This window comes from Culex pipiens, chromosome 1 (genome assembly GCF_016801865.2).
Source record: "Culex pipiens pallens isolate TS chromosome 1, TS_CPP_V2, whole genome shotgun sequence".
In the NCBI taxonomy this organism is placed as follows: domain Eukaryota; kingdom Metazoa; phylum Arthropoda; class Insecta; order Diptera; family Culicidae; genus Culex; species Culex pipiens.
In genome coordinates, this window is record NC_068937.1 from 55,692,515 (window position 1) to 55,764,603 (window position 72,089).

Genomic DNA, 72,089 nt, shown 5'->3' on the forward strand with positions numbered 1-72,089 from the left:
AGTCCAAGCCAGCGTAGATTTTTTATTTGCATATCTCGAGTTTTTTTTTTTTGAAAAAATCCTATAAACAAAATTTTCACTTATTGCTTTTTGGGTGTTTTTGAATGCCCCTGACTCAAGGCGGTTCTAAAAACACTCAAAAAGCAAAAATTTAAAATTTTGTTTATAGGACCTTTTCAAAAAAAAACTCTGGATATAAAAGGCATTTGTTAATAATTGATTGTTATATTAACTCTTATCAAATGTTTACTCAGTGAACTTCTCGTTCGATAGCCATTTTCATTTGTTAGCAAAGATCTTTTGCTCACACAACTACCAATAAGCGATGTTACAAATACTCGTTCACCGATGACGTCATCAATGATCATCAGTAAACTAACACTACCAAAGCTCACCAATACATTGGCATTAATATTGCCTTCACGTTTCACCTTAACCGCGGTGGATTTTCTTGAAATAATTCGAACTGTCAAAAATCCACCAAAGCATCTACCACATTGATCGCACAAAAATCTGTGGTAGAAAAGTATCCACCGGTAGATGCTTTAGTGGATTTTTGACAGTTCGAATTATTTCAAGAAAATCCACCGCGGTTAACCAAATCAAATTAACAAAAGCCCTATAGAGTTATCTAAGGCCGATCTCACGCACACTAGCACACCGTTTGTTTTGCCGGCTGGTACAAAATTTAACCTCAATCTTTTTCGTGTACGTACACGCAATACATGCGCACGTAGATAACTCTATAGAGTTATCTACGTGCGCATGTATTGCGTGTTTGTACACGAAGGGTTTTTAGGTTAAAATTTGTACCCGCCAGCAAAAACAAATGGTAAGCTAGTGTGCGTGAGATCGGGCTTAGATAGCTCTATTGTCTTTTGCAAGCAGTAACAAACTTTTCGGCACCCTCAGCAAACGTCAAATCAGTAAAAATTGCAACCGGAGAGTCGAAAAAGGTAAACAAATCACTTTGTGCATCAACCACACTGGTAAACAGCATTACACCTTTTTCAGTTCACTTTTACACACTTGTATGGGATTTTTCAGTTCAAGTATGATTACACACTTTCGTGTAATCATACTTGAACTGAAAAATCCCATACAAGTGTGTAAAAGTGAACTGAACAGTGTGTAATGTTGATTATCAGTGCAATTCCAAGGTCACAAGCAAATGTCACGCCATTTGTTTGACAGTTCAACCCTCAAGAAACGACTCGCGTACCGCTGTCATCGATCTATGGCATTGCGTACCGCTATGAACAAACTGGCTTGCTTTTCCTGTCAAGGCCACTTAACAATTCAAGCAAAATAATGTAAACGGGCCAAATCCGAATGTAAACAAAGAAACTGTAACTGCTTCACAAGCACAAGCCAAGATTATTTTAGATTTTTCTTGCGCAGATATTATAAATTCTGTTTGAATTTCACTCTTTCAAATATTCGCAAAATATCAATAAATATATGCAAAGTCTGTCTCACTCAATTCTCCAATTCCATCTGAAACGTCCTGAAACCAAATTAAGCACTCAATCAAACCATTCCAGCCCGTGCGTGTGTGTGTCATCCACAATTAATGTTCATCAGCCAAAACAAATGCAATTTGGTCCTGCCAAGGGCGATATCTGAGCGGTTTATCTTCCCGAAGCCCGAAGAGAGAGATCTCACGTTTTGTTTACCGTTTCACATCAATTTGACTGATTAATTCCGACGTCCATCCCTTCCGGAAAAGGGCCCTCTTCCTCTAAAAGTCCCTGCGCCCCATTCGTCATTTCTCATAACTGGATCCCGATAGCTCGATAGGGTTGTAATTTGACTAATGGTAATCAATTTGTTATTCCGAGCCACCACCAACGACCTCCCCCGGTATTGTTGCTGTGTTGCTGGTCAAAACAGACTAATGATGGTCAATCTCCAGCCATACAAATGTGCAGTGCAGGTTGCATACACGCTCCGGGGGATTATCGCGTGCAGTCTACATTTAGGGGTAAAATGCAAATCCCTTCCGGCTATTTGAGTACGCTTCGATGCGGGGGTTGGAAAATGCAAATGCGTTTTCCGGTGCAAATTGATGTGAGTAAAAGAGGGTTCTTCGGCAGCCCTATTAGCCTATTAGCTGACGGTGGGACGGTTGGCTTGCACTGACCACTCAATTAGTGTGCGATATGCGATGACCTTTTAATTGAGCGTGACAGGTTGTATTTATATATTCTCCCACGCCGACATTTGGGGAGAAGCATTAGTTGAAGGGAAGATTCTTCATATGATTAAGTTTGTTCATCAAATGTATTTGTGAAGATTTTTCTTCATTAAACCTGCATTTTTTCAATATTACATCACCGCCATTTTTATTTATTTATTTATTTATTTAATCTGGTAGCGTAAGGTTTGCACCTTTTTAATTGCTACCTCCGGTATCATCTGTGTTTGCTAACTAATATTACACTTATTAACTAAACGGTTTTCCTTGGTTGATGTCGTTCTTCTCGGTGTTCTCTTGAGTTGCGAGTAGTGAGTTGAGTTGTCCATGCGTAGTCCATGCTTCATCCGAGGGGATGGGGGTTTGCCCCTTATGCGACCTCATCCAGGGGACTCGAGTGCCCGGGGGGTTGTCCCTATTCCACTCTTCTTGTAACTTGTGGTTAGGGGGGCCCCGGGTCACTCGGATACCTCCGTGGATTCTTCAGCTGGCGTGTCGTGTTTTCCAGGCACCCCGGAGGAGCCGGAGGGTTGTCCCTATGCCACTCTTCCTATAGCTTGTGGTTAGGGGGGCTCCGGGACCTCCGGGCGCGACAGTGGTTACACGCCGCGCGCTGCTCTTACGCTGCTCTCGCTTCCCGGCGTTTGTTTGGTTTACTCCCTGTTCCAGAACTCTAAACAGTTTCTTTTGAATGTTGCTTGCGATATCCCGTGTTTGAGTTCCGTTGGCACCATGTTCCAGTTGACCACACCTCGAACGAACAGGGAACTGGAGTAGGTCAAAGTTCTGTTGGCGGGAATGATCAAATTCAACAGGCGGCGGCCTCTGAACTGCTGCAGCTTCTGGTAGAGTTCTGGTGGGGAGCGCGTGGTGAGGAGTTTGTGCAGGAATAGACACGAGCGGTGTGCGTACAGGTTGTCCAGAGGGCAACCAACCAGGTTCCGTTATAGGTGACTGACATGATCATATCGGGTGAGGCCGTAAACGTAACGAACACAGCAATTTAGCGCAACACGCAACCGATCCAATGCACCAGCACTAGGGTTGCGTGTAGCAGCTCTCCGAAAAGAAAATGAGACAGAATCAGCGACTTGAACAGCTTAAGACGCGTACTGACTGGAGCAGCGGATGTGCAGCTTCGGAGTGTGCGTAGGCTGCCATAGATTTTTCCACACTGTTGCTGGATGAGTCCGTCCCATTGCAGGTCCGCTTGGAAGATGAAACCCAGATTTTTCGCACTGTCTACCCATTCAATGGCTTGGCCGCTCATGGTGATACGAGGAAGCAGATCGAGTTGCGCTTTGTTTCTACGACGACCCTGCACAAACAGCGCTTTGCTCTTCGCTTGGTTGACAAATAGCTGGTTCCGTTGCGACCAAACAGCAATCCTATCGAGATCCTCGTTGACCATCCTGATGAGTTCTCGGGAGCATGGGCCCAGTCGACCAATGTACAGTTGCACATCATCCGCGTAGAGTTGAATCGAGCAATATCTGAGCACAGGTGGTAGATCGTTAACGTGACAACAGAAAAGCAGAGGCCCTACAATCGAGCCTTGAGGTACCCCGGAATCTACGATGCTGCTTACTGACTGTAGATCTCCACAGAAAACGGTTTGGCGTCGGTTTTCTAAATACGATCTGATGAGGTTTACCGCGGATGGACCAAAATTGAATTGCGTTTCGAGCTTCGTACACAGCTTGTTATGGGGTATGGTGTCGAAGGCCTTGGAAAAATCGAGCAGCAACAGCACCGCAGATCCTCTCCTGTCTGTCGTGCGTGCCAAGTCGTCGAACACACGGGAAGTTGCGGTTTGTATGCTTTGGCCTTTCCGGAAACCCGCCTGGTGCTCCGTGAGTAGGTTGTTCTCGGTGATAAAAGACGACATTTGCTGTTCTAGAAGCTTTTCAAACACCTTCGAGAGGGCACACCAGATGCTTATGGGCCGTAGATTCGTCAAAGCGCTCAGATGGGGTTTCTTTCTCAGTGGTATGATTTTAGCGTGTTTCCAGCAGGTAGGAAAGATTGAGGTTGCGATAATGCTGTTGAATAGGTGAGTAATTTGCTGCAAGACCAGGGGGAGGACGATTTTTATAAACTTGATCGGCAGTCCATCTAGACCAGTGGCGTTGGTTTTCACATCACACACAGCGTTGACGATCTGCCAGCCTTCCACTGGTTGGAAAGTAAGGCTGTACGGAGAATCTGCTGCTGAACTTCTCAGTCCGCTGCCCTGCTCGTTTTGGATAAAACTCGACAAGAAAGCACGATTAACCTCGTCAGGGTCGAACTCGCACACGCTGGAAGACTTTTCCTTGCCGACGCCAACAGATTTCAAACGTTTCCATAACACGTTGGATGGAACACGGCTGTCCAGAAAACGGTTGAAATATTGCACTTTTGCATTCGCTATCATCGTGTTTGTCCTGTTCCTGAGTGAGTTATACCGCTGCCTAGCCACTAATTTAGATTCTGCAGGTGCTCTTCGCCAATCACTATACGCCAGATCACGTTCTAACATCGACTTTCTGATCTCGTAGCTGAACCAGGGGTTGGACTCATTGCGGCATCTGATAACACGAAGTGGAATGCAAACGTCGTGAATTTGCTTCATCCGGGAGTTGAAAAAATCAGCCAGCTCATTTGGGTCGTTGACCTCGTAGAAGTTGTGCCAAGGAACGTACGAAACCGCATCAACCAGGCTGGTAGAGTCGAAATTCACGTAATCACGATAGGTGTTGACGCGAGGGACGGGATTTGCATCAAAGTCAAGCGAGGCAAAGATGAGATCGTGCTGTGAAAGGGCAGGACAGCCAACTTGGTTGAAACGCAACACTCTGTCACTACAGCTGGTGATGAACAGGTCAAGCTGAGAGCTGCCACGGTTGTGGAAAAATGTAGGTTCCTCGCCGACAGATACGAGCGCAAATGTGTCAAGGACGGATTGAAACTGGGATTGCAGGTTGCTCGGTTTGCTCATGTCAGTATTGAAATCTCCAATCAGCAGAACGTTGTTGTAGGTTGAGGCATACTCCACCAACTTTTCCTCGAGAAAATCAGAGCAATTATTACCAGGAGGGTTGTAAACTGCTACAAGAAGGACCGTCTCACCGCCAAAACGCAGCTCTACCACCAGACTCTCAGTTTTGTTGCCGGATTCCGCCGATAGTTGGGTACAGAAGACTTTTCTGCAGCTGAGGTGACTTCTGTAGTAGATGACGATTCCACCACCGCGTTGATACATTCTATCGTTGCGACAGACGGCAAACCCGGGGATTGCAATGCAACGGTCTGAGATCTGTCCAGTCAACCAAGACTCGGTGAAGCAAGCAACGGTTACCTTGGAATTGTGCAGCAAATCCTTCACCTCGTCTAGTTTAGCAAATTTCCTCGCACAGAGGCTCTGTGTGTTACCATGGCAGATATTGAGCTTGCCCGAGTGAAGAGCACAGTTCATAACAACTCCCGGGATGTTCGCCGAGGTGTGGTTGGTTAAGGGTGGCATCGGGGAGCAATTCAATTAACTGATACTACTACTACCGTTCAAAAATTTGTTAAACGAGGCACAATTTAGAATACAATCAAAAATACAATCTTCTAGCACAAAACAATAAAAGTTCTCAAAAAAAAACATTTAAACAAATTAAGACGTGGACGGAGGCACAATGTACTTAACTAAGAGTATTGTTGAAGTTGGTTTTCCGAGTGGACAGCAGTTCCGGGTTGTTGATCTGCTGTGCGTTTCACGTGGACGATTCCCTTCTTTGAATAGACCGACGACAGTTTCCCAGACTTCTTGAGCTCCAACGCAGCTTTCTTGATCTTTCTGGCAGGGACGGCAAGATTTTCGTTGACGTAAAACCGGCGAGTTGAGTTCATGCCTAGATGTTGAAGCTTGAGGTCACGTTTCCGAAGATAGCAGCTGTAGAAGTCGTCCCGGTTGTTTCGAAGCGCGAACTGCAGTAGGATCAGGCCGTCACCCTGGGTTCCAGTCTTCAGTCGCCTAACGTCGACCAGGGGGGCTGGATTTTCAGGAAGACCGACTTGTTTCCACATATCCTTGAAATACGCCGCAACATTTTCCCCGGGAATGTGTGGGACACCGCTTACGATGAGCTCGTTCCGATTCTCAATTCCGCCGATTTCCTGGGAGATGCCATCGATTCTGGATTCCAGTTCACACATTGCATCGTCGGTGAACTTGAACTTATCAGCACACTCCGCCTTGAACGAGTTGAAGTCACGCGAAACAGAACTGAGCTGCTCGTTAAGTTCTGCTTTCACAGTGTCGATTTTGTTGCTGATGGTGTCGATCCGATCGAAAGTCTTGGTGAACTGCATGTTGATCTCCTTCATAACTGCCTCCAGCGTCAGCGGCCCGGGGGATGCTCCCAGGGAAACCGAACCAGCACTACTGCTGCGATACCGTTTGTTTTGATTTGAGTTGTTGCTGCTGCCGCTAGGCGTGGCAGGGTTATTTGGTGGTGTACGCTTTGTTGACATGCTGATACTCTTGCACTGCGTTGTGGTGTTGGTGTGATCGAAACTTATCGTTTTTAGAACAAACCGCGCCAGCTTTGTGACGACGTCAGATCCGATCAAAACAAACCAAAAATTCCGGTGGCTGGTGCGGATGAAGTGCGGCACGGCAGAGCTGGATAACACCAACAGAGGTACGGCGAACATTCCGGATTTCACTCAGAGGGTTTTCACTGCTGAACGGGGTGGTTTCACTCCACGATCGTAATTTGTTTACGCAGCTTTTACTCGCAACACATATTGACGTAAGTGTTGCCAAACTTTTTAACCGCCATCTTGGATTTAAAAATTCTAAATCATTTTAGCGTAGCTCAGGGGTCATACCTAAGCTCGACAATCAATAATTAGGCAACGAAAAAAAAGTTTTTTTTGTGATTCGATTATCTGAAGTGAAATTTTTCCGAGGCCTTCGGATTAGAGAGCCTGGATCTTATTAGAGAACGGACATCTCAAACCAAAAGTACCAATCGAAGCACGATAACTGTCAAACGGAGGTACCAAACGAGCATAAGACAAAGGATTTTGCTCGATTGGTACCTCCGTTTGACAGTTCTCGTGCTTCGATTGGTACTTTTGGTTTGAGATGTCCGTTCTCTAATAAGATCCAGGCTCTCTACTTCGGATAATCGAGTCTGGACTGTATTGGGTTTTTTATATATCCATTTTCAACAGTAATTTGCGAAAGCTATGAGAAAAAATCAAAGCCATCTTGGATCTTTTTGGCACATTCTGAAATGCCTTAAAATACCTTGCAAATGGAACAAAGAGGATTGGATTTCATCAAGTCGAAAATCGGGCTATTTTAAGATTTGTTGTTTCATTTGAAGCTTAAACTTCAATGTCCATTCTTCCAAATTCTACAAAACTCTTCTACAACTTCTACAAACTTTGTCGTCATTTTACAAAAAAACATGGCTTTTTTAATGCCGTAGCTAATGTTGCTGCCTTTACAAAATAAAGATGTCACCCCTGTTTTTAACAGAAACTTTATTCAGATCTTCAAAACTTCATGCAAACCAAAGAAAATAGGCCAATGTGAGTATGTAAACAGAGAATGTTTCCTACTCACAACTAAAACATCCATTAAACATTAATTAAAAACTAACACTGGCCCATTTGTCACGTTACATTGTTTTGCTTGACCTTAATCCTGAAATATACAGTTACCTAATTAACTCAATAAGGTCCTAAAGTCCTATGTACATTTTTGTGTACAACGATACAAAACACGCATAAAACCCATTTCTGATCACTTTTTGTTATTTTAATGCAAAAAATAGGTTGTAAAAACCAGGGCTGTGGAGTCGGAGTCGGAGTCGGAGCCGGAGTCGGTGGAGTTGGGTCTTTTTGGGGACCTGGAGTCGGAGTCGGAGTCGGAGTCGTCAAAACTCGAACAGCTGGAGTCGGAGTCGGAGCCGGAGTCGGCTAAATTTTATGAGCTGGAGTCGGAGTCGGAGTCGGAGTCGAAGATTTCTGATAACCCGGAGTCGGAGTCGGAGCCGGAGTTATCATAAATTCAACAAAAAATATGTTTTTTTAATGTTCAGTATTTCCTATATAACAGCTTAATTTACAAAACAACTTATATTTATAATTGATTTATCAGATGCCATTATGTATTTGAAGCTTTTCATTGTGATTGAAAAGCTCTAATTGTGTTATTACACTATAATCACTAAATGATAACCTCTTACCCAAGTATGTAGTATCATAATTTAAAAAAAATATAAAAAATATTGGTTATGTAGTCAGACTATATTTATGTTCCCTTTCAATTCAAATTTGACCAAATTTCATCCAGTTTTTTCTGAAAAAAGTACACACAAAGTCATCTTTCACCCCGATAGCGAATGTCTTAGAGGTTTTAAGGTAAATCATTTTTTAGGAAAAAAATACGAGGTACATAAAAAGAATATAAAGAGTAATCACTGTTTTTGCAGATCGAAAAAGAGTTTTTAACAGTTTAACTTTTGTAACAAATAATCAACGATAATAACAATCTCTTACTTGGAACTCAATATGCGCATTTTGTTTATAACTGAGTACAAGAAAATCAAAGTGTTGCATTTAAAATAATTTAAACTAACAAAAAATGTCAAAAGAAGTTTCAACAAATGTGAAATAATCATTGATTGTTGCTGTTGATGTTGATTTTAGGTAAACTATTTTGATATCGTTGCAAATTATCGTTAAACAAATCTCAAGAATTCAATACAAAAATAAAAAACACAGAATCAAAATATTATCAACTGGTACGAATTTTCTCATACTGTATGTCTTACGCCAATATGACGGAAGGTGAAATATTTGTGACCTAGAAAATATTTTACCTGAGGATATTTGTTTTTTATTATATTTTAAGTTTTTTTCATATATTTTGATGGAGCCGCAAGATCATCCATAAAGCTTCGTTTTAGGTGAAGATTCACGAAGTGTCGTGCGCCTCCTTTTTAAAGTATATAACATTTTTAAATTAAAATAAATTTAAAATTTCCAGGTTAAAATATTTTCCGTGTCACAGATATTTGAAAAGGATATCTTAAGCGTCCTTTCCACGAATAAATTGTTAAGATACATTGATATGCAATAATAATCTCCTTCAGCCATGGCGTGATGTCCATGTACGTCTAAAAAAAAAATCAAAAAAAAAGTTTCGTTTAATATTTTCATTTAGAAAACAAGGTGCCTGTCACTGTGCTTCTTACAAATGTCAGCCTGAAAGTTAGCAAATTGAATTTTAATGTTCAATAGATCATTAAGGCCAGATTTCTTTTAGTTATTCATTCAAAAATAACAATTTAATACCCTAAAGTGGGGTGACTTTGATAGCCCGGGGTGACTTTGATAGGTTTTTCAAATGCCCGTCAAATTAATATTTAAACATTTTTGAGAATGTTGAGTATGTAAGCATTAAGGGAAAACTTATTATCAAACATATATGCAAAAATGTGACTGTTACATTGGATGTATCAAAAATAGTGGCCAAATCAAATTTCTATCAATGTCACCCCGGGCTATCAAAGTTACCCCAGTTTACGGTATTTAAATTTATTAGCTTTGAAAAAATATTTTCAAATTTGATGTTAAGCAAGTAAATCCAAATTTACTTACAAAACTGTTCTTCTCAAAATGCCTCTAAAACTGAAGATATTTTTTGATTTCTGTTTCCATAACGTATTAAACTTGTAACCTAGAAACTTTTTTCCGTTTATTTACTTTACTTTTACTTAACTTATTTTTCTTGAGAAAAACATGACGCTTAGAGAGTATTTAAATAATCCTATTTATCAATGTCTTAAATATAATTAACTAACTGATAGTTAACTAACTTTTGAAACATTTAAAAACATGTGGAGTCGGAGTCGGAGCCAACCATTTGTTGAAAGCTGGAGTCGGAGTCGGAGTTGGAGTCGGCTAGAGTTGGTAGGCCGGAGTCGGAGTCGGAGTCGGAGTCAACCATTTGTTCAAAGCCGGAGCCGGAGTCGGAGTCGGAGTCAGCTAATCTGAAAAAGCCGGAGTCGGAGTCGGAGTCGTTTGAAATATGACCCGACTCCGCAGCCCTGGTAAAAACAACCTTTTTTGATGGATCAACTATGGTCCCCTTGGACTGAACTGTAAAGTAGGAACTTTTCTGCCTAGAAGGACCGCGAGGTCCGTCTATAAATTAACATTAAACTCTTTGTGGTCGTACAAAGGATAATTTTAATCAGAAAACTAAGCTTTATCATAATACTTCGCGGCCCATTTTGACAAAAAAGGTCCTACCTGACAGTTCGTTCCAAGAGGACCCTAGTTGATCCATCGAAAAAATGTTGTCTCGTCAATTGATTTATTTGCATTAAAATGAAAGTTAACAGTGTTTTTTGCCGTTGTACATAAAAAAATTACAGAGGGCATTAGGATCCTATTTGATTTTAAAAGAAATTGAATACGTTAAGCTCGATGTAAATTTTTATGTAAACTGATAAAAAAACACTATTATGAACCATTTCTGATCATTATTTTTTTTATGCTAAAAAATAAATTTACAGGACAACATTTTTTGATGGTTCAACTTTGGTTCCCTTGGAACAAGCTGTCAAGTAGGATGCATTTTATATATATTTTTTTAATTAAAATTTATTGGATAAAAAAACCATTCTAAATCCTTTGTAGTCGTAAAAAGGGTCATTATACCTAGACAAATAAGCTTTATTGTTGAGAACAATGATATAACACATTTAAACTTAATTGAAGGACGCAAAGACGTATCGAGAAATTCAAACTGATAAAATGTACGTAGAACATTTAGTTTAACCACGACTAAGTGACGTGCCATATGGAACAAATTTCTCGATAATTTATGATCGTATTCTTCTTTGCTGTCTTTGAACTTTTCTCTTCTTGAGCGAATGTCAAAATTCGAGTTTGACATTTAACCACCACAGCTGTTTCCGTGCTACGAAGAATTCTAGATAAAATTTTTAAAACAACCTATGCTGGCTGACATATCGGGCGGTCAGTAAGAAAATCCAGCTAGATGTCGCCAGACAAAAAAAATGCTAGAAAGAGATAGCAAATATAATGCAAACAAACCCCAAGCTGCCATGTAAAACACAAGGCTCTAACTGAAGGAGGGGGGCACTTGAATGAGATTTTTTTTTGAAAACGGCATTTGTGAATAACCCCCGGACAAATCTAGAACAGAGTTATGTCCAATGGGGCATGCAATTATAAAAAAATATATATATTGCGGGTATTCCCGAGAAAGACACGTGGCACTTTCGACAAATGCGTGCTGTCAAATCCCACACTGTGCGTTTTGTTTTTGTTGTACTTCTTCTTTGAATAGCCTGGCATTGTTGCCAGGTATGTTTTATATTGCACCAAAAGTGCAGAAAACCGCTGGCAACAATGTCTATGGCATATTCTGAAATGCCGCGCGGTGTGTAACTTTGAAAGAAACGGACAATATAACTTAGCGTACCTTCTTAACAAAAATGGCTTTATCGTTGTTAACAATAATACCAGCAATTTATTCTTGATTTTATGACCAAATTTTGTAAAAAGTACATTTTTTATACAATAAACACGCTTTTTACACCGCCACCACTAAAACACAGCATTAAAAGTGACACAAAAGTTATGTATTATTTCATTACAAACCTCCCAGTCACGACGTTCTGGCAGGATTCTAGCAGAGTTCTTACAGAGCTGGATATTCTTACAGCATTCTAGCAGAAATGTTCTACCGTTCTAGCAGGATTCTGACAGAACCAGCTCTGCTAGAATATTTCGTGACTGGGCAACTACGCCCTTTTAAAAATGTAACGCTAGATTTTTTGACAGCTGCAAAATCCGCCCTACCTTATACAATTCAAAAACCTTGCACGTACACACTCTGAGTCCTTTCTTCCTCCGTTTTTGGCGCGAAACCTTGACACGAGCGTGAAAAATTCGTAGTGCGCAGATCCTCTTTCGTTTTCGGCTCGAAACCCTGACACGCGTGTGGAAAATTCGCTGTACGTCGTTTTCGGCTCGAAACATTGACACGTGTGTGGAAAATTCGCGGTGCGCAGATTGTACGGAACAATCCGATTCGCGATGGAGATCCTGGTTGGCACCGGGACGGGAGTAGTGGAGACCCTGCTGGCGGAACCGGTTCCGGTGGTAAGTGAAAGAAAACAACGTGATGTGTGGTTCGATTATCATTTGGGACTTTGGTTTCAAGGGCTCGCAGTGCTTCTGCTTCACGCAGAGGACAAAGGCAGACGGACACGCCGGCAAGGTGCAGGCCATCTGCCAGCGGGGCAGACTGTTTGCTACGGGTGGATCCGACGGCTGGATCACCGTCGCAGCCCTCGAAGCCGATGAGTACGAACGTGCCTGGAAGCAGGATTTGCCGGCGGAAGATCCGGTGACCTGTATGGATATCTCACAGGGTGGCAAATTCTGCTTCGTGGGCACGCAGGCAGGACACATTTACATCATCCATCTGCAGAGCATGCGGCTGGTCAAGGTGCTGGAAAAGGCCCACAGGGGACCCGTTCTGGCGCTGCGAGTCCATCCGGAGCGTTTTACAGTGTTCTCTGTGGGCGTGGACCGAAACCTCAGCGCTTGGAATCCAGCGCCAGACCGAATTCTCCACATGGAGCACGACGAGTCACCAACCCGAATGATCGAGTTCAGCCCCAACGGCGTCAATCTAGCTCTCGTGTCCACCACCGCCACCAACGTGATTAACAGCGATTCCGGCCGACGCCTCCACCGGAACAACTTCGAGTCGCGAACGGTCGCGGTCGGCTGGCTCTCCGAGGCCAGGTTATGCGTCGGAACCGAGGATGGCTGTTTGTCGTTTATCGACACAACAGCCAACTCGGTTACCGAGATTCCGGCCGTATACCCGGCCAAATTGACGGCGATGGCCATCGATCGGAGCCGGCAATTCATGGCCACCGCGGACAGTTCGTGGGAGATCATGCTGTGGCGAATTGAGGGTGGCGATAGATTTATTTGGCCCCTCTGTTTCGCGACGGTCGATTCAGCGCCCCTCTGCGTCACGCTGGCCACCGACGAGGAGCTCGGGCTTCACCGGACGATGCGGCAGGAGTTGGAGAAGGAGGGTTTTGTTTTTTCGGACTGGGATTAGTGAGTGGTGGAGTGGTCGGGAGTCGGAAATAAAGTTGAATTTGAACTAGAAAAATGGCTGATATTGTTTGAAAGAAATGTTTATTTCATAAGGTAAATGTCATCCTGGTTTGCATTGGTAAGTGTGAGGAGTCTGGGCAGGAAATTCTGATCTACAACAAGAGAACTAAAACATACACATATACAGGGTGGCCTCTCAAGTCGGGAAATCAAGAAAGTCGGGAATTCACCAAAATCGGGAAAAAGTCGGGATTTTGTGATTTTTTTTATCAAAAAGTCGGGGAAAGTCAGAAATCCCTAGCACACTTGTTTGAACATGATTTTCTAACTCTTGAAAAAAATTGCAATATTTTGTACAGTTTTCAAATTAAGTTCGCTAAATTCTCGCTTATTTTTTTAAAAGGTCCTATGTACATAAAACCCATGGCACATTGATTTTTACGAAAAAAATTGAATGAGCAATTCCAGCTCAAATCAGGATTTTTTCTGGTACTTTTGTACCCGACTCTTTCCGCTTTCAATGAAACTTTGTAGACATGTTATCCTAGGCCTATATAAGTCATTTTTGTGTATATGGAGCCAATAGTACTCGAGAATATCATTTGAGAAGGGCGTAAGGTATTTAAATATTTTAGTATTTTGCAATTTAAAAATTACTGTATCTCAAAGCCGTTGCATCGTATCAAAAAGTGGTCAAAGACAAACCTGTAGAAAATTGGACGGGTTTTCTGATAAAAATACCCTGAAACAAAAATACACGCCACTTTTACGTCATTTTTCAATTTTTAAGTTTAAAAGTTAAATTTGAAGGTGATGTCACGATTTTTTTTCGCTCAAAATTTTTGAGGAAATACCCTAAGATGTTACCAAAAGACTGACGAAAAATGCAGGATGGTATGTCTCTCCTAAAAAAATACAAAAATCATTTACTAAAACTGTTTTTTTGAAAAGTGGTCTAAACGTCAAAATTTTTTAAAAACCGGTAGTGGGAATCGATTCCCCAAATAATTTTACATAAAAGTCTCCATATTGCCCATTGTTCTATGTCCAATCCTTGGGAAGATACAGCGGTTTTAAAAAAAAAATGTTGAAAAAACGGGATTTTTGGTGGTTTTTGGCATTTTCTATATGACAGACTTGGTTTTTCAGTTTCGTAAATATTTTTAACGGAAAGCTCGTTCAATTTCCCATAAGTTTGCCTTTGACAGCTTTTTGATTTATATCGTTTTTTATATTTACGTAATCAAATTTACTACCCTGGTTTCTACCACACTGAAAAAAATATTCTATTTTCAGTTATAAGCAATGTAATTAAGCTTATATCTGTAAGCCCTTACATCCAATTGAAATGTTGTCAAAGGCAAACTTATGGGAAATTGGACGAGCTTTCCGTTAAAAATATTTACGAAACTGAAAAACCAAGTCTGTCATATAGAAATTGTCAAAAACCACCAAAAATCCCGGGCAGCGAATGACCGAAAGGTTAAAGCTGCCGGAAATAAAGTAATTAACAACAACAACACCAAAAATCCCGTTTTTTCAACATTTTTATTTTTAAAAACGCTGTATCTTCCCAAGGATTGGACATAGGACAATGGTCAATACGGAGACTTTTATATAAAATTGTCTGGAGAATCGATTCCCACTACCGGTTTTCAAAAATTTTGATGTTTAGACCACTTTTCAAAAAAACAGTTTTAGTAAATGATTTTTGTATTTTTTTAAGAGAGACATACCATCCTGCATTTTTCGTCAGTCTTTTGGTTATATTTTAGGCTATTTCCTCAAAAATTTTGAACGAAAAAAAATCGTGACATCACCTTCAAATTTAAGTTTTAGACCTAAATATCAAAAAATCTCATAGATGTGGCGTGTATTTTTGTTTCAGTGTATTTTTTTCAGAAAGCCCGTTCAATTTCCTACAAGTTTGTCTTTGACCACTTTTTGATACGACGCAACGGCTTCGAGATACAGTAATTATTAAATTACAGAATACAAAAATATTTAAATACCTTACGCCCTTCTCAAATGTTATTCTCGAGTACTATTTGCTCCATATGCACAAAAATGGCTTATATAGGCCTAGGATAACATGTCTACAAAGTTTCATTGAAATCGGAGAGGGTCGGGTACAAAAGTATCAGAAAAATTCCTGATTTGAGCTGGAATTGCTCGAATTCTTCTTAAGTAACTCACTTTAAATTAAAATAAACAAATTCTTTTCACTAATTCCATCGAAGCGAGAATGAAAAAGGTTATTTTAGACAGTAAAAATCCTATTTAATTTTGGATGCATATTAGACAGATTTTAATAATAATTTTTATAAATAAGATTTTTATTATTTTAATTTAACAAACAAGAGGTAAGATTTAACTTCAAACATCAACGAAGTTAAAAAGCTAAGCCTCATTTTAACAATCACGACCAGCGTGAAGTTAAGATTTTGTTTGATTTTGGCTGAATAAAAAAGATTCCAACCTGAGTTTGGCAATGTTTTTTTTTTTTGTCAAGTTTTGAAATATTTTTTTCTCTGGAACTTTTTAGTGAGTATGGGTAAATTACTATATTAAAACTTGATTGTTAATAACTGGAAAACGAAAAAACGATCGTTGTTAGTTCTGCATGAAAAATTAAAAAAATGTTTTACGATTTGAAAACAAGAAAAACATATTGAAAACTGCAAAATAATAAATCCAAGATATTTTGGTGAATACATTTATCTCTTCAAACATTTGAATAAAACAAGTAAAGTGGTACAACATGGAATTTAAACATTTAAATACTGACAACAAGCTAAATCAACATTGGTTCATAAATCCAATATCAAAATTAAAAATAAAATAAAATGGGAACTTGACATGGTTTTGGTTTTGGTTTTGGTTTTTCCCGTCACATGTACATTATTGTTTAATAGGGGTAATTCTCTACCAACTCACACGAAACCGGGAAAAGTTGCCCCGATTTGCGTGAAACTTTGTCCTAGAAGGTAACTTTTGTCCCTGATCACGAATCTGAGGTCCGTTTTTTGATATCTCTTGACGGAAGGGCGGTACGACCCTTTCATTTTTGAACATGCGAAAAAGTGGTGTTTTTCAACAATTTGCAGTCTGAAACGGTGATGAGTTATAAATTTGGTGTCAAAGGGACTTTTAAGATTAAAATTATTTCATGGCGTACTCAGAATTCCGAAAAAAACGTATTTTTCATCGAAAAAACACTAAAAAAGTTTTAAAAACTTTTCCATTTTCGCTATACAACTTTGTAGAACATTATTGCACTCAACCCCCCGTGGTTGGTCACTTTTTCGTTTGACACTTTTTTAGTTTGTATCCCGTTGGTTGGTCAAAGTCAAACTAAAAAGTGACGAACTGTCACTTTTTACACGGTGCTCACGAATACTATCAAAACAAACGTTTGGTAGTGCGTGTGAACTCCGTGTAAAAGGGGTGTCAAACTAAAAAGTGACCCCGTTCGTTTGACAACAGTTGGTGTCAAACCATCGGGGTTTCAGTGTACACTCTAAAAAATAACCCTGCAAAGTAAGAAAAAACACGAAATTTTAAAATGAAAAAAATTGTTCTGAATGAAATAATGACCTTTCTGGGTCAATGCACAGTGTTCGGAATGGCAAAATTAAGTGGAATAAATTGATAACTCCTTTATTTGACGTCCTAGCCAAATGGTGTCTTCGGAAGAGTTGTTGTACTTGATAAGGGCTATCTTTTGAAGTTATTGACATACAGGGTGACGACCTTCCAGGGTGTCAACCAAAAAATAACTTTGTTGGATGACGTTGTAGGGCTTTGGTGTCTTCGGCAAAGTTGTAGAGGAGAAAATTTCATAAAAAGTTTGTCGAAGACGCCAAATTTGTAGCTCTTAATCTACTCGAGATATACGCCATTTTTGCAAAAATGGTCCAAAAAAGCACTTTTTTGGTAATAACTCAAAATGTTAGCATTTTAGCGGCCTACTATGTTCTGAAGAGTTGTTTATGACATAAAGTTACACATCTTTACCGAAGACAGCAAAATGTTTTGAGCCTTTATTAAGGAGTTATAACCATTTTTAAGTGATTTTGAGCCTATTTTCAAGTTGCTATGTTTTCAAAATGGCGCATTTTGGCGCAAAACCAAGCAATGCACCTGAAAGTACACACTTTCAACTACATTTCCTGAAAATATCTCCGTGTCTATTCGTGTCTATTTTTAGATATCTCGATTTGATTTTGTCGGTTTTTAATCAATTTATTTATATTTTTAAGCGGAATCTTATTGAAAACGTGGTAATAATCGGTAAATTGATCGATTTTATGAAAAAAAAAACATTGTTTATGCTTAAATTTATGACACACATTCTAAAATTATGAATAAAAACATGTTTAGCCCAAAAATAATGTAAATTAAAATTTTAAATAATTGTTCGTATTTAAAATTAAGTATTTCCTTTTATATTTGGTCACTTTAGAAAGGTTGTCGTATTTTTTCATAGACAAAGTATTTTCCATAAAAATCGATCAATTTACCCTTCAATTCACCGATTTTCAATTAGTATTCAACATGATTTCGATTAACATTTTTAAATAAATTGATTAAAAACCGACAAAATCAAATCGAGATATCTAAAAATAGACACGGATAGACACGGAGATATTTTCAGGAAATGTAGTTGAAAGTGTGTACTTTCAGGTGCATTGTTCGGTTTTGCGCCAAAATGCGCCATTTTGAAAACATAGCAACTTGAAAATAGGCTCAAAATCACTTAAAAATGGTTATAACTCCTCAATAAAGGCTCAAAATATTTTGCTGTCATGGCAAAGATGTGTAATTTTATGTCATAAACAACTCTTCAGAACATAGTAGGCCGCTAAAATGCTAACATTTTGAGTTATTACCAAAAAAGTGCTTTTTTGGACCATTTTTGCAAAAATGGCGTATATCTCGAGTAGACTAAGAGCTACAAATTTGGCGTCTTCGACAAACTTTCATGAAATTTTCTCCTCTACAACTTTGCCGAAGACACCAAAGCCCTACAACGTCATCCAACAAAGTTAGTTTTTGGTTGACACCTTGGAAGGTCGTCACCCTGTATGTCAATAACTTCAAAAGATAGCCCTTATCAAGTACAACAACTCTTCCGAAGACACCATTTGGCTAGGACGTCAAATAAAGGAGTTATCAATTTATTCCACTTAATTTTGCCATTCCGAACACTGTGCAATGTAGAATCGAAAAGTACATTAAATTTCTCTTCCAACATTTTTGACAGTCAAGTAACGGAAAATGGGAGAGTTTTTATAACTTTGTTAAGTGTTTTTTCGATGAAAAAAAAAACGTTTTTTCGGAATTCTGAGTACGCCATTAAATCGGACGTCTAACTTTACATAAAAGTCCCTTTGACACCAAATTTCTATCTAATCACCGTTTCAGACTGCATATTATTGACACCTCTTTTTCGCATGTTCAAAAATGAAAGGGGACGTACCGCCCCTCCGTCACGAGTTTTTTTAAAGAATCTTCGAAGTTGTATTTTTCATTAGGCCATCTCCAGGAAACACGCATCAGCAATTTTCCTTTAAATTGATAAGGGACAGCACACCCAGAACTAGACTCACTCTGTTTGGCACTGTCAGCTGCGAAATTGACAGCAAACAACGTCCGCCAGTGGGGATTGCCCTGTCCAGGAAATCGATTTCAAGACGTTTGATTGGCGTCTTAGCCCGGTCAGTTCCGCACATGGTCCCCTTGCCACTCACTGGAGGAGATGATTCTGCTGTTTCTTTTTTAACAAGACTAGAGATAGATTTAAAAATGACCAAACATTAGAGGGGCGCCCCCAGATTGCTGCAATCTGCTCTCGTCGAGATAAAGTCGTCCTCCTCTTTTCTGACAATGAAAAATCAAAACAACTTAATTTCGGCCTTCTTCGTCAGAAGAAACCCGCCAGCTCCCCTCCTTTAACTTAAAATTAACCGAAATCGTAATGAAGAGATAAAAAAGACGGAAACGTGCTCAATGTTTGAGCCACAACCGACGGTTAACGGGCTTGTTTTCCTCCTGAAGCAGGAGCAGCCGTAGCAGCAGCAATCAAATCGTTTAATTTTAATGACTTGTCTGATAAGAAGTCATAGAACGACGTCCTGGTCCTGGTGGCGGTGGCAATAATGAATGGCAGAAGGAAATCAAATAGACAGATAATTTACGCGAAAATGGTGGAGATTTCGTCCCCACGACAATTTTTCAGTGGAGAGGGAGGTAAAACCGTGTTTTTGGTTAATGATTTGTTTGCGTTTTTGATGGCACTCGACTGCCGCACCGTGCGACACAGTCGATGGATTACACTTTGATGGTATTTCCCAGGGGGCGGGAACGACGAGATGTCAATTATCTTCAATAAATTTGTAATTATTCAAACGCGAACCAGAGGTTGGACATAAAATGGTTGAATAATGAGACGGAAATCTATCAAATCTTGCTTAAATTTCTAAATTATGTCATCCTAACCCCCTCTCGTTTAGTTTTTGTCTTAAAATCGGGTAGCAAAATGAAAAATATCTTCAACACAATTGAAAACTCGATTGAAAAAGTGAAGTCACCTTATTCTAGTTTTGCAGAGTTTAAATTTATTAACTATTTAATCGGCAATTCCCACTTTGAAAAAAATATCTACATAGAAAAAAATCAATTCTCGTAATTGTGAATTGAGTTCACGAATGTAAGAACCACGAAGGAATTTATTCATGAGTATGGTGCATTTACACCATAAACGTGAATATATTCCTTCGTGGTTCTCGCATTCGTGAATTTAATTCACGATTTCGAGAATTGTTTTTTTTTGTGTATTATAAAAATGCAACTATATAAATCAAAAAAGAAAAAAAAATTAAAATAGATTCTGATTGAAATTTTCCATTCTCTCGAAACAATTTCATTACTTCCAATAACAATGCAGCCATTCAATAGAGCCCTCGTCCGCCACACCCATTCACACGAGCCCAAACTCAGGACCAAACTCTGGCAATTTCCCACAGCATCGGCCATCTCACCACTGTGCATCATTACAAACCAATCAATCACCATCCAATATATAGTTGCGGTTTTGCCATTTGTACGCAAACACACACACAAGCCGCGCCGCGGTGTAAACTTTGTCATCAATCATTCTACACGGGCAACACGAGCAGCATGTAACACAGGCAACAGAGTCAGTCAGGCAGTTGGAGTTGGTGAGCTGGTGGGTGATACGTTATAACCGTGTGCGGCCACTTGCGCCTCTCACGGGAGACACATCCTGCGAGGACACGCGTTGATGGGTTTGTGAAGGACCTGGTTGCGTAGGAGAAAGTGGGTCGATTAAAAACATGTTTGTTAGCAATATATTTTTAAGTGAAATATTTAGCAGAACTTTTTTAAATTCACACATTAAAAAGAATAAATTATAAACCAAAAATAAATGAACAAATTTGAGATTTTTTTTTAATTGAAACGATATTTTCCTGCATACATTTTGCGATTCCCCCATATAAACTTCAACGATTAAAAGCGACCCCTAAACCTTAACCGATTTGGCTCAAAATTTGCACAGGGGCTTAGTTTCGCCTAAGAGAAGCTCTCTACAAAATCGGTATTTTTTTAATTTTAATTTTTGCATTTTTTAATCCGTCTAGGACTTTTTTGGTGTCTTCGGTATGCCCAAAAAAGCCATTTTGCATCATTAGTTTGTCCATATAATTTTCCATACAAATTTGGCAGCTGTTCATACAAAAAATGATGTATGGAAATTTAAAAATCTGTACCTTTTAAAGGAATTTTTGGATCGATTTGAAGTCTACGGCAAAGTTGTAGGTATGGATATGGAATACATTGTATAGGTTAAAAAAATTGGTAATTTTTACTTAAATTTTTTGTCACTAAAACTTGATTTGAAAAAAAAACACTATTTTTAATCTTTTTATTTTTTGATATTTTTTAATAATAAAATGCCGACTTTTCAGACATTTCCAGGTTGTGCGCAAAATCTTTGACCAAGTTATGATTTTTGAATCAATAATGATTTTTTTTAACATAATTTTTTGATGTAAAATCAAATTTGCAACAAAAAGTACTCAAATGAAATTTTGATAAAGTTAACCGTTTTCAAGTTATAGCTATTTTTAAGGTATTTTTTTTTTTTTGAAAATAGTAGCAGTTTTTAATTTGTTGCAACAGGTTTGCCCACTTTTGAAAAAAATATTTTTGAAGAGCTGGAGACCATCCATAAACCACGTGGACACTTTTTTTGGGAATCTGTTACTCCCCCTTCCCCCCTCGTGGACAATTGTCCATACAAAAAAAAACTTTTTTGTAGGGATTGTGGACAATCGCCATTACCCTCCCCCCTAAAGTGTCCACGTTGTTTATGCATGGTCCCCTGAGAAAATTCTCTATATTTTGCTTTTTTGAACTTTGTTGATACGATCCTCAGTTGCTGAGATATTGCCATGCAATGGTTTAGAAACATGTAAATTGATGTTTTCCAAGTATCACCCAAACGACCCACCATTTTCTAACGTCGATCTCAGCAACTAATGGTTTGATTAGCAATGCTAAAATATAAAACATTCGTGAAATTTTCCGATCTTTTCGAAAACAATATTTTCAAACATGTTAAATCATTACTAACATTTCAAAAGGGCGTAATATTGAATGTTTGGCCATTTTGAAATGTTGGTCATTATTTTAAATTTTTGAAAATATTGTTTTCGAAAAGATCAGAAAATTTCACAATTGTTTCATATTTTAACATTGAAAATCGGACCATTAGTTGCTGAGATATCGACATTAGAAAACATCAATTTTCCTGTTTTTAAACCTTTGCATGGCAATATCTCAGCAACTAAGGGTCGTATCAACACAGTTCAAAAAAGCAAAATATAGAGATTTTTCTCAGCTTTTCAAATTTTTTTTTTCAAGGGTGGGCAAACATGTGCACAAATTTAAAAAAATTAAAAACTGCTACTAAAAATTCTGAAAAAATGGCATTTAATGTCCCCTCAAACTTATTTTTAAATTAAAAAAAATAAAATAGTTTTTTTTTGCAAATTAAGTTTTAGTGACAAAAAGTTAAATTAAAAATCACAATTTTTTTACCGTGGATCATTCATTTTTTTTTTCAATTTAGTCCTTATTAATACCTACAACTTTGCCGAAGAAACCAAATCGATCAAAAAAATCCTTCAAAAGATACAGATTTTTGAATTTCTATAAATCATTTTTGTATGGACAGCTGCCAAATTTGTATGGAAAATTATATGGACAAACTAATGATGCAAAATGGCTTCTTTGGGCATACCGAATGCACCAAAAAAGTTTCAGCCAGATTAAAAAAATAAAAAAAATCCCTGATGTCGATTTTGTTTTACTGTCACCCTAATGAGGAATCATATGTATTTTTTGGATTTTGCAATTTTTTTACCAGGAATTTCATTTTGAACATTTTATTAAAAATTTATATTTATATATTATATATTTAATTTTATTTTATTTATGGTTAAATTTTTTGTATCTATTCAATTTTAAGTTTTTTGAAAAAAAAATAGTTCTTGGTTGTTTTTACAATTTTTTTTCGAAAAGTTTACCCTTAAAACTGGATGTGTATTGCAAAAAAAATGCAGATGAAAAAAATGATTTTTTTTTGTCTTGTGTATTGTTCCAAGATATTTTGCTAAAATCCAGGAATGAACTAAATAAAGACGTTGTTTACAAAAATAATGTCCACTATGTCCAGTTATAATACAAAATTTTATGAATTCTAAAAAATGCTTGTTTTGGAGGATCGCTCATCTTTCTCAAAGCAAGACAAAGCAAAAGTTGGTCGCATCTCTGGTCTGCTTTGTTGATTTTTTTTAAACTGTCATGAAATAATTCTGAAAAGTTACAAAAACATGAATGCAAAATGTTGCCCCCAGTACAAAAAAAAACTCTTAGGGTTATTGCAGATTAGTAAATAACATTGAATTTCTCATAACATGAAATTTCTTTTCAACTTATATAAACTATTCACAAATCATTGTATAACGCTTATTTATTTATTTTTACATGTCAAATATTAAACTTAAAAAAAGAAACGTTTAAACGCTATGAATTTTTTTTTTCATGAGTTCATTGCATTTTTTTCAGTAGCAGCTTAACTGCAATGATGTATAAATCATATTGTAATTCTTTTTGAATCCAAATTTCGAAAATCAATCCAGATAATAAAAAAGATTGTTTGATTTCTATTTTTCGAACAAATCGGAACCACGCAAAATTAAAATCGTAATCTCAACTGGCTTTAGTAACATTTGAATCCCAAAATATCCCTTAAAAATTTGGAAATGATCAATTTTTGTCAAATTTCTACAAAGTAATGTTGATAAATATCATTCTAACAACAAAAATGGTCTGTTGAAATTAAGTGTTTTAAAGTGTTTTTCATTCTAATATTTTAACCTCAATATAAAAAAATAAGTTTGTTTAGTTTGACATTAAACATTAAACAAATTACTAAACATTTGATTCTTAAATCTTGAATCAATAAAAAATATTATCTTTGAAAGCATTTTTGATTCGCTTTTTAAACAATAGGATGGTTCACGGATATATGAAAAAGACATAAGTATTTAATTTCGATTGCATCAACCGGAATTTTCAAGGACTAAGCACTAACTCCTTTGGTTAAGATTTAGTAGGTCCACCCTTGACCTGAAGTTTGAATGGAATTGAAATCAATTAACCCTGGAATGGAATTTAAATAATAACCTTCTACTACCCAAATTATTTTTCGAAATTTTTTATTTTTGCCGTAATCAGGAGGTCATTTTCAGCAACTTTTGTTCTACGAAAAACTTAACTTCTCTTGTTTTATGTTTTTCTTGTTTCATTTTTAGTATTTTAATAAGCATTTTTCATACTTAGTTTCTGTTTGTTTCTGATAGTATTCGGCTTACTGTACCATCTCCTATCATTACATGTTGCCTATCTATTTTTTTTTTTCATATTTTTACAGCCGCTTTTTCAATTTGAAGCTTGTTTTTCACATTTTCTGCTATAAAATGGCACCGAAAAAAACGAAACTATTGGCACTACGCCCCCCGGGGCATGGCCTTCCTCTAACGTGGGATTTCTGCTCCAGCGCCTCTGACGAGACAGGAGAAACCGGGACCGACGTTTTACTTCACCATCCGATAGAAGCTCAGTGGATAAGGCGGGAATCGAACCCGCGTCTCATAGCATCATCGGGATCGGCAGCCGAAGCCGCTACCCCTGCGCCACGAGACCCACCATTTGGCACCATTATCATTTAAATTGTAAGAAAATGCGTAGAGGCTGTGGTATCCTAAATATTAGTGTAGTTTTAGATAAACCGCTGGAAGCGTGTATAGCTGAGAGTGGAGTAGTGCGGAGTATGCGTGAAGGAAGTCAGTCAGAGTTGGACCAATAAAGATGAAGCATCTGTCTCCAGTTTTATAGAAATAAATATATTGTTTATATAGTTATTTGAACACGAGAATATCACATTGGCGATCCTGCCATGATGATGAATCGTGGCGGTTTAGTTTAAGTTTTAAAAGATTGTGGAAAAAGTTGTGAAATGGCCGGAATCGGCGTTTATGTTTCGTGCGGAGCAGCGGGAAGCATTTGATGGCGGTTGTTTGTTGAGTGTTGGGCCATTGGATCTGGTTTTCCAGGTTCTGGCAAGACTCTTGCCGCAAGAGAGCAGATCAATTTTGGTGAGCATGTTCCGATTGGATTTTTTTTTTCTTGTTCAACAAGCGAAACCGTAACGTGGAATGTGTGAGAAGAGCAACGACGTTCTCGCCCACCGTGCAGGGCTGCTTCAAAGAAATTTGATTATTTATACAGATGTTGCAAATTGTTTACAGACATTTTGCAATCAGTTATCCTACCCAATTTAGAGTAGTTTCGGAAGTGATATTTTTTGGAAAGGATTGAAGTACCGGTATAAATGACAGTTCGCCTATGAGTAGCAAAAAAAAAAACAACAAGAAAAAGAATCGAATTGAAGGAGCCAAGAATAAGGTGCATTATGGAACGAGGAGTTGAAATATAACGGAGTTGTCGAATTGACGATGGAGCATTCGTCCATAGCGAATGTATAAAGTTGTTGTTTTGTATTCAAGATTGGTGTTATGAGTCAAGCCTTTTTAAAAACTTTTCAATACGACATGAATTTACATCCAAAGTTTTCAAAGTTTATACCAAAATTTTAGTTTTCTTTACACTTATTTTGCAGAATACAGCCGTGGCAAGTTTGATTGAAGCTTGTATGGTTCGTGCTGGTATTTGTGTGGAGTGTGTGATCATTTTTTTTTTGTCAGAGTAAGAAGTATGGTTTTGGCTAAAGTATTGTTGAGCCTATTACAAATGGTTGTCCCAAGTTTTAAGTCGACTTTCTGGCATCACTGCAGAAAAAGTGTATAATGGAAAGTGCGTGTTAACAAATTATACTGAACTAGCATATAACAATTAAATCGGTAGGACTTCAAATTTCAAGTTAACACTTTTGTTTTGTGGAAAAATCCGATGGAATAAGATGAGATTATTGGTTAGATTTAAGCTTTGGCAGACATTTTGAAATTGGATTAAACTGTTTTGAAATGTTAAAGGCTCAAAAGAGACATAACAAAAATATGCTATGCAGGATTTGAGTGAGAATCATTCAGCAGGTTTAGCAAATTAATCATTCTATTACATATTTATATATAGGCTTCAAAATATCAAATCTGAGCTTATTTTATTTCCTTCAATGCGAAAGAAAATTGCTGTTTTCCAAAAATCTTGGATGGATTTAAACTGACATTTTTTTTGTTCTTTCTTGTATTTTCTGTTTCGTTAAGTGTTGATCTAAAGGGCTAGAAAATATTTGGGAGGTGAAAGCTTGTAAAGAAATAAAGTAATCAATTAGAACAGATTATTTGGGTTACGCCCAGGGCCTGATGATGGCGAGTAGTTATCAACTTAGTTTAGGCTTCGAGGTGTCGGATAGAAAGTTAACTCGTATTCAATGGTAGTAGAATAAAAGTACCAGAGAGTAGAGTCTGGCGGAGCTAATTGTCGGGTACAAGTATAAGTGTTTTCAAAAGAATTGCGTCAGGGTAAGACCTTGGCTATCTAAATTCCTAAGCATTTGGGATTTTCATGACAAAAACTTATGAGATACATGTGAAAGAGTTGAGTCGGATTAAGTCTTTGAAGTTACATTCCAATGGTTTTAAATTTATTTTGGTTTGTAGAGAGCATTACAACTGTGCGGTAAGGAATGTTCGTGGCAGTGCGTGGCCGAATGGTTACGCTGTCCGCTTTGTAAGCGGATGATTCTGGGTTCGATTCCCATCTGCTGCAACCTTCCATCGGATGAGGAAGTAAAATGTCGGTCCCTGCCTTGGTTGTTAGGTCGTTAAGTCGTTCCAGGTGTAGGAGTCTTCTCCATGCCATAAGTACAAACAACAAACCAAACCAAGCCTACTCCGGTGGAATTGCTGGCGGCGGTTGGACTCGCAATCCGAAGGTCGTCAGTTCAAACACTGGGTTGGAAGGTTCCTTGGAGTAGAAAGAGGTTTGAGTGCTCTCTCCATTCAAGCCTTCTGGCTCCTAGGTTCGAGCAGAAACTTGCAATAGAGACCACAAAAGACCCGGGGGTCGTTAATGTGAATGGTTTGATTTGGTAAGGAATGTTCATTAAAATGTTCTGTTCAAAGTATGCTATACATGGTGTAATTAAGATGTTTTTGCAAAAGGGTATTTCGTTCGCATGTTGGTGGACAAAAGTATAAAATCATTATATTCGGCTTGAAAAAAGCTGATTTCTGCAACCACATTAAAATCTGAAATATTTATACGAAAAAAAATATTTGGATCTGTTTGTGTCAGCCCATCATATTGAATCGACTGAATATGAAATTTCATTATTATGAGATGTGGATGATCAGGTAAAGATTTTTATTGTCTAAATAGAGTATGGTTTTAAACGTTCGCAGTTCAAAGAAATAATATAGATATGGTTTGATTTTGTCAATGTAGGAAAGTCTACGATTGTGGACAAGTGTTGAACAGATATATTTGGTTATGTTTAAGAATCAAAGGCTAGATGGACACCTCATTTCCATGCGACTGGTATGTGATGCAAAAAAAAGAGTTCCTGGAAGGTTGAGTCGGGTTTAGCCCAAGGCCAACTGCGCTTTAAAAGAGTTCCTGAAAAGTTGAGTCGGGTTTAGCCCAAGGCCAACTGCGCAAAAGATTGAGTCGGGTTTAGCCCAAGGCCAATCATGGAGAAAAGTTGAGTCGGGTTTAGCCCAAGGCCAACTGCGCAAAAGATTGAGTCGGGTTTAGCCCAAGGCCAACTGCGCAAAAGATTGAGTCGGGTTTAGCCCAAGGCCAATCATGGAGAAAAGTTGAGTCGGGTTTAGCCCAAGGCCAACTGCGCAAAAGATTGAGTCGGGTTTAGCCCAAGGCCAATCACGGAGAAAAGTTGAGTCGGGTTTAGCCCAAGGCCAACTGCGCAAAAGATTGAGTCGGGTTTAGCCCAAGGCCAATCATGGAGAAAAGTTGAGTCGGGTTTAGCCCAAGGCCAACTGCGCAAAAGATTGAGTCGGGTTTAGCCCAAGGCCAATCATGGAGAAAAGTTGAGTCGGGTTTAGCCCAAGGCCAACTGCGCAAAAGATTGAGTCGGGTTTAGCCCAAGGCCAATCACGGAGAAAAGTTGAGTCGGGTTTAGCCCAAGGCCAATCACGGAGAAAAGTTGATTCGGGCTAAATTCACAAAAAAAAAATACTTAAAAGATTGGGTTGTGATCCATGATAAATAACAATTTTCATCATAATAAAAATATATATAAATAAATATTAAACAAGATATTTGGAAAAAAGTAAACATGACCAAGAAAAAGGTAAAAAAAAGCATGAATGATAGTGATGTGAAAATAGGAAGTAATCCCTATTTTGGTACTTTGAATCAACAATCAAAGGGAGAAAATACTTATTTTCGAACACAGAGAAATACCACATATATAACTTGAAAAATAACAGATAACATTCAGTAAGATTTTCTAACTACAGACTCAAATTCTGGAAAAGCAAAAGCCGTTCAAATTAGAACAAGTAAATAATAGCCTGCTACAACTGCAAAACCAAATATATTTTGAAATGTTTACAAACATGATTTGTTGTTTGGAATTAAAATTTTATATTTTTTTTAGAAAAAAAACAAACGTCAATTGTTATGTGAGGCAAAAGAGAGAGAAAAAAATAATTTATCAATAAAATAAACACTAGAAGTACGAATAAATGTTAACGAGTTATAATGAAAATTCAATAACATATATTTGGAGCTACAAAAATATAATAAAATAAGTATTTAGTTCTCACAATGTCAAAGAGAAACCGTTGTAAAAAATGAAATAAAAGTAACCTTAAAGAAACAAATGTCAATTGTTATGTGAGGCAAAAGAGAGAGAAAAAAATAATTTATCAATAAAATAAACACTAGAAGTACGAATAAATGTTAACGAGTTATACTGAAAATTCAATAACATATATTTGGAGCTACAAAAATATAATAAAATAAGTATTTAGTTCTCACAATGTCAAAGAAAAACCGTTGTAAAAAATGAAATAAAAGTAACCTTAAATACATATTAATTAATGGAATTTGAAAAATTACTGACATGTACTGATTCTTACAAGTCATCTTAAGACATTTTTATTCAATGTGGGTTTTTGTTTAAGATTTTGATCATATGGGTTTTTGAACCATTTGGTATAAATTTTCTTCGGTTATTTTGGTTGAATCGAAAGAAGATATGGTAAACGAATATTGATTTCGACGTTCTAGTTGACCATGTCGAAAGATATATCATTTATTTTTATTATTATTTTCAGGATATTTTGTTTTTTTCTAACAACTTTTTTTTTCTATTTTTTTTTCTTCTTTTTTTATTTTTGGTTTCCCGGAGGAATACATGGTAAAACGTCAATCGAGGAATCTACGCAGTTGGACGTTGGATCGACTACGAGGCGTTGCAGCATTGGAGTACAGGGCAGCAAAAAATGGATTTTATGCTATTGTTAAACAACAGTTATTTATACTTGTTTTGACTATCATTTTAGTAAGGGGTGGATGTGGTATCCTAAATATTAGTGTAGTTTTAGATAAACCGCTGGAAGCGTGTATAGCTGAGAGTGGAGTAGTGCGGAGTATGCGTGAAGGAAGTCAGTCAGAGTTGGACCAATAAAGATGAAGCATCTGTCTCCAGTTTTATAGAAATAAATATATTGTTTATATAGTTATTTGAACACGAGAATATCACAGAGGCATAGTCTGAAACACTACAGAAATTACTGCATACTTTTTTCTACTTCAAATATAGTAAATGTTAGTAAAAAACTCAGCCAAAGTTGACCCCTAAAAAAATGACATTATTAAAATCATTGACAAAGTCACATAAAACCAGTCAAACTTCCAACCCTTAAATTTTCTTAAATTTTAAGAGTTTTTCCTTCCAATTCATTTTAAAGATAAAGGATGGTTCAAAATGGATTTTCTGCAATTTTTAGAGGGTTAATATTTTTTCACTTTTTAATTCTTTTTCTGGAAATTGTCCATAAACCAAATTTAATTTTCTCATCCAAAAGATTTCTTAAAGGTTTTTGTAGGAGCAAATTTGTACAATATCGTCATCGCAAAGCGCTAGGAATCGATCTCGAAAAGAAACAGGATATTTTTTGAGCATGTTTAAAAATGTTGTCATTAAACACAAATTTCATAAAACATGCTGTATCTTTTCAAGATCGATTCCCAGTGATTTGCGATTTTGATGTTGGACAATGTTGTTCCCCGCTTCAAAACCTATAAGAATCTAAAGAATAGGACAATTTTATATGGTTTTGGTAAGAAGTGAAAAAAACCCATAGTAAATTGATTAAAGTTCCATACTAACTTCAGGGCAGTGTGTGGCCGAATGGTTACGCTGTCCGCTTTGTAAGCGGATGATTCTGGGTTCGATTCCCATCTGCTGCAACCTTCCATCGGATGAGGAAGTAAAATGTCGGTCCCGCCCTTGGTTGTTAGGCCGTTAAGTCATTCCAGGTGTAGGAGTCGTCTCCATGCCATAAGTACAAACAACACACCAAACCAAGCCTACTCCGATGGAATCGCTGGCGGCGGTTGGACTCGCAATCCGAAGGTCGTCAGTTCAAACACTGGGGTGGAAGGTTCCTTGGAGTAGAGAGAGGTTTGGGTGCTCTTCCCATTCAAGCCTTCGGACTCCTAGGTTCGAGCAGAAACTTGCAATAGAGACCACAAAAGACCCGGGGGTCGTTAATGTGGATGGTTTGATTTTTTTTTTTTGACTAACTTCAGGGACAATCAAATCTTAACCAAATGAGCTCAAATTTTCAAATAAGCTTCTGTGGCCAAAATGTCAAAATGCTTGATGCACTCGAAAATAAATCCTTTTGTCTTTTTTCACATATTCGTGTCCAGCTCTCCCCTACATGCCAATCTTTGATGTATGTGCGATTTATGCGCATTGAATTTTCAAACATTTTCCCTTCCGGCAAGCTTTTCCCAACAGCGAGAGTAACATCCCTCAAAACTCCTGCCTTCTGTGCTGTAAATTGAATAACGGCAGCCCCATCCAAGCTGGTCCTCACGGCAAACGCCATCGGAAAAAGGGACGACAAGGACACTCCGCCGTCGACGACGATGAGGATGATAAAAGAGGGAACCATATGCTGCCACCACGGTCATCATCGTGGCCCCCTCCCTCATAATTCCCAGGATTCAGGACTGTTTCGGGACATGCAAGGAGTTTTGATGAATCGGAGATTTGGGATGCTCTAATGGGAAAATCAACTGCTTCATCCTCATTATTTTTAATTAGGAAATTACTCTTTCCCTCGATGGCTTTCGGGACTGCGCATTTCGCAATTTAGAGCAGCAACAACGAAAAAAAGGCAAACCTTCAAAAAGATTCTCCGTTGGGTCAAAATCGGATGTCCCCCGAAGAGTGAAGGGGCAGGCAAAAAACTGTCCATCATTAATTTACAAACAACACTTGTCCGGCAGCCGAAACCACTTCAGATTTGGCCGCAATAAATTGTGCATGGTTCCAGCCAGCCAGCCAGCCAGCAGTGTTTCTACTTTTTGATTTCCAGATAAAACCCTTTTTGGACCGTTTTTAAGCTGACCATCAGAAGCAGCCTCAGCAGCAGCAGCAGCAGATGTCATTGCGACGTTTGTTGCATTTGATTAAGGGACCTCTCTTTTCTCCTTGGACGACGATGACGACGATCTGGAAAGGTTCTCCGGAAAGAATTTCTGGCAACATCTGTTTTAATGGGGAAAATATTAAAATAAACACTCCTTTTGAGAACAACTTTTGCCATCGGTTGGCTTCAATAACCCTTTTTTTCCTTCACTGGTTGGTATTCAAATCAAAGATGAATATTGTTTTATTTTGCGTTTTTTCTTCTTCAAATAGATGAATGCACAGCTGGAAGAGATAAATTATTCGAAATTTCTAATTATTTTGTTAAGCAAAACAATCTTGAACTGAATTGTCACATAAAAAATACCCCCAAAATTTTGAAGACAATAATCCGTTCTTAACATACATTACTGAAACCATTTACATACAAAATCTCAAGTAATCAAAACAGAGAAGCTCCCAAAGTGCGCGTATGCTAATACTTTTATCGCGAATCCTCGCCCTTTCTACCCTCAGGCAAAGCTTACAGCTTTCATTCATTGGCAAGATCTTCTTCACTCAAATGCTTTCATTACACTCCGCGGAGCTGAAAATATGTGGGCTCACTGCGAGGCGTTTCTGCTTCATCGGAGGCTCAAGAATTATTCTGGAATCACAGAAAATAAGACATTAGATAAACTTGCTCCAATCTAAATAAAGCAATAAAAACATTTTTTTTTTGTCAATCGAAGCAAAATTTCATATGGATAATTCTTTACCAACTCACAAGAAAAGGGGAAAAGTTGCCTTAACCCCTTTACGATTTGCGTGCAAATTTGTCCTAAGGGGTTACTTTTGTCCCTGAACACGAGTCCGTTTTTCGATATCTAGTGACGGAGGGGCGGTACGGCCCCTTCCATTTTTGAACATGCGAAAAAAGACATGTTTTTCAATAGTTTGCAGACTGACACGGTGATTAGTCCATTGGGTGTCAAAGGGACTTTAAGTAAAGTTGGAGGCCCGATTTAATGGCGTACTCAAAATTCCGAGAAAAAAAAAACTTTTTTTCATATAATAAACACAAAAAAAAGTTTTAATAACTCTACCAATAACCCAATTGTAAATTATAATTGAACTTTTCATTTTAAGGGAAATTTTGTGTACTTTTCGAATCTACATCAACCCAGAAGGGATATTGTTTCATTAAGAACATTTTCTTTTCATTTTAAAATATCGTGTTTTCGTAACTTTGCAGTGTCATTCATCTGTTTTGTCCAAAAAGTTTGCTTGTAATCATCACGAGTTATCCCGATTTTACGAAAAATAGTTTTGAAATGTTGGTTGTGTCGATCATGACCGTTCATTGTCACCCGCAACAGACATGAACGACGAAACAATAAGAAACGCAAAAAGTTACTTTTACAAAACTTTTTTTTGCAAAATCGCGATGATGATTACACACAAGCTCCTTGTCTGTCGCGGATGACGATGAAAAAAAGAGAAAAAGCAGACATAATCTCGCAAAAAAAACCTTATTTTATTTAAAAATGAGTTGCCCATGATCGCATAAATGTCCCATATGCAAAAACAGCAAGCTGATTTGTAAATTTCCCGGGAATTCCCGAAATACAAGCAGAAGTATACATTTTCCTACCTTTTTGGCACCAATGTTTTGAAATTATTCAAAAAATAATAATTGGAGATTTGATTTTTTTTTTATTTCCATCTACTGTTCGTATTAACTAATCAGCTTGTCTGTATATTTCATATCAAGGTTAAATTCAGATAATATTTATTTCTGAAGCATTCACCACTAGGAATATTGTTTGCTTATATGTTGGACAACAAAACTTACGCTGTTATGGAATGAATATAAACTATTTGATTTTTGACAACCATTTTTATTGTTTTTTTGGTAATATCATTTGTAAATAAGATATTTACATCTTCCGGCCAAGATCAACATTGAGATTTGTTTGAATTTTTTACCTTGAACATGTTGGATGGAAATTGAACTGATATAATTAAATTTTTAAAAAAGGTTTATGTGAGAAGAATTTGTTTCTAAGTATTTGAGAAATCACAGATTGAAGTTATAAATTTATGAAGCACGTGAGCTACCAAGGGCGTAAGAGGGTTATAGATGAGAAAATATTGTTGAATTTTTACCACTTTTAAATGCTCAAAATTATTTATTTTTTTTTGAATTATCAGGCTGAATACCATATAACTAAAGTCATATCATAAAACCATAAAAAAAAACAATGAAAACCAACTTCGTATCAAATTTTCAAGTAAAAAAATAGTGTTTCAAGTCAAAAAGCGCTAGAAATTAAATTTTTTATGTAAATTCAATGATTATTTATTTATTCACAAGTTGAATTTTTTGGTTTTTTTTATTTTAACTTAATGGTCACTGAGACAAATTTAAAAGCCATTTTATGGTTGTGGAGCATAGATTTTCACTGTCCAAACACTTTGATTTAAAAAAATCCTTCTCAACAAAAATACTAATATCATTTTCTTTCATTTGGGACGATTTGAAAGATATCAAAATTAGAAAGTTTATATATTTTCTCAAAGTTGCATGATTTTTTTTTAAGCAGTCAAGCCATTAATTGATCCTCACACTCATTTTGACCATTAAAGTTGCTGTTCTATACAGACGTGCATCGGCACTCAATAGCACTTCACCACATTTTGGGATGATGGCCTAAGCAAACCGGTAGAGTGAATCTTGGCTCACTGTGCAACACATCAAACTTTAGTTCGATGTCTATAATTATCGTTTTTCACTATACAATGTTCATTACCAACAAAATAATAGTGATTTGAATAACACAAATATTTCAAGTGCTAAATGTGCTATTTAGCACTCAAATAGCACTTCATCGCTAAAACTGGCGAATAACTATAACGGGAATTCCCGGGATTTCTCGGGAAATTTGTTGAAAATTTTCCGTTTCCCGGGAATTTTGTAACCCCGGGAATTTGGACGCTCTAGTTTCAAATGATTTTTTCTGGTTTTTTCAAACATTTCGAATATAGTATCATTTTTTTTAAATACTCGACATATTTACAAAGCTTTTTCGAAAAAAAACACTCAAAATTTCAGTTTTTACAATATGGATTTTAAACGATCGGGATTTCTTCATACATTTCGAAAGTTGTAACACATTTTTTTGAGAATACTCAAATTTTTAACAAAACTATCCAAATATCAGTTTTTCACATGGGTATAAAAAAATCGAGATATTTTGATACATTTCGAAAGCTATAACCTATTTTTTTGAAAATTCTCAAAATTTTCACAAAACTACGTTTTTTTCTAAAAAACTACTCAAATTTCCAAAGTTTCAAAATGTAATACATTCCAAATGTTTGAAAAAAATCCGATCATTTGAAACCTAACTTAAATTTTGATTGTTGTTTTTCGAACTTACGAACATACCACTAGTCGTAGCCGGCGTTGTGATTGCCTAGCATGATAGGGACATTTGAAAAGTTGCGAAGTGGTGATGATCTTTTTCTACTATTCATCTGTGGTCCACGGAGCAATTCTCGGAGGTCCTGGTCAATAACAAAGCTCCAGGAACTCGGGATTTAAATAGTAATTTTCTCGTTTCCCGAAAAATTGCAACCCTGGAAAATTGGACGCCCTTATTATAAGATGCAATTTTAAATTAATTCATTTAAAGATGAAGGCAATTTTCGAATGAAGATCCTTTCTATGAAATTTTTCAATATAACATTAAAAAAAGAACCACTTCAAAAAATTATTTCAGGGTGCTTAAAAAAAGTTACCTCCCTTAGTGTAAAATGGATCAAAATGCTAAGGTATAACGTTCTAAAGTTCAAAGTTAGTAAATAAAAAAACAACAGATACCACTGTTGTGGTATTTTCTGTTCTTTTAATGCTGATTTCTCAGCTTTAAAAAAACAGTATAGAAATCCGGAAACTCTTTGTTGTCAAATTTGTAAACATTGAAATGTTTGTAAGATCGTCATCATTATTTTAGATTTCGATTTAAATATTTTCAAAATCGTTCACATTGTTGTTCTAAATCGTAAAAAATGTTGACGATTCTGAAAACATTCTAATATTCACGAATTCAACAACATAGAGTTACCGGATTAGCTTCTAGGATTTCTATCCGTGTACAACAAATAATATCATACTTCTTTTTGTAAATGGTGTCTATAAATTTTATTTAAAATTAGTTTAATGTTTCATGAGTTTGTGTAGATTGGATAGAATAATGTTTCAGTAGCAATATAAATTTTATAAGGAGCATGAGTAGAAAACGGCTTAGATTTGTTCTTCACGTTTAGTTTATCTTATTATTTTTTAAAGTCTTTTTGTCTATGAAGAAAACTCATGTTCCTGGTTCCACTGTACGCACCGGAAGTGAATTTTCCCTCATTGTCACCCTCCTGAATCTTCCACCCTCCACACAATGTCTTCCTCAAGTGAAGTAGCTTTTATCATCTTTGGTGGTGCTCATAGTAAGTGTGTGTATTTTCTTTAAAATCCACCGAAAAAGCGAAGGGGTGGGAACAAAAATCCTCAAAAAGTGTCCTTCCACGGCACTTGGCACTGGAAAGTGACACCTGACGCCAGCCAGCCAGCACACATGGCCACTTGTCGAGGGGTGGAAAAACGTCCCTTTTTTCGTTGGCTGAGGAGGGGTTATTTATGGGATCGCGCGGTAAGAAATGAACCAGCTGACGCGTGTCGCCATTATCATCTTTTGAGTGCGGAGTTTTTTTTTCTCGTTCGTTCCGGGGGTTGTGCTAACCTGTGGCATTTGATGACATTTGAAAAGGGATCGACGGGATGCCACAGCTGAGACTAAAGCTGAGCATATTTTGCGGAAGATTATGAGGGGAAGAGTGGTCATATTTTTAAACAGGTAATGTGGAAATGTGAATGCTCTTTTGCTTATTTTCTGCTCAACAAAATTCAGTAAACTATTAAAATCAACTGAATTACAAAACAATAAAGAGCAATTCCAGCTCAAATCAGGAATTTTTCTGGTACTTTTGTACCCGACCCTCTCCGATTTCAATGAAAGTTTTTAGACATGTTACCCTAGGCCTATATAAGCCATTTTTGTGTATATGGAGCCAATAGTACTCGAAAATAACATTTGAGAAGGGCGTAAGGTATTTAAATATTTTTGTATTTTGCAATTTAAAAATTACTGTGTCTCGAAGCCATTCCGTCGTATCAAAAAGTGGTCCAAGACAAACTTGTAGGAAATTGGATGGGCTTTCTGAAAAAAATACACTGAAACAAAAATACACGCCACTTCTATGAGATTTTTTGATTTTTAAGTCTAAAACTTAAATTTAAAGGTGTTGTCACGATTTTTTTTCGTTCAAAATTTTTGAGGAAATAGCCTAAGATGTTACCAAAAGACTGACGAAAAATGCAGGATGGTATGTCTCTCCTAAAAAAATACAAAAATCATTTACTAAAACTGTTTTTTTGAAAAGTGGTCTAAACGTCAAAATTTTAAAAAAAAACCCACAGTGAGAATCGATTCTCCAGACAATTTTACATAAAAGTCTCCATATTGACCATTGTCCTATGTCCAATCCTTGGGAAGATACAGCGGTTTTAAAAATAAAAATGATGAAAAAATGGGTTTTTTGTGGTTTTTGGCAATTTTTATATGACAAACTTGGTTTTTCAGTCTCGTAAATATTTTTACCGGAAAGCTCGTCCAATTTCCCATAAGTTTGCCTTTGACAGCTTTTTGATTTGACTCGTTTTTATATTTACGTAAGCAAATTTACTTTCCTGGTTTCTACCACACTGAAAAAAATATGCTCTTTTCAGTTATTAACAATGTAATTAAGCTTATAACTGTAAGCCATTACATCCAATTGAAATGCTGTCAAAGGCAAACTTATGGGAAATTGGACGAGCTTTCCGGTAAAAATATTTACGAGACTGAAAAACCAGGTCTGTCATATAGAAATTGCCAAAAACCACCAAAAAAACCCATTTTTTCATCATTTTTATTTTTAAGACCGCTGTATCTTCCCAAGGATTGGACATAGGACAATGGTCAATATGGAGACTTTTATGTAAAATTGTCTGGGAAACCGATTCCCACTATGGGTTTTTTTTTAAATTTTGACGTTTAGACCACTTTTCAAAAAAACAGTTTTAGTAAATGATTTTTGTATTTTTTTAGGAGAGACATACCATCCTGCATTTTTCGTCAGTCTTTTGGTAACATCTTAGGCTATTTCCTCAAAAATTTTGAACGAAAAAAAATCGTGACAACACCTTTAAATTTAAGTTTTAGACTTAAAAATCAAAAAATCTCATAGAAGTGGCGTGTATTTTTGTTTCAGTGTATTTTTTTCAGAAAGCCCATCCAATTTCCTACAAGTATGTCTTGGACCACTTTTTGATACGACGCAATGGCTTCGAGACACAGTAATTTTTAAATTGCAAAATACAAAAATATTTAAATACCTTACGCCCTTCTCAAATGTTATTTTCGAGTACTATTGGCTCCATATACACAAAAATGGCTTATATAGGCCTAGGATAACATGTCTAAAAACTTTCATTGAAATCGGAGAGGGTCGGGTACAAAAGAACCAGAAAAATTCCTGATTTGAGCTGGAATTGCTCTAAAATGACCAAGCACCTAAAGTTTCTCAGGTTTTTATAAAAAGTATTTTTCGAGTCTACAATACATAATTAAAGTGTTTCTAAAAACTCCTGCTTTGTACTCGACAATCAAAAGTTACTTCCGAGGAACAACCACGTGAAAATTGCCCATGAAGTGCTCAATTTTCCACATCCAGAAAAGGTTCTACTCACTTGCCTTTCCCACATTTCTGAGGTTTGGCGGGCTTATTTGCTGCTCGCTCGTCGAAATCAGTAGCAAATTAAAAGTCAAGAAACTTTTCAGTCTCGCAAAAACAACATCCACAGCCACAGCCAGGTCAAAAGGCAATCGCGGAGTAAATTTCCGATTTTTTCTCAACCTCACGGAACGAATGAATTCTCGAGTACTTAATCTCATTACCTTGCCTCATTTTTCCTCTTCCTTGCCCAGGATACGTGGGAGGCTGTATGTTATGGTCGTAGTTTTTTTTTTCTTCCTCCTCCAAAATGTGAACTCTCTCTCTCTGGTCCTGAAGTAGCTGCTTGTTGGCGCGTGAACTCATCCAGAACAAGTGGTGTTATTATATTTCCTCATCAAGCAACAGGACGAGAGACGTACAAGGACTCGCGAGAAAAAAAAAAGTTGGGAGCAAAAAAAGCATCCCCCAAGCCAGGACGATGCTCATTTATTTTTACAATTTTATATTTTTATTCATTTGGACGAGGTTTTTTCTACTTACAATTTGAGTCGGCATCATCATCATTATCGTCACTCTGGGCATGGGCTGAGTTGGGCTGGGAAAGAGACTTCTGGCAGCATGTCTCTCCACCAAGTCAGTGTAAAACGAGAGATGGAAAAAATATCACTTTTTGGTTGCAATTTGAACCCGTACTCCTTGACAGTTTGGATTGCAATCTGAGTCATCTGAATGTTTTATCTTTTTGAAAGAAAATATGTGTTATATTTTTAGTAAAACAATCTATGGTTGAAAGTGATCAATGGGTTTCCAGCATCAAGGATTACTGGTAGTCTAAATAGAATTACTAAGTTTCAGGGTTTTAAAAATATCCCTGCAAGTACAACTATCATACTCGAAATCTCATCTTTCGATTTTCACTGCTCTTCGTTGCGTAGCGAGATTCTCAGCACCTAAAATTGACAGTCTCTATCTCATGTTTACACAATCCCGTGTGAAATTCTCTTATTCCCACATTCTCAATTATCTCCCCTCAACAAAGCAAAGCCACAAAAGCCGCTACAAAACAAAATTTGCCACCGCAGTTTAACGAGACGTTATTCGTTCCCTATCCCCCTTTTTGCGTTCTTTCATTACGGTTTTCTGAGAAAACAAAAGAATCTTCGGTGAGTATTCGTTTACGACGATAAAAAAAAGATTGATAGAAAGAGTAATGGTAATGTTGGCAATCACGAGATAAAAGAAGAGAACTCACAAGCTATAGTGACGGTCGCTATACTCTTTGATGTTGCGGTGCAGTAATAATCACATGATAGGTTTTTCTATCATTCATTTGCGGCTGCTAGGATTACTGGCAATGTGGCACGGATTTCTTTCAATTTCCCAGCATTAATAAGTATACAGTGGACTCTCTCGTAATCGATATTGAAGGGACCGTCGAGAGCGGAAGTTATCAAATTATAGAACGAAAAATCAAAGCAATCTACTTTAAGGGACTGACAAATTTATTGACAGCACAGATTTGATACAGTGAAACCTCGTTTTACGCGATGCGTTACGTTTTTCTAATTTGCCGATGTCTCTGGAACGACGCAACATTTTTGCAATCTTTTAATAGTAGTTTATGCAACAAGTTGCAAAAAGAGGATTTTTTCAGCACGAGTCGTACATTTATCCAACGAGGTTCACCGAGTTGGATAAATACGACGAGTGTTGAAAAAATCAAGTTTTGCAATGAGTTCCATACAATATTTTTTGCAATTCCGAAAACACCCATTGAGTGAAATTTTAAGTAAAATTTTCATGTATTTTTCCAATAAATCGTTTTAATAAAAAAAATGTTGAAAAATTTTACTTTTCGAAACAAGTGCTGAAAAGTTCAACATTTCAGTACTCATTTCAGTGCTGAAAAGTAGAACTTTTCAGCATTTATTTTGAAAAGTGTTGCTATTCGATTCTGTTATTTTTGGTAGGAAAAAGTAGGCCGTTTCGTTTCTTCAGAAGGACAGGAAAAGTTGACAGTTTCACAGCGGAATTGCAAAAAATCAATTTGTAGGTTTTGTTCAGATCCACAAAACGCTTTTTAAAGCTTGCAAAAATATTGTATGGTTTAAGACAGGACAACGTCCGGCCCGCGGGCCGAATCCGACCCGTGAAGTCATTTCATCCGGCCCGCGACAGCTTTTCAAAATAGTTCTATGAACGGCCCTCAAGGCTGATCTTGAAGTGTTCAATAAATAAAATGAGTGTATAAATAAATAAAAAGCTATGGATCAAATTTTCACCTGTGCATTTTGCTTGTGGAATAAAATGTTGCATATTCAACGTCTTATTTGGATTTTTTTTTTCTATTTAAAAAATATTTTTGTTTCAAATGCAAAAGTTATTTATGTATGAATTTCAATCTTACCATTTCTGTATTGGTTTTTTCAAAATCAATTATTGAACTGAAAAATGGCAGATGAAAACAGAATAATCCATTGCAAAGTATTTTTTTTAGATTTGAATCCATATTTTGTTTTAATAGATTTTATCATGCCTCATTATTTTTTTAGTATTCATCAAAACCATTTTTGATGATTTTTAATAATTTTTAGCAAAAAAAATAAAATAAAAATATAAAACACAACATATTACGATGGATCAACTATGGTCTCCTTGGAATGATCTGTCAAGCAAGAAGCTCTTGTCAAGAAGGCCCACGAAGCTAGTTTAAAAAAATTGAATAAAAACAACCGGACCGTAAGATGACAGTTTCCGTGAGTTGCGCATATTCACCGACAGATGGCAAGTGGGCCTCGTCGGAGTCCGTCCATCAAATACGCAACTCAAAATTTGCATAGGAAACTTTCGTTTCTTAACGGCTTTTGCGGCACGCTCACTTCACCTGTTTTAGACTAATATTTGTACGTGGCGTATCTCTAAACTAGTTTTTAATGAAAATGATTACAGAATGCTTATTTTGTCGTTTTAAACCGAAACAAGGCAAAAACTATATTTATTTAAACTATTCGCCATTTTCAAAAGTTTGGCTAGATAATATCGAAGGCCGCCATCTTAGGCCCACTGGGCCCACAAAACGGGGTACGCTCAGTTTGTATGGGAGCTGTCAACCTGCTCCAGGGCTGAATAAAAATCAATTTTAAATCCTTTGCGGCCGAACAAAGAATCATTGTTCTCAGACAAATAAGTTTAATCGTTGGGAACAATCTGGGTGATGAATAGAGAGAACATGTAACGTGATTTTCGAACGATCCCACTTTGTTTACATCTACACAGTAGGAGGCTGTCCAAGCACAAGCATGACTTTTTTCATACTGGTAAATGAGCTTTTTGATAATCAAGCATGTGTTTTATTTTGTATAGTTGTTGATTTTTTTTTTTTTTTTTTTGCTGGGAAATTGTTGCGTTTTTATCAGTAAGAAGAGATTTTTCTTTTTAAAGGAGGCGAAGAACTGCGGAGAGAGTGTCATTCTGCGATGTCGCAGATAAATTCCCTGGCTGATTTTGGAATCCTGTAGATCTTTCTGGTCCAGTGAAAAAACATCGCTTATTCTAGAGATCCTACAAACAGAAAAGATTTTTACTAAATCACGTTTTCAAACAAAATCAAACAAAATCACACAATAAAGACAGCTTCTGGATAGATATAACCGCATCGACTCCCTTAAAAAAAATCCATTCATAATTTTAAAAATGACGATCTCGCCTTCAAATTTCTTAATTTTTCTTACCTTCAACTCCAGGTCCTCAAAATCCACACATTTATCATTTTTGCCAAAAAAAAAAAAACAAAACAATGTTAAATTATCGTAAACAATACTCTCTACTTTGGGCGAACAGTAAATTGGTTCCACTTTGACAGTTCAAAATTGAGGCCGTTTTGCGAACCACTATTCAGCACCCAGGGAACAATAATACATATCATCAATTTAAGCTTAATTTTAGGACCCAATTGCAATCGACAAAAACAATTACAATACAAATTTAGACTAGACAAAATAAAAATAAATTAGAAAATTTATCATTAGTTATCTTTGTTTTTTTTTTTTCTTAGTATCAAGAATCTTATTTGTAACACTATCTTATATATTTGTTTATTTTAAAAGAACCTAATAAAAACAATTTATGACTTTTTTTACTTTTAAACACTATGAAGCATTAGTTCCGAACCGCCACTGCTTCAGTAAAATCTGATCTGGCCCGCAAGGCCAAAAGGTTGGGCACCCCCGGTTTAAAAGAAATCTTCGAAACAAAAAGCGTAACGCCACCGCATATAAAGAGGTTTCTCTGTATCTAATTGTTTTTTTTTTACAAACATAGCATACTTAAGGCCTTAGACAGCCTTAGAAAATTTTAATATAAATAACTTATTACCGAGCTTTTTGAATTATATTTTCAACGCATTTGCTTTCTTAAATAAAAAAACATTTTTAGTTTCAAAATAAAAGTGTTTCTCTACGACTTCGCAATTCGACTTTTCTTTGTATTTTTTTCAATTTTGGATGCAACTTTGTCCATGCATTCTCTATGTCAAAAAAAGCAAATTTGCATCATTAGTTTTCCATACAAGTCTCCATACAATTTTGGGGACTGGTCATACGAAATCGGAATAAAACGTATGAAATTATGTATTTGATCGATTTGGTGTCTTCGGCAATGTTTTAGGATATGATTTGGACTTTTCGAAAAAAAAACATTTTTTTATTCAACATTATATCACTAAAAGTTAAGTTCCCAAAATACGTATATTTAAGCTTTCGTATTTTTTTATGTTTTATGTTTCAGGGAACTAAAAACAAACATCTTCTGAGCCATAGTGCGTGATGGTGCAAAATCTGGTTTATGAGATATGAACTTCCAGGAAAACCTGGACTTATTATTTGTTAAAAAGCGTTTTTGAAGCAAAATCGAATTTGCAATCGAAAAGTACTTAATATTTATTTTAATGAAATTTAACGTTTTCAAATTCAATAAGTAAGTAAGTTTTTCACTTTTACTTACATTTTCGATTTTTTTCTCGTTTTTAAAAAAAATTAAAAATGCTTCTTGGTTGAAAAGCTTACCTGAAAACATATTAACATAAGTGCAGAGAAAACTTCCTACAATTTTCTTTCTGAGACTTTGGAAATCCGGGACGGTGGTGTAGGAGTAAGCGTGGTTGCCTCTCACCCAGTCGGCTTGGGTTCGATCCCAGAAGGTCCCGGTGACATTTTTCGAGACGAGATTTGTCCGATCACGCCTTCCGTCGGACGGGGAAGTAAATGTTGGTCCCGGTCTAAACTAGAGGTTAGGTCGTTAGCTCAGTCCAGGTGTAGGAGTCGTCTCAATGGGTCCTGTCTCGGTGGAGTCGCTGGTAGGCAGTTGAACTCACAATCCAAAGGGCGTCAGTTCGAATCCCGGGGTGGATGGAAGCTTAGGTGTAAAAAGCGGTTTGCAATTGCCTCAAGAACAATCAATCCGGACACTTAGTTTCGAGTAGGAATCTTGCAATCGAGAACGCCAAGGCAATGATGTAGAGCGAATAATTTGATTTTGATTTGACTTTGAAAATCGGGCAATAAGTTTCTGAGATAAACCCTTACAAAAATTCGAATGGGTGAATGAGTTTTGCTAATTGTTTCGTACTTAGCCTGATTTTTTAAACTGACGATATCTCGGAAACTATTGGTCCAATTTTCAATATTAAGAAAAAAATATGTGAAATTTTCTGCTCCATTTCAATTTTATTATATGGTCTGATTTATGAAATTCTGAAAATTATCTATTTGTAGACGTTTTCAAAAGTAAAGTTTTTTTTTTTTAAATTTGAAATGCTTTTATTTTTATAAACCTTAAATCAATCAAAACAAATAAAGTACAAAATAAATCAGCTCACTCAAATAGAATAAAAAACTTTTTTTTAATATTCAATTTTTTATATGAAGAGCCCTGCCGTTTTTCATTTTCCATTAATTCCATGCCAACTTAATTCAACAAGTCAATTTGTGAGTGGCAACGTGGCTTTCCCTCCTCCCCAATTACAGGAAAAGACATCTCGCGCGAGGACTCCACAAGGACCAAAAAACCAGTGACTGTCGCCGACAGGACCCAAATGACGATGACGCGGGACGACGAGTGACGGTTTCAAGGTGGGGGTTGGAGTTAAAAAAGTTTCCATTTTTTAAATCCTACTCACAAGTTCAAATGCTAAGGCAGGAGGGAAGATAGCGAAAAAAAATTGCAGCGCACTGTAACTGCCAACAAACCGGAACCTGTCAGGAACGGAAAAAACGGGACCCAAATTGGCCTGGGAAAAAAATTGCGGTTGCTCCGAGGATCATCAACGTCATCAACGGGCTATGGGTGGATTGCCAATTAGAATTTGAAGTGAAAGGTGGTGCTGGAGGGGGAGTTGGCACTGAAGTGAAAGTTTTTGGAGTTGTTTTTGTAAGAAATAGGGTTTATTCTAAAAATTAGCATAACATTTTCAAATTCTATGGTGAAAGGCAACCCCGAATGTTGCCAAATCACTTATTTCTTCGTACTCCATTACTTCCTGATAAATCAACCGCTTCCACTGTTGTGCAGTATAGTTCAGATCATCCACATTAAACTTGCCACTTCTTAAGCCAACTGGATTAACCTCATCCTGAAGATACCACGTGCCAATAAAGCTATGATCTAATACTTGATCGATTGTGATGCGATGTTCTGGATCGATGACCAACATTTTGAAAAGGAAATCGCGTGCTTGTATTCTTGAGAAATACCAATGCTGTTGAACTGAGAATCCCTCATCGGGAAAAATTTCCTCGAACGGTCGACCAACGTGTTTAGCTTGGCTCTCTATGTAACTTCGAACATCCGGCTCAATCTTAGCCATGAAAGTTTCAGAAGGAGTTCCCAACTGCTGAACAATGCTGTCCCAAATCTCCACATGATCGCCCCCGGAGAATATAACACTTCCCCGGAGCAGTTCGCCCATGATGCATCCAACGGACCAGACGTCAACGTTCTCCTTAAACTCCATCCCGAAAATGACCTCGGGAGCTCGGTAGTTTCTCGTAACTGCAAATGGCGTCCTAACGAACGCCGTTTTGACGGATCTCAAAAGTCCAAAGCTCAATATCTTAAGCGAGCAATCGCTGCTGACGGCGACGTTCGAAGGTTTCAAGTCCCGCAGGATCAGCCCGATCGAGTGAAGATACTTGACGCCACACAGGAGTTGGTACATGAGGTAGGACATCCGCTTCAGGTCCAGCTTTCTTCGGAGGAGCTGACACAAATTGACGTCCATCAGTTCCGTCACCAGGTACACGTCTTGGAACTCTTTCAACGAGCAATGTGGCGTAAAGGCATGTATCAAGTTGATGACATTCTTGTGCTTGACCGTCCTCAACAACTTGATGTCTCTGAAAAGTACCTTTGATGGAAAGATTCCATCCAGAGCCCGAGATCGCTTCTTGATGGCGACCTGCTTCTTGGTGACGATATCGAACGCTGAACAGATCACGCCTTTGCAACCCATTTCCTTGATGTCCAGATTGATGTATCGATTGGGCACCTCGAACTCTGTGTGGTTGCCGAAGCGGTACCGCACGTAGTGCTCGAAGGTACTGTTCAGACTCATGGTTCAATCTGAGTCTTTTACACTGTCGTTTCTCTCTTTCAATAACTTTTATGTAGAATTCTTTAAAATTATGTACAGCATAAATTCATACCTATTAGTAGGCTATGAAGTGATTACTGGTGCCTAGTTTACTGCCCATCATTAAAATTTCGGCAATTAAAAACGCGTTTTTGTGTTCGTCATCAAATTTTCACCAAGGCAAACTGAAAAAGGAATGTGATATTAGCCGTTCGGATATCGGCAGTCAAAACTAAAAAACATTTCTGTGAAATTTAAGTTTTGGGAGATGCGTAGGAACATCCTCTATCACCTGAAGCAAAAATCTCGATTTTGCCAAAAGTGGATTATAGCCGCTTTTCCAATGATGGGCAGTTTAGAGTGCCATAATTTTTCGGCATAAATTTTGAGATTTATTTCATGTATCATGAGATATATAATCATGTTCTTTACACTAACAACAAAGAAAAACCTGGCCTGCAGTTTTTGTACCGATAAGGGTGTTTATAAAATCTTACTTTACAGGAATATTTTGGGATTTTTTTTTCTAGAATGTTGTTTAGTTTGCCAATCCAAGCAACTTTGCCGAAGATTCCAACATTTGATTTCGCAATCCTCGCCTTCTTTGGCCAAGTTTAGGGATTATTATTTATGTGATTATTTTACATTGAAACTTTTGGAAATTATGGAACCAAAAATCGATATTTTGACATTTGGCTCAATACCGCTTAAAAATCCGGTTCACTAAAGAGAGCGAACGAACCATGGCTCACAACAAAATAGCCGCGGGCTTTTTTGAAACTACCTACGGTCTTTTGAAAGAACCGTTCCAAGATGGAATGATTTTATAAACTTGTGTCTATTTTTTTGTATACAAATATAGTTCATAGAATTTCCAACAAACTGTGCCTTAAATTTGTTTTTGAAAATTGGAAATGCAATTTCATACATTTCAATGCTTATAAAAATTTTATCAAAAAATTGTCCCATGGTGTATTTTCTCAACTACTTTGGGATAAAAAAAACGTCAGGTTGAACAGGGGCAATTTTCCGACATCTTGAGAGCTGAATCTGTCGTCTATTGCAACTTTCTCATCAATATATTGAAAGACTCTAATTAGCATTGATGCCATTTGAACACCACTTAAAAGTTTTTCAGTTTCCTAGTTTTTTTTTTAAATTCCAAAAGTGCATGATTTTCTGAATAAAGTAATTTAAAGTCATAACTAAAAGTATTTGAGCAATTAATTAACCTGGAACATTTTCCAAAATATAATAAATAGCCTACGAGTTTTTGGAAAAAAAAAACAATCCTCATGCCCGATTAAAGTTTGGCAATTATCGATTTAATCAGAATGTTGAATAAAATTTTGCAGAATATTTTCTCCAAATATCAGCGTTTGTTAAATTTTGGCAGAAATAAACGCAATTTCGTTAAATAAAGACCAATTTTCTCCAAACTCCTAGATTTAAATTTGAGTGCTTTTCAATTATTCGAACGTTTAGGTTTGGGTATAAAACTTGAAAGAGATACCGCCTGGCGAGGGGTAGCTCACTTCGCGTTAGAACAGGACCAATGGTTTTCGAGCGCCTTTTTCTTGTTGTCTAAAAGATGACACCATTCTTGTAAAAGCCTTTTTATCCAAATTTTAAAAAAAGAACGAAAACGCCGTGCAAAAGACCCGCTCTTTTTAATGAGCGAACGAAAATGAGCGGCTCCAAAAAAAGAGCGGTTTTGCCCATCTCTACTCAATACTGAGGACAGATTCAGGTTCAGCGGACGAAATTACAAGAAAAACGTTACTTAATACACCTTAAGGTGGATGGTGCATTCCTCACATTCATGTTAGAGCTTGGATATCGGAATTATGTTACACAGCAAAAAAAAAGTAATAATCCAGCTGCGTGTAAAAGGCCTAGGTGTAAAAGAAATTTTAACATTATTTTATGAAATTTTTTGTAATATTACACCCTGAAACATGTAGCCCATCAGTATGGAAAACCTACTTGACCGAAATGTCAAGCTTATATATTAGGATGTAACAAAACCACACTTTTTTGCGGGCATTTCAGGGGATGATCCCCTAGGTGTACTGAGTCAGAATCCCAAATATGAGCACGATTGGTTGCGACAGGACCTGGCGCTCCGGCTTTTAAGTTTAAATGGGATTTAACCCGTAAAATCGGTGCGTTTTGGTTTTTGCCATTTTTGAGTCCTTCAACGATTTTTGGATTTTTCAAAAACCTCATGAGCTTATAGTTTAAGTTTCAGGGCACAACTTTGCCGAAGACTGTGAAGAGATTTGATAATTAGTACTGCTTGTACAATGATTTGAAAATAAAAAAACTTTTTGCCATTAATTTGTTTGATTAGTATTGGCAACACTTTCTTTGAACGCGCGCATCCAGAGCCAGGCGTCGTAACTATAGCAGCGAGAAAACATCCAGCGTATAACGGTCAAAGTTTGACACATGGAAAGAAAATGCTTTATTTGGATGTTGTGCTTATGTTTTCGATGGTGCCGGAGGATTTGATCACCGGTGCTGCTCTTTTAATCTGTCGTAGATTCCGGTATTTTATTTGGCAGTGAATCGCAGGATTTAGTTCTAAGCCCACCTGGTCCTGCCTTTAACCCGTGTGGATCATTTTCGTCACGACCAATTGTGGTGCTGGGGGACATGTTAGCGAACTATGCTCGAACATAGTGCAATTGGTGTCTAATGAATTCGCAAAATATCTAGCCAGAGAAGTCTGCTGTATGAAAATAGTGTTTAGTAATGTTGTCAATGCAATACATTAATTTGTTTATGACCGATTTTATTGCCAAATTGCCATAACTCTTTGATTGATTACAAAGCGAGTGAAAACTCTCACTAAAATGCGTGCCTCTCGAAATATCTTCCGGAATACGGAATAAAATGCACACAACATCCGTGCGTAATAAAGCGCTTTCAAGACAGCCGCGTTAGTTGGCACTCGAGCAAGGTTTAGAATCGGTTCTGCCTGGGCATCCAACTGAACCATGAGAGTCAACCGGAGAGCTTCTTGCAGTTCCATAAGAACTTTCGTTCTCAACAATCACAACAACACGACGCTGGACAAATACATGCCGACGCACCGTAGCATGCGTTGCATAGTTTGCCGAAAGCGCGCATCAAAAGCGAGTGTTGCCAGAACATGTTTTACGTTATCAGAAAATCAAGAGAAAAGATTTAGTAAATTCTGTACCATTTTTCTGAGCGGTCAAATCTCTTCGCAGTCTTCGGCAAAGTTGTACCCTGGAACACAAACTATAAGCTCATGAGGTTTTTGAAAAATCCAAAAATCGTTGAAGGACTCAAAAAGGGCAAAAACCAAAACGCACCGATTTTACGGGTTAAATCCCATTTAAACTTTGAAGCCGGAGCGCCAGGTCCTGTCGCAACCAATCGAGCTCATATTTGGGATTCTGACTCAGTACACCTAGGGGATCATCCCCTGAAATGCCCGCAAAAAAGTGTGGTTTTGTTACATCCTATTATATATGAGCAATTCTCTGAAAGTTCGGTCATTCGATTTTTTTGTATTTTTTAATCCGGCTAAAACTTTTTTGGTGCCTTTGGTGTGCCCAAAGAAGCCATTTTGCATCATTAGTTCGTTCATATAATTTTCCATGCAAATTTGGTAGCTGTCCATACAAAAATGATATGAGAAAATTAAAAAATCTGTATCTCTTGAAAGAATTTTTTGATCGATTTGGTGACTTCGGCAAAGTTGTAGGTGTGAATATGGACTACACTGAAAAAAAATATACACGTTAAAATTTTTTTTTTTTTGATGATTTTTAAATTCACTTTTTGTCAAAAATGCTTGATTTGCAAAAAAACACTATTTTTTATTTTCTGATATGTTCAAGAGGACCAACTTTTCAGAAAATTCTAGAACGGGAAAATTTTTTTTGACCAAGTTATAATTTTTGAAACAATACAGATTTTTTCAAAAAATCGAAATATTGGCCGCAAAAATTTGTCAACTTCATTTTTCGATGTAAAATTGAAATTGCAATTAAAAAGTACTCTAGTGAACTGTCGATAAAGTGCACCGTTTTCAAGTTATAGCCATTTTCAAGTAACTTTTTTCAAAAAAATCGCAGTTATTCATTTTTTTTTTAAATTAGTGCCCATGTTTGCCCACTTTTGAAAAAAAAAATGAAAATCTGAGAAAATACTCTATATTTTGCTTTTTTGAATTTTGTTGATACGACCCTAAGTTGCTGAAATATTGCCATAGGGACGTGGCGTTACATCGTGCTGCCATCTGGTTTTTTTGAGCGCAAGAGTGGAAAAGTGCTGAGTCATCGTCTAAAAATAGACGGCGTCCTATCTCGCCCAGCAAAATGAAGTCGATAAAGTAGTCGGTTTCGATGAGAAAAAGTGGAAAACGTGGTCTAAAAATGGCGACGCCATCCCTCTATGCAAAGGTTCAAAAACAGAAAAATTTATGTTTTGAAAGTCTTACCCAAAAAACCCAACATTTTCTAACGTCGATATCTCAGCAACATATGGTCCGATTTACAATGTTAAAATTTGAAAAATTCGTGAAATTTTCCGATCTTTTCGAAAACAATATTTTCAAAATTTTAAATCAAGACTAACATTTCAAAAGGGTTAAACATTTTGAAATTTCTGAAAAGTTTGCATTTGATGTCCTCTTAAACATATCAGAAAATAAAAAAATATTAAATAGTGTTTTTTTGCAAATCAAGTCTTAGTGACAAAAAGTGAAATCAAAAATCACCAAAAAAAATTTACCGTGAATCATTTTTCAGTGTATTTCATATTCATACCTACAACTTTGCCGAAGACACCAAATCGATAAAAAAAATCCATCAAAAGATACAGATTGTTGAATTTTCAAATATCATTTTTGTATGGACTGCTGCCAAATTTGTATTAAAAATTATATGAACGAACTAATGATGCAAAATGGCTTCTTTGGGCATAGCAAAGGCACCAAAAAAGTTTCAGCCGGATTAAAAAATACAAAAATTGAAATTAATGGAAAAAGACCGATTCCTTAGAGAACTGCTCATATGCGTTTATCCTTTCCATTCTTCATCGGTCTGATGACCAAGTGGGCTAAGGCGCCAGTCCTTACTGTTGGTGTTGGGTTTGAATCCCGTTCGTTGCAATTTTTTGTGTTTTCTTTAAGCACACTCCACTTTGCGTACAAAGACCCCCCGTCCAATTCAAATCCTATCTCAAGCTGCCAACGACTCTTCCGTATAAGGTAAAAGCTCATTCCAAGCAGTACCAATCGAGCAATGTTAGTTTTTATAACCCAAACATTGCCGGTTAAACAAACACTCACAGCACCAGCTCACACAGAAGCACACTCACTAAACATGCATTAGAAGTGCACCCAGTACAAATATAATGAGCAATAAATTATAATATTTACTTCCTGTCTTCTCACTTGTGCTAGGGAGCCGGGTGGAAAACTACACAGCTACACAGTCTGAAGTGGAAGGAAACAAACGGCACTTGAATTTGAATTTCCACCCCCACCCCCATTTCAAGGATTTAAAACTAGTGTGCCACATTAGAAAACCCCGCAGGAACAAGGCTAGATTTTGGGGTTAATGAATGTTCCCTTGTAGTGCAGGAAGAGTGTGGGGGTGGGCAGGGCACGCCTGAATGTATGCAGCCGCATTTCAGACACACATCATCGTGATTATCGTGTGGAGAACCTCAGGACCAGGAGGGGTAATGTGGAGGCGGGGAAACATGAACCTACTTAACAAGCTCAACCCAGGGTGAGACGGCAAGGCAGAGGACTAAACCCGAGGAGCACAGACACATACACACATACATTCATAAAGATTTATTTCTTATGTTTAATTTGTATTTATCCTCGGGGTTAGTTGCGAGTCGAGTTTTGCGCTGGAACTGCTGGCTGACGGTTTTTGGGAGTTCACTGGGTTGCATTTGACACGAGGTATAGTGGTGATGATGCTACTGCTGCCGGAATGGGACAGGCCAGAATTGGGTACTAAAGCCCTATGCAAATTTTTATGTACAACGGTAAAAAAAACGATTAAAAACCAATTCTGATCACTTTTTTTCATTTTTATCCAAAAAAATTTTTTTTTTTTTTTTGACAAGACAACATTTTTTCGCTGGATCAACTATGGTCCCCTTGGAACGAGCTGTCAAGTAGGAGCTTTTCTGTCAAGAAGGACCGCGAGGTTATTTTTTCAAAATTGATTTAAAAATCCATTTTAAACCAAGGGGTAGGACAGTGAGTAACTGAGTGACTCAATTTCTCAATGTTACTCAATCTTACTCAAAGTTACTCAATTTTACTCCTGAGTAATTTGAAGACAGGTTACGGAATTTTCGAATGCTCATTTTGACAGTTGAAATCGTTGAAATGTTTGCAAACAGTAAGGCTCAGAAAAGATAAGGAAATTGGTTGATTTTGGTTGCAGTTTTTTTGTGCTAAATATAATAATTGCACTAGGCTGGGATTGCGACATGCGTCCAAAGACGACAAAATTGCTGATCTATAAAAAAACTGCCAGGTTCCATGATATGGTAGAACTGTTAGATGCACAGAAGGAAAACCTGGAACTTGCGATGTGCGGGTGGCGGCTTATCAGAAGACATGCACCGTTCCCGTCCCCCTTCAACAACAGAATTTTCCTGCTAAAGAACACCTCGTACGGTTCTTGTGTGGATGAGATGGCCTTTAATCTGCTCCAGCTCAATATCCCAAAAAATATTCTCCCCAAATTCCGGGAGGTTTTCAGGCCGCTTGTGTTTATTTTCTACAGCAAACGAAAAAAAATCAAGCCAGATTTCAGTGACTGGAACCTGCGTGGATGAAATGAACTGGTTTTTTCTAGATTCGCGAGGTATTCTGAATTAGAACAGCGGGTGGGACAAGACTCCAGCGAGATTGAAGGAGGGACTCAACGGGGTACGGAGAATAGAGTAATGCAATAAATGATAAACAAAACTAGACCAATTATATTTTGACTAAATTTTCTCAGACCAATACAACAAAAGGCATGCCCTAAAACATACAGCTCTTGCTCGAAATTTGATTGTTTGGCCTTTGGCGTGATGCATTTTCAAGGATTGGAAACCCAGTTCCGGATGGACTTGCTGATGATCGACGAAATCGCACCTTCGTCCTCGGCGTCCTAAGATGTCAATTTCCGCCGCAAATCTTTGTCCCTAAAGAGAAACTTCCCTGTCCCCCAACATCTTTCAGGGCCGCAATCATGGGGCTATGTTGAGTGTTTCCGTCTTGCTAATAATCTCAAACTGCATGTTGAGTTCAATTTTTGGAACCATTTGATCTTTTGTTCTTAGAGCACCTCTTCCTTCGGAACCTTTTTGTTGTGTGGTGATCTGACTGGGCGGGAAGCTTTTAAAGTCGCGGTCATTCAAAACTCACAAACTCAAGCCGACTTTAGCATCACGTACTGGCCACCACTCGGGCCCGACTTCAACTTCCTGAACCCTTGTATCCGCCGCCAGCCTATTTCCAATCCTGGTCGTTTTCGTCGGAACATGGCTCGGTGCAACACTCCAAGGTGCTTGCTCACGGGCGGTCAAATATTTGATCCTACGCACTGACCCCCAAGGGGAAATAGAAAGGGAAAAAGGATGAAGATTTTTCATGGACCAATTTTACACAAAATTGAAAACTTTGGGCCGCCGAAACACGTTTTCTGCTCTTTATGTTTTTGACAATCATGCTCGGTGACAAATGTCGATCCAAACGTCAGTGTCAAAGCGGGTTACGTCGTTCGTGAAAAACTGAACAATTTTGAGTAACGAGAGTGGCTCAATCTGACTCAAAATTTTTCAAAATGTCTCAAAATTACTCACTGTCCTACCCCTTGTTTTAAACTCTTTGTGGTCGTACAAAGGGTCATTGTACTCAGAAAAATAAGCTTTATCGCTGTAAACAATAATATCAGCAATCTAAGCTTCATTTTAGGACCCAATTGTTGTTGTTGGTTTGGAAACGGAAATGAGCTTGGGTGGGAAATCACACGTGATGAAAAATGAAGAGAAATTTGCCTTGAGGTGAAGTGTTTCAGCAAGGACTGAATTCGGTGCTTGGCTGTGGTTTAAAACTTTACGGTTTTTATACATGACTGGCAGATTTTGGTATGGATTTTGCCCAAAATAATCGTCTTTGGCATTATCCTAACTTATTATGATGTAAAAAATAAAGTCATCTCCTTCAACTGTTAAGACAATAGAGGTTTCTACGTGCGCATGTATTGCGTGTACGTACACGAACAAGATTGAGGTTAAATTTTGTCCGGCCATCAAAATCAAATGGTGCGGTAGTGTGCGTATACGAAACGTCATAAAGCTCTATTAGTTTTATATATATTTTAAACTACTACACTGCCCATGTTTGCATACATGTCCCATATGCAAAAACAGTAAGCTGAGAAAAACGCTCAACAAGTTTGTCCCACACAAAAGGCTACGTGTTAAGTTTCCACCAAAAAACTGGATTTCCTCCTGATTTCTAGAACAAAGTACTAGATGCTGAGGATCTTTTGAAAGAGAACACAATTTTGAACCAAACTGCATCAATAAATCAAAAGTAATGAAAATTACTGGGACATTTATGCGATCATGGGCAGTACAGCAAGACTTAAACTAAGACGGTTGACTGGAATACTGAACGACCAACAAGGCCATGGCGCCGAAGTTGAGGCGGTCATCACAAAGATCTTCACCGGCGAACGACTCCTCCAGCTGGCGCTGCTCCCGTTCAAGTTCGTCGGAATACACTCAAACCCCGTTGGTTTGACCCTAACTCTTGACAAACGAACGGGCTCACTTTTTAGTTTGACACCCCTTTTTCACGGAGTTCACACACACTACAAAACGTTTGTTTTGGTAGTGTGCGTGAGCGCCAAGTAAAAAATTACAGTTCATCACTTTTTAGTTTGACTTTTACCAACCAGCGGTGTACAAACTAAAATAGTGTTGTATCACGGATGAACGGACTTGACACCAAGAACAAATTTTCTTAAAATTTCTGAAGTAAACTATCACTTGCGCCATCTACATTCGAGTTGTCAAAGTAGCATCGCGCGATTATGCATGATTGCTCAAATGTCTTATGAAATAATTAATTAAAACATTTAGCATTAGTATGGTGCTAGAAACAGTTTTTGCCATTAAGTTTGTCTTTGTTATTCTATGTAATTTATCATGGATACTAAAATTGCCGAAAATTTTATAGAAATGGTATGCTTAAAATAAATTCATACGACCATTTCAAAAAATGCCCATGAGTTAGCATCAGCTGGCTTTGTTTACGTTTTAAACCACGTGGCGCGAAGATTTTGACATAAGCGATCTCGCTTGCGCAGGTTTTCGCCAAGAAGAAGTAAAAGAAAACCTGCTTCACATTTTGAAACCCCGTGTCATGTCCGTTCGTCCGTTGTTGTATTTTAAATCATCAAGTTATATCTTCAATCACTTAAGGTGTTGGAGAGGTCTTCTGATTACCAACCAACGATGAAACGGGCAATACATCCGGACAACATTTTCATCAAAATATCTGAGATCTAGTCCCTGATAAGTGTTAAATTAACACTTAAGTGCTCATAATTTTTGATAGGGTTGTCAGATCTTCAATCTTATTGGCGCGTTGAAAAATTTCCACTTTAACGATGGGTCGCATGATAGATCCGGACAACGTTTTCATCAAAATATCTATAACTTTTGATAGAGTTGTCAGGTCTTCAATGTTTTGGACTCGTTAGAAAAGTCTTCTAAATACCTTTTTTAAAAATGTATAACATGACGAAATTTCGTTTTTTTGCATAACTTTTGAATTACATTAGAAAATTTCATAATATTAACTAGAGTCTTGTTTGTCCCCCAGGCGGATCGAATGAGACCAGAAAGATCCAAATCGGTCCAGCTAGTTCGGAGATAATCGAGTGCATTTTTTTAGGTGCTCGGACTTACAGATATACATTTGCTCAGAATTTGATTGGGTTCCGTGTGAATTGGGTACACATTTCGTCTCGACCTTCTCCTATTTTGACTAATCTTGGAGGGAACATCGTGTTCCTCGTGCAATTTTACGTAAGAATCAATTCAAATCTTAAACTAAACCAAACCATTGCCGAGAAACAGCTCTTCAAAAATAAAAACTCTGAATATCCTATGCAGGAGGTCGAATCCACAAGTTCATTTTTCGAGTGATTTTATAGCTTGACCTCAGAAAGACGAGGAAGGCAAAACTACTCTCCATCACAGACGTAGGATCATAGGTTTTATTTAGTTTCTTTTTGATTGACACTTTCTAATACGAATCGTTTTCAACGTAACAAGTATTCACTTATCAAAAAAAAAAAAAAAACAGAAGTATTTTACTATTTTATCGAATTGCGCTTAACTCAGAAAGACACAAAACTCAGAAAGTTCATCTGCACAACTTGACCCAGGATAGACACCAGAATCCTGATTTGCCCTGACCAGAGCTGAAAATGTCAGGTGTCCTGACGCGAAAATCGGCGACGCATACACGATTTTTTCAGATCCATTCACTGAACCGCTAAACCATGACATAAACAAACCCGACTCAGTCGTGAGTGCCCTAGCTAACTGAGCAGCTGCAATGCGAGGCAGTAGTCGACCAACGCTCATTCGACGTTGCACGCACACACATGAAAAAACAAATTTTTACACAATAAGTTGGTATTTGTGCGTGGAAATGTAATTTTGAATATAAGTTATGGTTGTTTTAAGTGTTTTGCACAGTCTAGAACCATTCAATTGTTTAAAAATAGACAAAATAGTGTTTAGAGAGGATTTTACGAGTCAGTCATAGGACACGAATTGAGTGAGTGTAGCTCATTTTTTCACGTCTCTCATTCTCCAGCAGCCAACCGGCACGAGTCAGGCGGCAGTGTTTGAACGGACACAGTAGGCTTACAGTCAGATGCTAGCAGTGAACTGACATTTTGGTTTGCTTCATGTGTACGCTGGGTTGGAAACATTTTGCAGGCCTGGCCCTGACGATAGCTTCTTTTTTCAGATGTAGACGAACATGCTGGTAATATTTACCAGTCACCCAGGTTCTCGTGCAATTAGGTTTGCGACGGCATTTAACGTACTGTACGCGCACAGTCGCACTTTCCCCAGTCTGCGACACAATGAGGGAGCCTTCTTTTATTACGTAACACAGTTGGGGGGGAGGGGGGGTCGACGGCCGTGTTACGCTCCATACAATTTTTTTAAAATTTATATGGAAATTTTGTTACGAGGGGGGGGGGAGGGGGTTCGAAAATCTAAATTTTTGCGTTACGTAATAAAAGAACGCTCCCATGAGCACCGGCAGGTTTGCAGAGAGTTTGCTACTATTGCGAAGATTCGCATTAGTTTCATAGTAACCAGTGAGCTGCTCTACGAGCGGTCTGTTGAACATCGGGAAAACATAAACTGCTTCCGCTCCGCTCTCTTGGCCTCTTCCAGAACGTTCAATAGACCATCTTTAGTCCAAAATTCCAGACAATCGCTTCTGGAAAATAGCCGCGAAGAGATGTTGCGTCACGCTGGTCATTCATCCGAGGTTTCAGTGTTCTCTGTTCTCTGCTACTCTGTTTTGTTAACGATGTTGATCAGGCAAAGTAAAGCATCGTTTGTAAACAGAGCCAACCAACCTTTCCTTTAGTCTTGTCTCAAATGTCGTCTGCGTAAAAAAAAACATTTGAACTTTTTTTAATGTCAAACTGAGCTCTTCTAAACTTTGATCAATAATCACCAAGTTTTCAAGCATCGCAACCTTGAACTTTCACTAATTAGCTCCCTCTTAAACCAGCTGATCAAAAGTGCCAACTAGGTCGATCTCCCCTCCGAGAAAATGCGACAAAAATCAATACTTTGGATAATAAAATTGAAACTTTTCCCAATTCATTGTATTATTAATCTCCCCCTTCACCCTCCTCCTCACGAACTTTGTGTAACAATTCCCCGCACCTCAAAACTGAAACGCAACTTTCAAAACACTTTCACACACACACACACACCCTCAAAAACCCACTCAATTCGGAGGGGTTTGCCGACGCGTCGGGCGAAAGTTTCAATGAGACTGCTAAAACTTTTCACTAGTTCAAGGTTGTTCAAACTTTTACCCCCGCGCGCCAAAAAATTGCCACCAAACTCTCACTAACACACATAATCGCGCGCGTTTGACGTTTAACGTGTTGTGCTGGTGTGTGTGAAGTCGGCTCAAACTGCGCCGTGGCGTCCAAAACTTGGGCGCCATTTTGCGAACAAACTTTTCGGTCGTCGGCGGCAAAGTTCTAAAACAAATCGGGCCAACTTTTTTGGGGCCAACTCCCTTTTCGCAACGGGGTGGGGGGAGAGGCGCGCCTAAAAGTTTGCACGCAGTTTTGCTGCGAAGTGACGCTATCGGAGATGTCTAATTAGAAAATCGGGTTCCCATTCATGAGCTTGTGAGCGGAGAGGAGGGGAAATGTCACACGCACACTACAATGGAAAGGTCACGACACCTACGCGCTGGGTTTGTATATTACGTGAGTGGGAATCGCACGTGTGTGGGTGTGGGAATTTTACGCAAAATTTTGACGGAAACTTTAATTAATGGTGCTTAAACTTATTTACGCCCAATTTCGGGGAATCTGCAAGCATCCGAAAGTTAGTTCGAGTTTTTAAGCACGTCCAAGTCCATGCGTGTGAGTGTGCAAGAGAAAGTTCATTCATGTTTTGTGTTTCAATTTTTAACCTTGAAAGCAATTGTGTAGTCGGGGTTTAAATAAGTCGAGATAATCGATACTGTCGTCAGATGTTTAACAGAAGATGTTCATAATACAATTTTTCACTTTTTTATTCTTTGCTATTTTGCTTTCTTCACCTTACTCGGGAAAGGTTTTAAAATCACTCGAAAAATAATCTTCATAATTTGACCTCTTAGACCCACCTTCACGTTTACATATAATCTCAGAATCACATTGAGCAAGAGTCCGCGTGTGTAGAGATGTGGACAACAAAATTGTCACTAGATTATATCCGAACTTGCTTAACGGATTTTGACCGTTTTGGTCTCATTCGACCCTTCGCTACACTCAACCCCCGGTGTTTGGTCACTTTTTCGTTTGACACTTTTTTAGTTTGTACCCCGTTGGTTGGTAAAAGTCATACTAAAAAGTGACGAACTGGCACTTTTTACACGGGATTCACATTTACTATCATATCAAACGTTTGATAATGTGTGTGAGCTCCGTGTAAAGAGAGTGTCTAAGTTCAGGAAGACACTTTTCTCGAATTGATTTCAATAACGCAATTTGGGGTTTGAGTGTTCTGTCAAATTCGGTGAGTTGGCAACACTGAACAGTAAGGTGATAAGTGACGAGAGCGAGCTTCGTAAGTCTCAGAAGAACTCGCGTTCATTCGTGTGGATATCTTGTAAGAGGACGGTCGTCCATCGGTCAATCTCCTTCAAAAGCCAAAGCGCCTGCTCAAGACAATGGTGGGACTCGTTTGGTATTGTAGTGAAAAATGTGATACTAGCACTTCCAATTGAACGTAGTTTTTGTGTTCCAGGACTGTTCGTTAGTAAACCACCTAATTTGTGCCGCGAAGCAAAACCTTCAGGGGAAGGTATCGGTAGGATGTCTTCGGTCACCGTGGAGATTTTAGCATAACTGAGTACAAGCCTTCAGCTGAAGAGCACACTATGGTACATTGGGTGGCCAAGTTTCAAAAAAGTGACCTTCTCCAAATATTTTTTGGTATTTTTTTTCTCGAAAGTAAACATTCTAACTAAGAAAAATCCAAATTTTCAAAGCTCTAAGTTTGTTCATTACGGAGATACGCAAGCTGAAAGTCAAAAAATGGAGTAAAAAACTAGCGTTTTCGTAAAAAAGGCTGATTTTTTAATTTTAACATAGCTCAGCCAGTTTAATTTTTTTATTAGGACAATTATACATCTTTGGAAAGGTAATGAGATAAGCTTTGAAACTATTAATAGATAAAATGTTGTTTCAAAACCAAAAACTGAAGTTTTCATCGAATAACTGGAGCATTTTTTTTGACAAAACTTTTTTTTTGTGTTTGTTAATCGAGTACTTTTTTTGCTAACCGATGCTAAACATGAAACTAAGATCACTTGAAAGATTGGATCATAATCTAACATTGCTGAAATTTCCAGCCTGCGATTTTTTGCGTTTTCGGAGATATGCCATTTTGAACATTTACGTTTTATCAAAATTTGCTGCAATCTACATATGCGCCCGTTTATTTCACTTGCTTTGCTACCTACTTCGTGGGCATCGTCGCTTCAAAAATCAATACCTGGTTTCAAGAAGTTCGAAATGAGTCTGTTCTAACCGAAACCAACCAGAAAAATCAAAATATTGTGCTCCAACATAGTTAAAACTGTTGTCCCAATTCACCCCATGTGTCCCGATTGACCCCAGTTTACGGTACTTTAGTCAAAATAAGGTATTCGTACCGAACTTTCTCAAGCGAAACTGGAGAATCTCAGTTTGATACCGAAAAAAGTATTCAGCAAAATATTGACTTAGCATGATGAATTTCTGCGATCAATCCATGAAACTGATCCACATTTAAGTTCTATGTTGGTTAGTACAAAACATCATAAAAGTACCTTTAACATATATCTTGAAAGAAAATGGAGGGAGGGGTTGTGTCCTTAAAGTGGGGATGTATTAGCTTATCCATAATTTAATAATATAAACTTGCAATAAAATATATACGCAATTCTTTTGCACTTGCAAATGTTTGAAAAGACTATTTATTATAAACAATCCACTATTGAAAAACATGAAAAGTCATAAAAATCGACGTATATCATTTCAATACCATACAATTACCCAAATTTGTATGAAAAAAACATTTAAAAAGCAAAAAAAAAAAATAATTTGGCCGCCTGTTTGTATGGAGTTGGCCCATAGTGGAGCAGATCTAGCGACGCAAAAACTGGATGGACCATTTGACTTCGTATTTAAGACTGCCAGGCGTTGAAGACGAATCTACAAAGTTGTATGTCTTCAAAATTGAGGCTGATTCCACAAGAAATTTGTCACTACAATCACTACACAATCTGCTCAGGATGCCCCGTACGCGGAATCACTCCCGTTTTCGAAGGCGTCTTCTGATGTAATGCAACGACGTCCGTGTTTGTAGTTTGTCTTTCTTTTTTGTGCTCAAGTTTTTCAAACAAGCTCTCCAAACTAAGATGGGTTTGTGTCTTTGAAATGAATTTTACGTGAACACGTCTTTCTGAATTTTACGTTACGTCTTTCGTATATCTTGATTATCTCCAAGTTATAGAAATCAACAAGTAAGAATCTTGCTAACCATTTATTCCCAAGCCAAAGTGAAAGAATCCACAAACCACAAACTTCACAACCCAACTGACAACATTTCACACAGCTTTCATCGCTAAAACCTCTCTACCCCATCCCAAACCCAGCATCAACTAGCAGAAAAGAAGGAGAAGCAAAGCATGGACCAAATCAGCTTCAAGTGCTTCGTAAGTCCGGCTTAATCCCTGTCCCATTAACGTCTGCTAATTCCGGGGGCTTGAAAACAGTATCAGAACCATTCAGCCCTTGCCCAACCCGGGCCCGGTTCAGCGACGCACTAGTCAAGTCTAAAATAAAAATCCCCAAAAATCCACCCCCTGAACGATTGCCGGGTTGAGCAACGTGGGAGAGGGAGTGGAGGTCGAAACTAATCTCGCTGCCGAAATTCCAGCCAACTTTAGGTCGGGCTTAACACTGTGGTAGAGGAACCGATCCGAGGTGAAATCAGGAGTGGCAGAGGAAATTATCTCACTCATTCAGTGACGGGAAGGAATTTTTAACCCCGGCGTCCGAAAATGCTGGCCCGCTTTTGAACCCCCGTTGGCCGGGGAAGGATAATGAAATTAAATTATTTCAATCATCGAGATCCGATACGGGAGGAAGGGGGAGGAGGAAGGAGTTTTTGCGAGAAAATGTAGTGATTCAGCGATTTGCTCTGGAGTTGATGTGTGTGCTGGTGCTGACGAAGCTCCGCTGAAGAGGGTTATCCTTCCGGTGACGGCAGGTTGATTGGTGATCAACTGCAATTTTAGGGAAATTTAAAACCGGATCCCGCACCAGTCCCTTGTCAGTGGCAGGTAAAGAAGACCAGCGTTGAAGGGAGGGGCATTGTAAGGTATAATTAAAAATAAATGAGCAAACGTTTTTAGCAAATTTGAATTAAATAACACACAAACTATTCCTGGTTCATGTCTCTGCCATGCAAACTGAATTGATTGGTGGGTGTCTTGACTTAACTGGTAGAGCAAGTGCTTGAGATTCTCAACTGTAAAGGTTTGGATGTTCCGAAAGGTATACTGAGCAAAAAAAAACAAAGCAATACACTTTACCGACCCCCGGGTCTTTTGTGGGCTCTGTTGCAAGTTTCTGCTCATTTCTAGGCGTCCGAAGGTTATGTGTGGTGAGTCACCCAAAACCTCTTTTACGCAATTGGACCGTCGTTTTACTTCCCCATCCGATAGAAGGCCAGGAGGATAAGGCGGGAATCGAACCCGCGCCCCATAGCAACTTAGGGATCGGCAGCCGAAGCCGCTAACCACCGCGCCACGAGGCCCTCATAAATCTCAAATAATAGCTTGGTTGGACGTGACGTAAGAGGAGCTGGGGCATTTTAAATGGGATTTAACCCTTGAAAAACATATAAAAAACGAGAACGTACACGAAATCGATTGTTACGTTTGAAAAAGAATTCGTAAACGATTCGAATTGAATTCCGTTTCAGAGCTCCGATTGAGTTGACTCGGCACAAACTCCTGAATGCCCACCATAAAGTCTATTTTGTTACACTTTGCATATCGACGTCGTCGTGCTATCTTGTCGCACCCGCCATTTTGACGTTCCGAGAAAAACGCGTTTTAATGTTTGACCTTGAATATTTAAAAACGAGAGCACGCAATGTAAACAATAACAAACACATTTTGTTTGGCTCACCATTCTGTGTATTGTCCCAAAGTTTGGTTGAAGTTGGTTGCTGGAGTCCCGAGTTATAATTACAAATGTTTACGGTAGTCTAGCTTGTACGTGCGACAAACGCATCCTGACTTTCCTGGCCTGAAATCCCTTTGGCCTTTTGTCGCACTTACATCAATTTTCATGGAGTGACAAGATAGCACGACAAGATTGAAACTACTTTCATATGTAAAGTGACAAAAATGCACGGAGTTTTTTCGGTTTTTGTTGAATATCTCAGGATTGAAATCGAATTTTGGGGATCTGTGAAGGTCAAAAGGTGAGGCATTGTGAGCTGCACAAAATGGCGTTCTTAACTCAATTTGGCCCAAAATGCACGTACGACAAGTTAGCACGATGGCGACGATATAATGAGCGTTTTTTGCAGTAATAAACAAAAAATAATAAGAAAGGAAAAAAAAATAAAAAGCTTTAAAAATTGAAATTACAGGTCACGGTTTTAACATTTGAATGGAAAAAGTGTTTTAAAGCGCAATTTACATCTGTCTAGTTGTTTTGCAATCATAAATTTCAAAAAATAGACGTATAGACGAAAATTTTATTTCTGATTTTTTTTGCTGTGATGTACATTGGAATTCCATACAAGTTTAAAATATTTAAAACAAACCCAAACATCCTGAATATGGTTATCAATGTAGAAATAGCATTTTAAACCGTTTTCAGTTGATTAGACTTCTATTTCCATTGAAATTTCAAGTTTTTTGAAAAAAATATTTTTCTGCCCCTGATTTTTTAGACCAATTTTGGACCAATTTTTTTTGGGGGCGTCAAAAAGTTTTAAATTATTTGCAACGGCCTTAGTATTGTTTTATGGAGTGACAGACCAAAAGTTGTTCACATTTTTTTCAAAAAAATAATAATTACAATCACCGATCTAGATTATCTGAATTGAAAGAATTTTAAAGGCTAAAATTAATTCCCCTTTAGGTAACCAAAGGAAAATATTTTCTATGGATGTTCAGGATTAATTTTGGTTTTGGAGAACTAATCCGCAGCATGATTAACTTTTGTGCTTTGAATTTTTAACTTCTCTTGTTTTGTGCTTTTCATTTTTAATGTTGAGCATTTTTATTTATCTTATTTAGTTTATATTTTTTCTGATAGTATTTGTTTTATCCTACCACCTCCAACCTTATTACCAAGTTTCTATTTGGTTTTTTCGTGATTTTACCGCCACTTTTTATTTATTTATTTTTTTGCTCTTTTGCTAATTGCACAGTGGTCCAGATCGCAAAATTAAGTGGAAAATGGATTTTCCAAAAAGTGTTACGTTTTTGGAGCTCTGATGTCTTCAGAAGAGTTGTTGCAAATGAAAAGGAGCAACTTTTGGTTTGGTTTAAAATTGGGGTGGTTCACGATTAGGGTTATTTTGAAAATCCAACTATACAGAAATATTTTTGAGAATTTTGTTGTCTTCTAAAAAGTTGTTGGGCTTGCCAATCCAAGCAACTTTGTCGAAGACACCAACATTTTATCTCGTAATCTACGCCTTCTATGACCAAATTTATAGAAAGCATCTAAGCAAACCTTCAAAAATCAGTTTTTTGAACGTGGCATTTCAGGGTTAAGCTTAAGAGAAAAGTGGTATTCGGAGCACTTTTAGAGTTCTAAAAAACAAACATTTTTGTTTTTTGACATGTCAATTTGGACTTATGGGTCAACAGTTACAGCCATTTCAATTCAATTCAATTCGGTTTTATTTGTGAATAATCAGGTTACAATGAGTTCATTTAGGTACATAACAGAGTTTTGGTGTTCCATTCAGCTGTGTTTTACACCATAATTTAATCGAAAAATTATTACTTTTAACTATGGAATAGACAAGAGTAAGAAAAAGTTTTCAAAAAACTTACAGCCATTTTAAGCTAAAAAAAAAATGTAAATTTAAAACTTAAATGTATCGAAAAGGCGCAATCCAAATTTTAAGCACCAGGTTGCATTTGAAAAAGGAGATCTAGCGCTACAAACGCTGAAAAAATCTCAGGGGTGTTTTTGATTAAACTTGAGATATCTATATTTGAAAAAGTCTATTTTTTCCAAATGCAACAACTCTTCTGAAGACACCAAAGCTCCAAAACGTTACCATTTTTCGGAAAATCCATTTTCCACTTAATTTTGCGATCTGGACCACAGTGCATTGTCTGGGACAATACAAAAACTACTGCACACTTAGTTTACAATAAAATAGAATATGTTACTGAAAAGCACCCAGCAAGTTTACCCCAGAAAAAATGACATTTTTAATAACAGGCAAAGTCACAAAAAACTAGTCACACTTCCATCCCTAAAATTTTCGAAAAGTTAAAGAGCTTTTCTTTCCAATGCATTTCAAAGATGTGAAATTGGTTGAAAATTAGATTTCTGGCAATTTTTAAAGTTGGTTTGTAAAGGGTGAAATCTTTGTTTAATAAATTATTCAAATTAAAAAAATCAAAAACTGAACAGAATTCGAAAATGTCTTGCGCTCAAAATAAAGCTCATCTCCAAAGACTAAAAAAAAATATTTTTTTAAATCTGAAACTTTAAGAAATGGTAATATTAAAAGAAAAAAATGTGGAATTGATGGAAAATTTAATTTTTGCAAAGGAAATTTTACTTTATTTATTTGTCAAAAAAGCCACAAAGGGCACGCGAGTTTCAGCTGTCTGAAAACCACTGGCCTTTAGTGGAAGGAAGGAACGTCTCAATTGTTTTCTTTTTTTAAATGTTATGTGCTTAACCTCGCCGTGGCGTAATCTTCAAAAAATATTTGCAACGATGTAGTTAGCTAAATATTGTAGTGCACAACTAACATCTTAGAAAAGATATTAAATTTTTCAATACCAAAACTAAAGTAATAAATTAAAATATGGAAATGAAGATTGTTATTACATCTATCCCATTTACAAAGCAAAAATAGGTCTATTACTATAATATTAAGAAACTATTTCTAGAAAATATCCTGTGTCATCAGCATTCAACTCAATCACATTTTTATTCCTCATCGTATAAAAAAATCCCCAATCAAGTTCCCAGCTGCCAAAAAGCTTCTTTTCACTTCCTTCCCAACACTCGAGTGCAGACCTCGATTTGGCTGCCGTTCGTTCCTATTGATTTTCCAATCAAGCCCGGGAGCAATATTTTATTACAACGCGAGAAAAAACTTTCCACCAAACGAGTGTGTGCGCTTCGTTAGAGAGGAAATTGCACCCAGCGTCGAAAAAGGTGAGCTTTTTGTGCTCGAAAGCAGCTCGTTACGTTTGTTGGTGCTGCTTTTTATCACGATTTTTTTTTGTGAGTTTTTTCTCAGGTTTCGGGAGTTCTTTTCACATCCGCCACGCCAAAATATCTGGAAAAAGAGAGAATCCTGCGCGCAAGTTGCATTTTCTTCCGTTTTCCACTTCCGGGCTTCCACTGAAGAGCTTTTTTTTACGAATTCTCTTCAAGAGAGCTTTTTTCCTTCTTTTTGTCATAGGGATACAGATAGAGAGAGCGCGCGTGATTGATTGCCGCACGTGAGAAAAAGAGCAAGGGAGAGGGAGAGCCTTCGGGTCGGTCGACGTCATCGCCCTGGAGAGTGTGGGGCAGAGCTCCAAACCACACCAATACCAGCGCACGAGGCAAATCGTGCCGTCTCGTTTCGGGCGTTGAGGTTGGGGCTTGGGGCAGGAAAGAGACAGAACTCGAGAGCCCACCACAGTTGGACAGTTCGGTCGTGGCTGAAAGGGCGTTTCCTTGGGTCGATTTTCCGCGCGGTGGAAAATGCACTTTTCCAGCTCTTTCGGAGAGGTCAGAGAAGGGAAGAAGAGTTGCTGCTCGAGGGGAAGAAAAAGAAGACGAGGTGGAATTTTCTTCGGGGCCAAATTGGAATGCTGGGCAAAACGTTGTGGAACAAGGTGAGCTTTTAGCTCTGAGAGAGAGAGAGCGAGAGAGGGGAGGGGGTTTGGGAAGGGTCCTTAATGTGGGCAAGAATGTTAAAACAATTACGCTTCAATTGAGCACAATCATATTTCGTTTGAATGGAAACCGTGGCCGTATCGCCTAATGGCCAGGTTCTGGCTTTGCAGGAGTTCGTTTTTCGTGAAGAAAGAATTGATTCGAGCGGAAGTTTCGTAAACGTGACTTTAGGAACCTGAGGAGTGTTTTCTCACAAAGTGCAGGGCGGAACGCGTTCCGTGTCGATAATTTGGATAGAAAGTTGCTGGAAAGGTTGAATGAAATCGTTTGAAATACATTTTGTTATGTTACTTATGTTACTTAAAACTGCTGTAGCATACAATTGAGAAATTTTCTAAACATGAAACTTGACAAATTGATTGGATATAGAATCAAAACATTTTTAATGTTAACATTTTAAAACTGAATCAAAAAGTAAAAACGACGAATGTTTGAACTAAAAAAAACATTTTGAACAATAAAACCAACCTCAGATGTTTATGGCACATTTTGAAGGGCTTCAAAAAACCTTGAATGTATTTAAGAGGAATAGAATTGGTCAAGTTTTACGAAAATGCGAGCAATTTTAATATTTTTTATGTTTTTTTTACCTCAAACTTCAAACACAAATTTTAACAAAAAAAAACTTTAATCGATACTAAACATCAAAAATTTAAAAAATTCAAACATTTTGTATTGATTCAAGCAATTGAATTGATTTCACTGATTACACTTAAATTTCCAATGAAATTTTGATGTTTTTTGAAAAAAAAATTGTTTACCCCTGAGGGGTGTGACAAAAACTTTAAATAAAATTTGTACCATTCTGGTATCTTAAAAACTAAATTAATTGAAATATTCAAAGTCATTAAATAGGGTAAACTAGAAACTAGAGCGTCCAATTTCCCGGGGTTGCAAAATTCTCGGGAAACGGGAAATTTTCAACAAATTTCCCAGGAAATCCCGGGAATTCCCGGGAAATTTTAAATGTAACGAAAATTATTCTAATCCTGTTTCTGATTAATCTTTTGCAACGAAATTGTATAGAACAGCAACTTTAATTGCCAAAATGAGTGTGAGGATCAATTAATGGCTTGACTGCTTGTAAAAAATCATGCAACTTTAAGAAACTATATAAAAATATAAAAAAAAGTCAAACAAATGTCAATGTTGATCTTGTCCGGAAGATGTAAACGTCTTATTTTAAAATGGTATTACAAAAAAACATTGAAAAAGGTTGTCAAAAATTAAAAAAAATTATGTTCATTCCATAACAGCGTAAGTTTTGTTGTCCAACATATAAGCAAACAATATTCCTAGTGGTGAATGCTTCAGAAAAAAATATTATCTGAATTAAACCTTGACATGAAATTTACAGACAAGCTGATAAGTCCCAAGTAACAATTTACGTTTTAATTCACTCTGGAAGTATATTTTAAGAGTCTCTGGAAAGATTCGAGCAAAAAACCGCTTTATCCTGAAAGCAGCAATAAAGAAGAGTTAAAGCAGCATTAAGTGTAAAATGGACTATTTTAGGAGGTTGTCAAGATCGTATTTCAGGAGAGTTCTAGAGCCAAACAGTATTGCTGTTGATTTTTAACGGACTCTCCAGATACTCTCAAGAGATCTAATAGAACTTATTCTAAAGCTAATTAAATTCATGGCTTTATTGAAAATCTCTTGGTAGCCGCAATAAAACATATTTTAAACTTGTTCATTCTCGGTTAGGATAAATTAGATTTTGCCAAGAAAATATGGGTGCAAGATTTATTTTATCAAATCCAACTATTCTTTGAAACTATAAACAACAAATGGTTAACTTTATTCGGTGACAAGAATATAATAATTATATAAATAAGTGTTTGATTATCTATCCAATCATATCGAGAAAATCCATGCCATTAAAATTTCACCTATTAATTTCTTGAGATACCTCAAAAAAATAAACACCGAATACATTATTATATCAAAATAACTCTAATTTTTCATAAAATTGAAGCAAACTTTTCTTGTTAAGCTTTAAACACCACCATGGCGTCCATCTAGGTCGCTATTTTTTCATTAAAACATAGCGAGATTCTTTGAATCTATTTGTTCTTACTTAAAGCTATTAGAAAAACATCTTTTCTGGAGACGCTCTCGATCAAGAATAACATTTCTTGAAAAGCTCTTGATTAAGATTAAGCAAGGGGTTCTAGACTGAAGTGAGCTTTGATATAGTTTTAACCCAGAGTAAAATGCACAATACTGCGACCGTAGCGCATGCAAGTTTTAGCCCACTGGAGGTAGATCCAAAAAAACATTTGTTAGCACATTTTCGTCATTTTCGTGAATTACGAATAGCGAGTTTTCGTCATATTTGAATAAAACTAGGATTACGTTCAGTTCACCGTTTTTATTTATTACCAGAAAAGAAAACTTGTCACTTTTCTTCAATTGATGATTCGGAACCGTCTTCCAATTTTCTATGCCGGAAGCTCAGAAAGAAGGACAACACTAACAAGTTTTTCCACCACACGAATCTTAATTTGGCACAATTACATCACTAACTCACATAACAATTACGAAAGCAGTATGATCTTTTTGCATAATAAGAAAATAATAAAAGAGTTTGTCCGGCACTTTGGAAACGTCCGATCTTATCGCTGCTAAATGTAGACTGAGTTTGACATTTGAAAAGTCAAGTCAAAAAGATTTCGAATAAAGCTTTCCCTAAACAACTTGGGTTTAATACTGATTTAGTGAAGTCAATTTGTTCTGGGAATATCTTCTTCAAGATAACTGTAAGTAAATAAAAAAGAGATCAATAAAACTTTGCTCCATGATCTTCGAGAACTTTTCAAGATTTTTTCAAGATATTTTTAGAACAGTATTCTGCTAAGCCTAAAAAGACTTGATAAACGCTTTTATAAAAGCAAGAAGCTTTTTTCAAATGTTTTATAAAAACTGGTAAAACTTAGGAGCATTTGGATTGCTACTTGGGCGTTCAATATGAACAGTAGACGGTAATAAATAAAATCAAATCAGGTTCTCCAATCATTATTTTTTGTATAATTTCAAAACATTGGTGCCAAAAAGGTAGGAAAATGTATACTTCTGCTTGTATTTCGGGAATTCCCGGGAAATTTACAAATTTCCCGGGAAAAGGGAAATATTTTTTCCGGGAAATCCCGGTAATTCCCGGGAGATTTTTTCCCGGGACGGGAAATAAACGCTCTAGTAGGAACTTTATTTCATTTTTTTTTTGCTCAAACTGCCTGGCTTTGCATTCTTTGCATTTTTCAAATCTACCTCCCAACGGAATGTCCATTTGACATTAATTCTTTCAACCTTTTGTCTTACAATAAAACAAATTAAAAAAATAAAAATATGACTTTTAGGATTTGCAATGAAACAAACTAAACATGCAAAGTGATCAAATATTTAAAAGTGTTTAAGTGTTGTTTTTTTATTTCTATGGGCAACTTTAATGTTTAACCTTCCTGGGGTGCTAAGAAAAACTTACGTTAAAGGTGACCCTGGAATTGAAAACGCTGGCGAAAATCCATTTTGCAACCGATTTTCGTTCTTTTGGACGCAAATGAAAGGTATGGATGTCTAAAAAGGCACTTGTGCTATGTGGACCCGATTTGGCCACTGTGGTTCCTGGGAATTGATTCCAAAGGAACAAATTTTCCGGCAAACCGGCTCTCCGGAGTTTTATTATATTTAGCTATGGATCAATGCATAATAAACTATATATAGTATCTAAAAATACAAGTCATACGCTCCGGAACAAGTTGCATGCCATTTGGATCATATTTGGTCACTCCCGAACCGGTTCCGTATACCCTGGAAGTGGCCAAATGACTATTTTGGTAAAAGCCTATCGAGCGACATATCAAAATTCAGGGAATTACAAGCCATGCACACACAATAAAAAGCCAATTGGACTATATCTGGCCACTCCGGAACCGGTTCCGGATACCCTGGAAGTAGCCAAATGGCTAATTTGGTAAAAGCCTATCGTGCGACATATCAAAATTCATGGAATTACAAGCCATGCATACTGGAACCATTAAAAAGCCAACTGGACCATATCTGGAAACTCCGGAAACGGTTCCGGATACCCTGAAAGTGGCCAGATTGCTAGTTTGGTAAAAGCCCAACGTGCGGAATATCAAACTTCATGGAATTACATGCCATGAACGCTGGAACAAGTTAAAAGCTAACTGGACGACATATCATACTTCATGAAATCACAAGTCATGTACACTGAAACCAACAAAAAGCCAACTAGACCATGTCTGGCCACTCCAGAACCGGTTCCGGATACCCTGGAAGTGGCCAGATTGCAGATTGTGTCGCACGATAGGCTTTTACAAAAATAGCAATCTGGCCACTTCCAGGGTATCCGGAACCGGTTCCAGAGTGGCCAGATATGGTCCAATTGGCTTTTTGCTGGTTCCAGTGTGCATGGCTTGTTATTCCATGAAGTTTGATATGTCGCACGATAGGCTTTCGCCAAAATAGCAATCTGGCCACTTCCAGGGTATCCGGAACCGGCTCCAGAGTTTACCTTAAGCTTGAGATACAGCAAAATTGTCAAAACTGTCAAAATGCTCATCCACCTATTTTTCGCGTTGCTCCAGATTTGGCAATGTTTCTCTACGTTGAAAGTTACTCGGATCATGGAATCTTTCACCGAACTATTTCTTTGGCCTGGTCAATTGTTTTTTAGTTTCTTAATCATGAGATCACAGAAATGTTTGAAGGTCCATTCATAGCCAATCCAGTATAAATTCGACGTCGTCGTTCTATCTTAACCTTAAATAAACAAAAACGAAATTGTCCAGAAGTTTGGTTGAAGTTGGTTGCTGGAGTTCCTAGTTATAATTACAAAATATTACGGCAGTCTAACTTGTACGTGCGTCAAACGCGTTCTGACCTGAAATCCCTTTGGCCAGTTGTCGCACTTACACCAATCTTCAGGGAATGACAAGATAGCACGACAAGATTGAAACTACTTTCATATTTAAAGTGACAAAAATGCACGGAATTTTTTCGGGATTCGTTGAATTTCTCAGGATT

At 37.4% G+C, this 72,089-nt stretch overlaps 2 protein-coding genes across 2 annotated transcripts; one reads left to right on the forward strand and one right to left on the reverse strand.

Moving 5' to 3' along the window:
- The first annotated feature begins 12,169 nt into the window (after nt 1-12,169).
- LOC120417773 (p21-activated protein kinase-interacting protein 1-like) lies at nt 12,170-13,364 on the forward strand. Its single transcript, XM_039579931.1, has 2 exons — nt 12,170-12,385; nt 12,447-13,364. Exons 1-2 carry the CDS (start codon nt 12,320-12,322, stop codon nt 13,362-13,364), a joined length of 984 nt encoding a protein of 327 aa, XP_039435865.1. The 5' UTR covers nt 12,170-12,319.
- Nucleotides 13,365-20,635: 7,271 nt separating this feature from the next.
- On the reverse strand, nt 20,636-46,029 carry LOC120417772 (stress-activated protein kinase JNK-like). Its single transcript, XM_052711686.1, has 2 exons — nt 45,170-46,029; nt 20,636-20,651 (listed from the first exon to the last, which is right to left on the reverse strand). The coding sequence occupies exons 1-2, from the start codon at nt 46,027-46,029 to the stop codon at nt 20,636-20,638; spliced, it is 876 nt and encodes a 291-aa protein (XP_052567646.1).
- Between the last annotated feature and the right edge of the window lie 26,060 nt (nt 46,030-72,089).

Excerpts from the sequence above, each read along its gene's own strand:
- LOC120417773 (XM_039579931.1), top strand. The coding sequence starts at position 12,320 with ATGGAGATCCTGGTTGGCACCGGGACGGGAGTAGTGGAGACCCTGCTG. Across the intron at positions 12,386-12,446 it reads TGGCGGAACCGGTTCCGGTG|GGCTCGCAGTGCTTCTGCTT; the intron begins GTAAGTGAAAGA and ends TTTGGTTTCAAG.
- LOC120417772 (XM_052711686.1), bottom strand. The coding sequence starts at position 46,029 with ATGAGTCTGAACAGTACCTTCGAGCACTACGTGCGGTACCGCTTCGGC.